This window comes from Capra hircus, chromosome 16, assembly GCF_001704415.2.
Source record: "Capra hircus breed San Clemente chromosome 16, ASM170441v1, whole genome shotgun sequence".
In the NCBI taxonomy this organism is placed as follows: Eukaryota; Metazoa; Chordata; class Mammalia; order Artiodactyla; family Bovidae; genus Capra; species Capra hircus.
The window spans coordinates 42,938,063-42,990,075 of NC_030823.1; the positions used below are offsets into that span (position 1 = coordinate 42,938,063).

Sequence of the window (52,013 nt, forward strand, 5' to 3'; positions counted from 1 at the left end):
TCATGTGCCTATATTAACTGTGGGGTTTGTGCCACAGCAAATAAAACAGGGAATACACCCTGTAAGGGTGAAAACGTTATGAGGCTTTGCTCTGGATTTTGGCTGCTTAACCTGGTGTGCCCCCATGATGGCTGAACACATGCTGAGCGCAGGAGGCCAACAATGGCCTGGCCATGAGTGAGGACCCAGATGAGCAGTTGTGACTCACTTTCCCTGCCCTGCAGATAAAGGGATTTGAAATATTTACTGCTTTTGCAATAGTGACGATTACACAGAAAATCGCATCCCTTGGCCACCCTGAGTTCCTTAAAAAGAAAAATAAGAAACTTTCCGAGAAAAGTGTTGCATGGTAATTTGGGCAAAAGCCGAGTCTCCAGCAGAGAGACTTGGCGGCAGGATTTCTGGCAGGGATCTCTTCTGAGAAGCCACTAATGACCCCATCTCTTGCCCCTGTGTTACCTGGAGTATTGTAGGGTCAGTGGCACCTGTTGCTTCCCATGTGTTTGTGACAGAAATAACCCTTCCAGTCACTCATCATGAGTCTGACTTTTGCAGTAAGAAAATACCGCAGACTGTCCCAATCAGGAAGGCACGGTGCCTACAGTCCCTGAGGGGTGCCCACTTGCTGAGCTAGACCCCAGACAGCTCCTTTCAAAAGAAGAAGTGAAAACAAGGCAAACGTCTGGGTTCCCGAAAGGGTTATTTTGCATTAGACTGCCCATAAAAATGCTATTGGCTGTTACCTGGCTCGGCCAAAGTACATCCAGAATGTCTTCTCTCGCCATACAGTGCATTTGGTATTTTGGCTGAAAGGAAACAAGCAGAACTCTGGACTTCCAGGGCAAAGATGGAGCCGCAAGATCCAGTCAAGAGGGAAGGGGTAAGTGTGCTGTCAGGGAGGCAGTGAGGAGCAGCCCCATCACAGGACCTGTTCAGCATTGCTGGGGGATGCTCTTCAAAGCCGTGTGCACTAGGGGACCTCCCCCCTCAGAGTTCACCCAACAGCTGGACTTTACAGGGACTAGAGAGAGGCGAGATTTAGAGACTTTTAGGTTTAAAGGTTCTTTGGGAAGCATTCTTCTGGAACAGCTTTTCAAAGTAGTTAGAGCAGAATTGATGGGACTCAAAAGGATTAATTTAGCACAACTTCCTTAAGAAGTTTAGGTGAAGGGCTTCTGAAATCAGCAACAATATCCTTACCCATGGCCCCTGAGAGATTTTTTTGATTTGATTTTGTCTTCTGGACATTTTCATTAACCTTTTCAGCAGGTAAATCAGCTAAGCCAGTATGCACAGAAGATAGGATGTTGCAGGATTTGAATGTAACTCAGCTTGGTAGCAGAGATTTCCTACCCTTTCTTTAGAGACAAAAGATTTTTCTGGACTTCTCTCGAAGTGTGCTGCTGTATAATTGCTATTGTTATTTTTGATTGTCTCTTTCTGTACTTTTGATTATCTTTTGATTGAAGAAAATGCATAGGGACAGAAAGGTAACATAAAATTACTGACACTTTTAAGAAGTTTGCATTTTATTCATTGCAACAGCATCTGCTTATATTGATGGGAGTAGATACATATCTGTGCAAATTATTATTTATTCATAAATATGAGACCCTTGCCATGGGCAAGTTGGACACATGTTCTCGAGTTAATAGATTAAAGCGGGTTTGGAAGGTAGAAATGCCTGAGATTCATTTCTGCTCCAGCCTATTCTAGCTGTGGTAACTTGGGCAAGTTATTTAACTACTTTGTGCCTCTGTTTTCTCATCTATAAAATGGGAATGATAGCCTTGCCACTCACAGAGGGCTGCTGAAACAACTCAATGAGATAATGCATGTAAATTACCTGGCACTGAGTAGATCCCCCATACATATTATTCTTTAAATTAATTTATTTTTGGCTGTACTGGGTCTTCGTTGCTGCACACAGGCCCTCTCTAGTTGCAATGAGCAGGGGCTACTCTTCGTTGAGGTGCACAGGCTTCTCCTTGAAGTGGCTTCTCTTGTGAAGCACAGGTTCTAGGCACACAAGCTTCAGGAATTGTGGTGTGTGGGCTCAGTAGTTGCATCACATAGGCTTAGTTGCTCCTCGGCATGGGGGATCTTCCCGGATCAGGGATCAAATCCGTGTCCTCTGCATTGATAGGCAGTTTCCCACCCACTGTCCCACCAGGGAAGTCCCCATGTTATTATTTTTTGATCATCCTTTAAAGCAGGGCGCTACTGACGTTCGGAGCTAGGTGGTTCTTTGCTGTGGGGCCGGGGAGGGGGTTTGTGGTTTCTGACCTGGGTCTTGTAGGTTGTTTAGCATCATCTCTGGTGTCTACTCACCAGATGCCAGTCTCACCCTCGCCCATGAGATTTCCTGCTTTAGAAATCAGTGTGTCACTCCACAGGGATTGTCTTGTGGACCTCACGGTAACAAGACCGTGTTAGGTCTAATGTTATCTCTTCTATTTTACGGAGAAGAGACTGTGAGATAACAAGAACTTGGGGATTAGGGGATCAGGGGAAGCCCTGGTCCTTTCTGTGCCGTCTCTTCAGAGAGTAATGCGCCACCCAACTGTGTCCCCAGGTGCGGCTGCAAAATAACAGAAATGCCCCACGTGGTGGTCCCTGAAAATGAACGATGCATTTTGAAAGGAGGTGATTAAATGGTTACATACAAAAACATAAGGGCTGATCATAGTCACCTGCTCCTGCGATCCCCCCAGGAAGGAGGCCTCCTCCAGGTCCATCCTGGGGGATGCATGCTGCTCCCCTTCCAGGCTCCTGAGGGCAGACCTAGTCCTTTGGTAAATACGTGCTGGGGGACATCAAAACAGAACTATACTGGTGGTGGCTGTGAAAAAGAACCTGCAAGTCACAGCAAAGCTGAGGGGGCATTTAGGAGCTGAGGAGAAGTGGGGGGGCAGTGAGTGAGGCCACAGAGTCTGGGCTGCCACCAGGGGTGGGGGTGCAGGCGCTGCTGGGCTGGTGGGAAGGGCCGAGCTCTCTTTCTCCCTGGTGGCTGTGCATGTGACCACAACCTGACTGGCCTTTGGGTTCCTCACCTGTAAAGAGAAAAGACACAAATTTGGTGTGCCTCAAGACTTCCCACAGGGAAAAAAAGATTCTTGGGCTGAAAGACAAAATAAAATGGATTATAAAAATAAAATGCCAGAATGCTTTGGAAGATGAAAGCAGAGTGTTTTTGTGGCATGCCGCCACCACCAACTAGTTGAGTGTCATTGAGCACGTAACTTCCCTCTGATTTGCATCGTTAATAATTAATATTGATAGCAAACCTCTGATGTAATGTGTAACGCTTGTAGTGTGTACCACAAGTCAGCTGTGGGTCTGAGCGTTTCACATGTATGAACTCATTTATTCCCCACATCCATCCTGTGAGGATGGCAGTATCATCATCCCCATTTTACAGATGAAGGAACAGAGAAGTGTAGGAGCTGGCCCAAGGCCACACAGCCAGCAGCAAGAAAGGCAGCTGTGAACTCCCACAGAGACAGGGCACCTCCAGTTTGTCTGTCTCTCCTCCCCTCAGCACTCAGACCTCAAGGAATGTTTGTGAAATTTTGGATTCATTCCATAGTGTGATAAAGTGACTTACTGTGTTAATAATTCATAGGAACTCTTATTTTCCGGGGATATTTTTGTTCTGACTGGAGATGCCTGACAAGCAAAAGTCTTAGGCTAAGAGTGTCTCTCTGATGGTAGAAAAGAAATTGGGGCCAAATTCCTAAGAGGGATGGTTTGGGTGGGGCCTTCTTCCCAGAGACCTGGAATCACACCCTCTCAGAAGGCTTGCCCTAGAGTGGCTGTTCTATTAGAGTTTCAAAATGTTCTCACCGTCATGAAAAACAGGAAGCCAGCTTACTGTGGGCATGAGGGAGGTGACCCCTAGCTTTTCTCCAAAGCACAAATCATAGCTCTCCCTGGCCTCGGACAACAGCCCCGTCTCATGTCTTGAGGGCGTTGAGCCACTTTTAATTTTTTTGGCTGTGCTGGGTCTTCATTGCTGTGTGGAGCTTTTCTCTAGTTGCAGCAAGTGAGGCTACTCTTTGCTGCAATGCACAGGCTTCTCTTTGTAGGGGCTTCTCGTTGCAGAGCACAGTCTCTAGGGCACACGGGCTTCAGTAGCTGTGGCACGTGGGCTCAGTAGTTGGAGCTCCCAGGCTCTAGAGCACAGGCTTAATAGCTGTGGTGCATGGGCTTAGCTGCTCCGTAGCATGTGGGATATTTCTGACCACGGATCGAACCCGTGTCTCCTGTACTGGCAGGCAGATTCTTTACCTCTGAGCCACCAAGGAAGCCCCTCTTGTCATTTTTAACAAGCTTGTGGGAGACCTGCACATCCTGTCTGGCCCCTTCCTCTCTCTCTCTCATGCCCTAATTCAACCCGGTACCAAATTCTTCCTTTTGTCCTCCTCACAAGTAGTGAAAAAAAAAGAAGAGAGACAAAAAGGAAAGCTTAAACTCTGAATTTCTCTTACACCCCTCTTTTATATAGTGTAATAACTTTATTGGGAATATAACTCCCAGACCATTTCATCCCTTTAAACTTATACACAATTCAATATATATTCACAGAATTGGATAACTATCACCATAATCAATGTAAAAAATTTTTTAATATTTCTTATTTTTTAAATTTATTTTTGGCTGCACTGGGTTTCTGTTGCTGTGCATAGGCTTTCTCTAGGTGTAGTGAGCTGGAACTAGTCTAGTTGTGGTACCCAGGGCTTCTCATTGCGGTGGCTTTTTTGTTGCAGAGCACGAGCTCTAGGGCATGCAGGCTTCAGTAGCTGTGGCACATGGGTTCAGTTGCCCTGAGGCATGTGAAATCTTCCCAGGCCGGGGATCAAACCTGTGTCCCCTGCATTGACAGGCAGATTCTTAACCACTGGACAACCAGGGAAATCCACCACAATCAATTTTACAAGATTTTCATCACCTTTAAAAGAAACTCCGAACCTATTGACAGTCACTCTGCATTTCCCCCATCTCCTCCTCTTCTCCTCAACCCTGGGCAGTCGCTGATTGATCTCTGTCTCCGTGGGTCTGTCTATTCTGGACATTTCACACGGATTGAACCAGGTGATCTGTGACTGGCTTCTTTCACGTAGCCCATTTTATAGGTCTGTTCACTTTGTAGGCAGTAACAGTGCTTCATTCCTTTTCAAGGACATGTAATACTTCATTGAATAGTCATTCAATTCAATTCCACGTTTTGCTTATCAGTTCATCAGTTCATGAACATTTGGGTTGTTTCTACTTTTTGAGTATGGTAAAAATGCTGCTATGACCATTTGTGATCAAGTTTGTGGGAACATATGTTTTCATTCTCTTTGGTATAAACCTAGGAGTGGATTTGCTGGGTCGTATACTTAACTCTACATTTAACTGTGTGAAGAACTGTTGGACTGTTTTCCAAAGTGGCTCCACCATTTTACATTCCCCCAGCAATGTGAGAGGGCTCTAATGTTCTCAACGTCCTTGTCAACATGTATTATCTGTTTTGTTGGCTTTAATCATCCTAATGGGTGAGCAGCAGTATCACATTGTGGGCTTGATTTTCATTTTTCTCACAGAGTACCAAATCCTTTGATTTTGCTTCCTAAAATAATCCTCAAAGCTGGCACCTCTTGCCCCTGCCTCAGTCACTCCCCTACCCAAAGCCCCACCCTCTCTCAGTCACTTCCTGACTTCCCTTTTTAACCACTTCCGCGGATTTTCTTCATAAAACTTGCTACAGTTCTAGTTTAGTTATTAAGTACTTAAAAACAAATGTCTCCCCATTGGACCACAGTCTTCTTGGGGGCAGGCATTTTGCTTAGCATTCTGTAGGGTGGTGCCTGGCTCATAGTTGGCTGTTGATAAATATTTGTTTAATGCATTGTCCATGAAAAATTAATCAATAGTCAATCTAAGAAAAACATGGAAATTTTTATTCACACCAGCTTGAGGACTATAACCTGGGAAACAGCCTTTCAGAGAGCTCTGGGGACTTCCCTCCTGTTAGAAGTCAAAGCACAATTATGTAGTTTCTGAGACAGAGAGTTATATACATCAGAGTCACATATTGATAGTTTACATAGCCTAGCAAGGCAAGTAGAGAGCTATTGTGAACCTCTTATAGGATTGAAGAAGGAATGTTATCTCCTAAGGTTTTATCTTGCTGGGGCCAGGAGGAAATTGCTTTTTAAAAAAATTATTTATTTATCTATTTAGGAGTAGGCATTCCTGTGTTTTCTAAGGGGACCTAGTTAATGTGTAACACAGATGCACAATTCACCCTAAAGGGGAGGAGATAGTGACCCAAGCAACAAAGAAAATTTTACCTTAAATTTTTCTTTTCCTGCCTTAAGAATAATTCTGTTTCATCCAAAGGAAGGAATTTGGACCAGCAAAGTCAGTGAGGACTTACCAGAATGTCCTTGCTTTTTCCACAAAAGGTGAGCTCTGATTCACAAGGGTCCCTAGAATGTGACTGTGGCCTGAATTCAAGGAAGAAGCCAGGGACTAGAATTTCAATCATGTGCTCCAGGCTTAGAGAATTGACAGCCTGAGATCCTTCTGATGAGTTTTGCTAGGATCCTGTAAAAGCAGGCAGGGAGCTGTCTAGTCATGTGCCTGGCAAGATCCTCCCAATTTAGGGTATGAACTCAAGGTATCACTCAGCTCCCTGGCTGAGCTTTGCTAAGGACTTTAAATCTTAGGACTCATCAAAGCAGAATGTCGGAGTTGTCCCTGCGGAATGAATGAAACTGAGTGCATTTATAGTTTTTCACTCACTGAGAAAAAAATTGGAAGAAGAGACATTTTAATCAACATTTTTTCTTCCTTCCTTCCTCCCTTCCATCAAGTCAAGCAATAGGACAGCTATGAAGTGAAGTGAAATTCGCTCAGTTGTGTCCCCATGGACTATACAGTCTGTGGAATTCTCCAGGCCAGAATACTGGAGTGGGTAGCCTTTCCCTTCTCCAGGGGATCTTCCCAACCCAGGGATCGAACCCAGGTCTCCCACATTGCAGGCGGATTCTTTACCAGCTGAACCACCAGGGAAGCTCAAGAATACTGGTGTGGGTAGCCTGTCCCTTCTTCAGCTACAGGGGAGGGATCTTTGCTTTGTTCTCTACTAATTCTCTAGTACATAGGACCAGAACCATGCCTGACTCACAGTGGGTGCTCAATCTGTCGAATGAATGAGTGAATGATTACCCAGAGCACTTCGGGAGATGAGCTCAGTTGGCCCTATGCTACCTACTGGGTGGGGTTTTGGGGGTGGTGGTGGGTGTGCCTACCTGTGTGCCCCTGTCTTTAGAAAACACCATGTAGCAACTGCCCTGGAACCCTTCTTCCCTCCTGGGCCCCACTGCCTGCTCCCCGACTTCCATCACCCACTGGCTCTACTGGCCCCAGGGAGTGGTGGGGCCTGAGCCCACTGCTCCTTGTCGGTGGCTCTCCTCATCGTCAGCAGAAACTTCCTGTGAACAAAGTGTTTGTTAATTCATTTGATGGAGGGAGGGTTCGGCTCTTAACCAGGGCCCTTGCGAGTCCTACCCTTGCTCTGTGGGGTGGGGGAGGGGTGTCACTAGCTTGCATGTCCCCTTCCGGGCACTAGGCAAGGCCCAGGTGACCACTTTTTCTCGGCCTGTCCTGTTCCTACTTGCCTCTCTCAAGAGGTCCTCCTTAGATCAGCAGGGATGTTGTTCAAGGAGATGTGAGGACCTCAGCTCAGCACAGGAGGTACTGAGTCCCATGTGCCAGGGACCTCAGTAAGAATGCAGGATGAAGTGCATCAACAGTGGGTTCTGAGAGCCACGCCCAGACTCACCCCCAGTCAGTGTATTCACCTTCAGGACTAGACGCTTCCATAAAATTAATCCTCGCAATAACTCCAAGGGTTGTCATCCTAATGCTAAAGATGAGGAAATTGAAGATCAAATAAATTAAGCCAGAAGGTAGCAGTGAGCAAATTCAAACCGAGATCCATAGATTCTAACAGCAAAGGTCCTTCCACTTAATGCGTGTTCAGTTTCCCAAGGGTTAAGGGGGATATCACGGAATGTGTGTGTTTAAAGAGTCCCCCGAAATCTATATTTAAATTTTTTTCACTGTGCTTTCTGCTTCTTATAGCAAAGTCTAAAGGTTAAAGGAAATGAATCAGTGACCCTAAATAATTAAAAATTGTCACATTTTTTCTCTCTGATTTTTAAGAGAGTTTGTGTCGGAGGCAACCCTTTAGACTACAGCCCACCAGGCTCCTCTGTCCTTGGGATTTTTCAGACAAGAATACTGGAGCGGGTTGTCATTTCCTCCTCCAGGGGATCTTCCTGAGCCAAGGATCAAACCCACATCTCTTGCATCTCCTGAGTTAAGTGAATTCTTAACTCCCTGAGCCATCAGGGAAGCCCAGGTGTTGTAGTGGTAAAGAAACCACCTGCCAGTGCAGAAGACATAAGAGATGTGGGCTCAGTCCCGGAGTCAGGAGGATCTCCTAGAAGAGGAAATGGCAACCCCTTTCAGTGTTCTTGCTTGGAGAATCTCATGGACAGAGGAGACTGGCAGGCTGCAGTCCTTGGGATGGCAAAGAGTCGGACACGACCAAGCGACTAAACACAAACACACGCCTGAGCTACTAAACACACAAGCGCTGTTGGAGGCAGTACTTGAGTGCATTTGCTGCAGGAGGCCAAGGCAGCTCCACAGCAGAAATGTCACAGAAGCAACTCAGACATTGGATGGAGTGCTGGAACAGGTGACCCTTCAGTTTTGTTCTGACCCAGTGATTCTCAACCAGCGGTGAGTCCCCACCTGCTCTAGGGACATTTAGCTACGTATGGAGACTTTTAGGTTGTCACAGATGGGGGAGGGCTGTCCCTACCGTGCACATCGGACAGCCCAGGACAACACAGGATTGTCCAAGCCTAAGCGCTACTGTTAAGGAAACCTGCTCTACCCAGGTGAGTGGAGGGTAGGGTTCCAGACATGGAGTGGTTGAAAGACCATGGGTCTTCAAGTCCCATTACGTCCATCTTTCTACAAGACTCTGAGTAAGTCCTGAGTTCCCTGGAATCCCGGGGCTGCTTCCTGACCTGAAACTGTGATCTCGTCTCCCGCAGAGGCTGACAGCCGTGATTGTTCTGGCGACGCTGATAGCTGCCTTTGGGTCGTCCTTCCAGTATGGGTACAACGTGGCTACTATTAACTCTCCTTCTGAGGTAGGTCGCTGTGGTGGGCAAGGTGCAGCCCCCCAGGGAGCAGAGAGGCGGGTTTGGAGCAGCTGGTGTCTGGGTAGCTGCTTGGGTAGGGCTGCACACATGCTGAGGGCACACGGTGGGGCCTCGAGTGAAGGGAGGGGTCACACCCAGGAGATAGCAGCACAGACTCAAGGAACCTGCAGGCAGGGGGCCGTGGGGCTGCACCAGGTCCCTGGGCCTCAGATTCTTGTGGAGAGCCAGGCCTGGCTGGACACAAGGCAGGCCGGCCTCAGGGGTGGGTCAGGGGAGGTTTGAGAGGGCTCTGATCTTCTGCAGACAGGTAATCCACAGCAGGGGCTGGATGGGGAAGGGATCATCCGACATTGATTCTGTGATTGGAACGCTGGAGTCATTCCTTTCTGGGGTTAGAAACATCCTGAGTGCTTTGCCTATCAGAGGCCTCGCAGCCTCCTGCCCCCGGCCCGTGGGTGCCCCCTGCTAATTGCTTTTAATCCTCACTCCCTCTCCTCCACTTCATCGTGTTGATGTCCACATGCCCAGCTCATCCCATCGGGTGGCCCGACAGCTTCCATTGTTCTTTCTGCAAACCAGCTCGAATGATTCTGGTGTTCTGCTTTGCTCTGCTCTCCAGTTCATGAAAGACTTCTACAACTATACCTACTATGACAGAGTCGGTGAATACATGAACGAGTTCTACTTGACCTTGCTGTGGTCGGTTACTGTGTCCATGTTTCCCTTCGGAGGCTTCCTCGGCTCTCTCATGGTCGGCCGCTTGGTGAATAACCTAGGCAGGTAAGAGGCAGTGAGACTCACAGACTCCATCAGAGTTTAAAACCCAGGCTAAAAAAAAAAGTCTCACAGACTAATAAACTTATGATTCCCAGGGGGAAAGGATCCAGGCCACGGATAGTTAGGGAGTCTGGGATGGATATGTACACACTGTGGTATTTAAACTGGGCACACTGTTGGGCACAGCGAGCTTTGCTCTGCCACATAGCATGGCAGCCTGGATAGGAGGGGAGTTTGGGAGAGAATGGACACATGGATATGTACGGCTCAGTCTCTTTGCTGTCCACCTGAAACTGTCACAACATTGTTGATCAGCTATACTCCAATATAAAAGAAAAGGTTTCAAAAAAAGAAAAAAAATTTTTTAAAGCCAAGCTTAAAGCAGAAATCATTATTGTAAAATTAAGTAATGACCACTGTGATGATTTTTGTTTCTTAATGGAGTTAAGAAGAATACCTTGACCAAGTGTCTGGGGACTTAGGCGATGAAGGTCTCAAGGGTGGAGGTGGATGAGGGTGACGGTTCTCTGGGCTCTGGGGTGGGCTTGGACAGAACAGAGAGTGCTTCAGAGATCAGGACTCACTCCCACTCTTGCCTTCTCTTGTCTTGAAATCTTACCACAACTTCTTTCTGGCCTTTGGAAGAGTCAAGGGTAGGACAGCATGGCCAAGACATGGGGCCTAATGCTCCTAAACTCGGCCTCCTAAGTGAACATAAGCTAACCTGCTCTGTTCTTTTACATGGGGGTCCAGTAATATGCAAAATGTAGCCCAAGTTAAATTCCTGCAAAACTCTGCAATGGCTGAGATCAATGTCGAGCCCTTCCGGGTGAAACCATGTGGTCCCAGGGTGACCCTCATTGTGAGGGTCATGAATGCTAAGAGCAGAGCTTAAATCTTGCCTCTAACTCTAGACACATGAGAGATTCTGTATTTGATTCCCCCACTCCCTGGGTAAAAATCCACAGGCATGAGATAGCAGCCTTGTTATGAATAATATTTTTAAGAGTTCCTCCCCTCCAACCTCCTCCCTTTGAGGATGGGCACACAGAGGCAGGTTGAGGTCAGGGCTCCATTCTCGGCCACAGATCTAGTGAGCTCAAGAGTCAAGGCCCGACTTTACAACTTGATTCCTTCCCCAGCCTTTTTCAAAAAGAATCGAAGGACTTCCCTGGTGGCTCAGAGGTAAAGAATCTGCCTGCCAACTCAGGAGACACAGGTTCAACCCCTGATCTGAGAAGATCCCATAGGCTGAGGAACAGCTAAGCCCATGGGACACAACTATTGAGCCTGTGCCCTATAGCTTGGGAGCCACAACTACTGAACCGGCGCGCCCTAGAGCCTGTGCTCCCCAGCAAGAGGAGCCTCTGCAATGAGAAGCCACAACTAGAGAGTAGTCCCCTCACTGCAACTAGAGAAAAACGCTCGCAGCAAGGAAGACTCAGCACAGCCAAAAATAAACAAATAAATCAAGTTATATATAAATATATATATTAAAAACACACACACGAATAGTAGAATCTGAGAATAGACACATTCAAGCTGTGAATCGGGATCTAAGATCTGAAGTCTTTCTCAGTCTGGTGTTGGATGCACAGTTCTCCCTGTGGACCACCAGGGGGCAGGACATCAATCAGGTCACAGGTCTGCAGGGTGCTTCTCCTGAGTGAAGGACTAGCGGTCTGGTGTGCAGATGGAGCTGACAGTTACAAGTCCAACTGAAGAGGTGATAAATACTGTTCAGTTGTTTGTGGTTTTCTTAAAGATTTGTCAGCGTTCCTTAAATATCAGTAGCAAGCTAACAATTTATTGATTTGTTCGTCTGTGCAAGGCTCTATCCTAAGTGCTTTTAGGGATATTCAATTCACTTCAGTTCAGTCGCTCAGTCGTATCCAACTCTGCAATCCCATGGGCTGCTGCATGCCAGGCTTCCCTGTCCATAACCAACTCCAAGACTTTACCCAAACTCAAGTCCATAGAGTCGGTGATGCCATCCAACCATCTCAATCTCTGTCTGCCCCTTCTCCTGCCTTCCCAGCAACAGGGTCTTTTCCAATGAGTCAGCACTTCACATCAGTTGGTCAAAGTATTGGAGCTTCAGCTTCAGCATCAGTCCTTCCAATGAATATTCAGGACTGATTTCCTTTAGGATTGACTGGTTTGATCTCCTTGCAGTCCAAGGGACTCTCAAAGAGTCTTCTCCAAATACTCTCAAGAGTATCAGTTCTTTGGCTTAGGGGATATTAAATCCACCAATTCTTAGAAGAGCATCTTCCTCTTTTCACACTTGGGAAAAACAGGCAAAGAGGGGTGCTGTAGCTTACCCAGAATTACACAGCTGGGAGGAAATTGCACCTCTAAGCATGTGTAAGTAATGCCCACACTGGACTCTGTTATTTCAGGCACAGATATCTTCTCAATCTGTTGCTCTGTTTTTAATTGTGCATATAGTATTTTTTAAGCTTACTTTTGTTATGTGTTTAATGAATTAACTTATTCGTTTGCCTGTTCTGGGTCTTGGTTGCAGCTTGGGGGATCTTTGGTCTCCGTTGTGGCATGCAGGATCTTTAGTTGCAGCATATGGGATCTAGTTCCCTGACCAGGGGTCGAACCTGGGCCCCTGCATTGCTAGCTTGGATCCTTAGCCACTGGACCACCAGGGAAGTCCCCATATAGTAAAAATTCAAAATCTTTAAATGTTCAAGTGGTCACATTTAACTCATTCATGATTTTTGCTTGTTGTGTCTTAAATAGTCTTTCCTACCAGATATCTAGGAGGGCATGGCAACTCCCATGGACAGAGGAGCCTGGTGGGCTACTGTCCATAGGGGTGGAAAGAGTTGGACACACTGAAGCAACTTAGCACACATGCACGCACCAGATATCATATGGATAGTCTTCAATAATTTAAAAAATAATTTTACAACTTTGTCTTTCCCATATAGATCTGGAATTTTGTATTTACTGGGTGAGTGGTGAGGGAAAGCCAGTTTTTTTTTTTCATGTAAAAAAATCAATTGCTTTCAAAAATATGTTATTCATATTCCTTTCCTTTTCTGTATTAATTTTAACATCAGTTGATCAAAATCCCTGAAAAAGGATTCTACTTGGAATTACTTTCGATTTTTCATTTAACTGGAGAAAAACTGACATCCTTACACTATTGAATCTTCTCTTTCACGAGCAATCTGTGGCTAATTTATTTATCCCAGAAGTTGCTCTAGTTGCTTGTCTGAGGTTTCATGTCTTCTGCTCTGAGAAGTTTTCAGCCATCATTTCTGTGAATATTTTTTCTCCTCCATTTTCTATATTCTTTCTTCAGGAAACTCCTCAGTGTCTTTGTTGTTGTTGTTGCCTTTTTGACTTCTTTAGAAAATTTAAAAAGTTATGGTGGGAACTCTCAGTGGTTCAGTGGTTAGGAGTGGGCATTTTCACTGCTGGGGTCTGGGTTTGATCGTTGGTCAGGAAACTAAGATCCTGCAGGGAAAAAAAAAATGTGGTAAAATGTATGTATAACATTTTAATCAAATTTTAATTGTGTAGGTTATCAGCATTAAGTGTATTCACATCGTTGTGTAACCATCACCACCATCCATTGCTATAACTTCTCATCTTGCAAAAATGGACACCATGTACCCATTAAACAATAACTCCCCTTTCTTCTCTTCCTGTAAGTCACCAATGGATTTTCTATCTTTGTGCATTTGGCTACTCTAGGGACCTCACATGAATGGAATCATGTAAGACTTGTCCTTGTGTGACTGGGTCATCTCACTTTAGCCTGATGCCCTCAAAGTACAATATTATTGTAGCACATGTTGGGATTTCTTTCATTTTAAGGCTGAATAATACTCTGTTGTATGAACATACCACATTGAGTTTATTTTTTCATTCATTGATGGATATCTGGGTTGCTTCCACTCTCTGGCTACTGTGACTAATGATATTATGAAAGTGAAAGTGTTAGTTGCTCAGTCATGTCCAACTCTTTGTGACCCCATGGACTGTAGCCTGCCAGAATCCTCTGTCTGTGGAAATCTCCAGGCAAGAAGACCGGAGTGGATAGCCATTCCCTTCTGCAGGGTATCTTCCCGAACCATGGAAGATACCCATGATTGAACCTAGGTCTCCTGCATTGCAGGTGAATTCTTTACTGTTTGAGCCACCAGGGAAGCCCAACGATATTATAATCCTCCCTACCTTAATTTGTCATACTTCCCTCCTCTTCCTCCTCCTCCTCTCTCTCTCTCTCTTGCTTTCTATGTAATTCCCCAGATTTGCCTTTCTATTCATTAATTTTCTCCTCCCCTGCAGTTCATCTTCTGCATTTTTGTTTCAATGACTATATTTTTCATTTCTATAATTTTTATTCGTTTGTTTTTAAGATCTGTCTTTTTTTTTTGCTATTATTTTGGATAGTTTTGTTTTATATACTTTCTTGTTCTTTGTATACTATGCTTTGACTCATTATTTTTTCAATTAATTTATGTTTAATTGAAGGATAATTGCTTTACAGAATCTTGTTGTTTTCTGTCAAACCTCAACAAGAATCAGCCATAGGTGTACATGTATGCCCTATGACACAACTCACTTAATACATATTTTGTAACTTCTATCTAATCCTGTTGTCTGAAGCTGTACTGTCTGTGTGGGATGTGGTGGATCGTTTTGTGTATCCGGTAACAGTACTGTTCCTTCCTGGGGGGTAATGGGAGTGATGGCTGTGGGACTCCTGGGAGCCTGATGCAAGGGGACGCCCAAGAGAAGCTTTCACTTTGCTGTTGGCTCTCCAGGGCCCAAGTCCATGTCCAATCTTGACTTAAATGGGAATGCTTTGTAAGTTTCACTAAGTTGGGTTTGTTTTCTTCTTCTTTTTAAGGGATGGGCTTCCCTCATAGCTCAGTTGATAAAGAATCCGCCTGCAGTGCAGGAGACCCTGGTTCGATTCCTAGGTCAGGAAGATCCGCTGGAGAAGAGATAGGCTACCCACTCCAATATTCTGGCCTGGAGATTCCATGGACTGTAAAGTCCATGGGGTCGAAAAGAGTCGGACACGAGAGAGCACCTTTCACTCACTCACTCTTTTTAGGGGATACCCTTTATCAGCACACATACGTTCCCTCATTTTTATATAAGTGAAAGTGTTAATCACTCAGTCCTGTCCAGCTCTATAAGACCCCATGGACTGTAACCCACCAGGCTCTTCTGTTCATGGAATTCTCCAGGCAAGAATACTGGAGTGGGGTGCCACTGCCTTCTCCAGGGGATCTTCCCCACCCAGATATGGTGTTTTTAACCTTGAAAGGTGGAAATGAAAGTCGCTCTGTTGTGTCTTGACTCTTTGTGACCCCATGGACTATACAGTCCATGGAATTCTCCAGGCCAGAATACTGGAGTGGGTAACCATTCCCTTCTCCAGGGGATCTTCCCAACCCAGGAATTGAACCAAGGCCTCCTGCATTGCAGGCAGATTCTTTACCAGCTGAGCCACCAGGGAAAATATTCCTTGTATTGGTTGTCTTTGTTGTTTTTGCCTAGGCTTTCTCTCGTTGCGGTGAGCAGGCACTGTTCTTCTCTGTGGTGTGAGAGTTTCTCATTGTGGTGGTTTCTCTCGTTGCAGAGCATGGGCTCTAGGCACTTGGGCTTCAGTAGCTGCAGCATGCAGGCTCCGTAGTTGTGGCACATGGGCTTAGCTGCGCCTCAGCATTGGAGTGTGTCTGGACCAAGGATCAAGTCCCCTGCATTAGCAGGCAGGCTCTTATCCACTGCGCCAACAAGGAAGTCCTGAAAGATTCTTAACTGTACTGTTGAATTTGATCAGCTAATAATTCACTTAGGATTTTCACATCCATGTTGGTAAGTGAGGTTGGCCTAAACTTTTCCTCTCAAGTCCTTATCCAGTTTGGATTTCAAGATTACACTAAAAGCTCAGTAGTTTATGGTTTCAAACCCCTTTGTTGTTGTTGTTGTTCAGGTAGCTGGTCGTGTCTGACTCTTTGTGACCCCATGGACTGCAGCACACCAGGCCTCCCTGTCCCTTACCATCTCCCAGAGTTTGCCCAAGTTCATGTTCATTTTATCAGTGATGCCGTCCAGCCATCTCATCCTCTGATGCCCTCTTTTCCTTCTGCCCTCAATCTTTAGCAGCATCAGTGACTTTTCCAATGAGTCAGCTATTCTCATCAGATGACAAAGATACTGGACTTCAGCTTCAGCATCAGTCCTTCCAACAAGTATTTGGGGTTGATTTCTCTTAAGATTGACTGGTTTACTCTCCCTGCTGTCCAAGGGGCTTTCAGGAATCTTCTCCAGCACCAGTTTGAAGGCATCAATTCTTTGGTGTTCTGCCTTCTTTATGGTCCAGCTGTCACAACCAAACATGACTGCTGAGAAGACCATAGCCTTGGCTATATGGACCATTGTCAGCAGAGTAACGTCTGTTTTTCAACACATTGTCTAGGTTTGTCATAGCTTTCCTGCTGAGAAGCAATAGTCTTCTGATTTCACAGCTGCAGTCGGCATCTGCAGTGATTTTAGAGCCCAAGAAGAGGAAATATGTCGGTACTTCCACCTTTCCCCCTTTACTGTATTGTAATATTTAAGTCTTTCCCTGTGTGTGCCACTGATGTCCGTCCCCCTGGGAGTCATTTACATTTCCTCCCACTGAGAATCAGGCCATCCACTTGACCTGTATCTGTCTTAGGTCAACAACAAAGCGTGTAACACAACAGCAACTGCTGTAATGGAGTAGAGGCCCAGCAAACACTTGTCAAAGGAGTGAGTGAAACCTAAAACCAAACTAATTGGTATTTTGTCCTCTGCAGAAAAGGAACCTTGCTGTTCAACAACATCTTCTCCATCGTGCCTGCGCTCTTAATGGGATTCAGTGACCTCGCCAAGTCATTTGAGATGATAATTGTGGCCAGGGTCTTGGTGGGAATATGTGCAGGTAAACCATTCTGTGACTTGGGATAGTCAAGGGGAGGGAGAACAGACCTCTGGGACCTGAACCTATCTGGGGTCTCCAAAGCATGTAGGTTCAAGCTATTCCTGCCCCTCTGCTGTGGATAGACTCATAAGCCCCTGTGTTATGGGGATGTGTGTTACATGCAGGAAAGGTAAGGACTGTCTTTTGAAACTTTGTTTCAATTCTTTATACATATGTGAGAACCAAGTTGGACATAACATGTATTTCTATATTGTGCCCTATGGGTTCTGGTCAAAAAACTTGAGAAACAATCTAATGTAGAATCCCTCTATCAGAAAAGAGTTGATGACTGTAAGTGCTTCAGAGTCATTCCGCCCTGGCCAGGCTGCCCTGGTTATAGGAAAGTCCCTCATCCATGATGCCTCAGACTGAAGTCACATCGTTTTGGCCGTGCCATGGCCTCCCTTCACATTGTCGTCTTCTGTAAGCAGAAGGGCCAGGGTCGTCAAAGGGAGAGAGCTGCCCACTCTCAGAGCCATACGTTGCAGGATGGGGACCCAAGGGTGGTGGTGGTTGTTCAGTTGTTAAGTCATGTGCAACTTTTTGCGACCCCATGGACTGCAGCACTCCAGGCTTCCTTGTCCATCACCAAGTCCGGGAGCTTGCTCAAACTCGTGTCCGTTGAGTCAGTGATACCATCCAATCATCTCATCCTGTATGCCCCACCTTCTCCTGCCCTCAATTTTTCCCAGCATCATGGTATTTTCCAATGAGTTGGCTCTTCACATCAGGTGGCTTGGCCAATACTTTGAGTATTGGAGCTTCAGTGTCAGTCCTTCCAATGAATATTCAGGGTTGATTTCCTTTTCTGATCTCCATGCTGTCCAAAGGACTCTCAACAGGTGGGTACCCCTGGAAATGCTGCACTCTGGGCACTCACTCACTGCCCTTTCCCCCCGACCCCAGGTTCTGGCATCATCAAGTGACTCATTCTCCTTCCAAACACGGGGATTGGGATGAAGGGATAAATCGCCTGGGCATTAGCAAACCCCTTCCCTGGAGTTTACTGACAATAGAGAAGATGAGGAGGAGCCTAGTGTTGAAGGAAGTGGCAAGGGATTGCAGACCTGGGGGGATAAAGAGGAAAACAAGGTTCCCAAAAAGAGAAGAAGTCACTTCAAAGAAGGGGTAATGGGTCCCCTGGCAAACTGCCCTCATTCTGGCTATGCCTGGGAGTGCCTGGACATTTATCTGCCGTCTGGGCGGGAGCCGCAAGGCACCCAGCCCCGCTCCTGTGGGTTTATCCTGCAGCCGGGCTCAGCTTTATGAAACACAGACGATTCCTAGAAGTCGTTGGCAATGGGTAAGTGCTGTTAACATTACTATTTACAGCCAACAATTCAGAGTTGATTCCAAAAAAAAAAAAAAATTAGGCTCTACAAATCACAGTTTGATATTTCAACCTTTCCTTTTTTTTTTTTTTTTTGGCTGCCATTGCATGACATACGAGAGCGACTGAACCCTGGCCCTTGGTGGTGAAAGCCCAGAGTCCTAGCCACTGGACCACCAGGGAGTTCCCAACCAACCTTTGCTTTTAAATGAGTGTGACTTCAACTTGGCAGTTGAAACTTTTTGGCCTCAGCATCTCTCTACACTCATAAAATTATTGAAGGTTCTAAGGAGTTTTTGCTCACATGTGTTATTTTGATCAATATTTACCACATTAGAAATTGCAACTAAGAATTTAAATTAATTCATTTTAAAATAGCAATAATAAGCCCATTACATGTCTTTATGAAAATAATTCTATTTTCTAAGACCAAAAAAATTTAGTGGTATTGCTTTACATTTTTGCAAATCTGTTAAATGTCTGGCTAAATAGAAGATAGCCAGTCTCAAACCTACTTCTGTGTTCTCTTGGTGTGATGTCAGCGGGTGTGTGATTGCTGAAAAACTCATCAGAGAAGGAGAATGAAAAGGACAACTAATATCTTAGGATGGTTCTGAAGATAGTTTTGATCTCGTGTCAGGAACCCCCTGTGTCCTTAGGTCATACTTGGAGAACGCTAGTGGAAGCCTAATCCATTTCCCGTTCATTTCTTCATGTTTTTCCTGAAAAGTCCAGAAAGGGTGTCATCAAACTCTGTGGTACTTTGACACCCCTATAAATGAAGTAAGTGGCCACTCTGACCAACGGGTACAGGGTGAGTGTAGCTCAGATCCCCAGATGCTCAGTTAGCTGGTTTGCTGTTAGTCAAGGTCTTTGATAAAAACACTGCAGACTTTCACTAATGGAATTTAAACTTTAAAAGTCACTTCTCTACCAACATTTGGGGAACCCGATCTCTTCACAGCCTCCAGTGTTTGTCTCTCCAGTGTTGCTCTTAATTAAGCTGCGAAGCACTTGGCCTCAAGATGCGGTCACTAGGGCCTGAATGATGAGTGGGCACTTCCAGGGCCTCAGTTCCTCCACAGCCCTTTGGGCACTGGGCCTGCAGAGTCCCTCCCCACCCACCCACAAGACATCTAAGAGCTGCTCTAAAGACTGTCCCTCTTTGCTCTGAAAATCAGAAAGAATTGATATTAATTAATGAAAGATGATGTCCTTTTTAAAATACTGAGCAGAGATGTCCTTGGGCAGAATGCAGAGCTTGAAAACTTGGCCATCAGTGTCCTATCTCAGGGCTGTCAGACACCCTCCTGTCACCAGCAGCTCCAGCCTCCCCTCGCCCCACACGTTTTCCCTTGGTCTCCTTGTGGTCAGAGCCTCCCTCTCAGACCCCACGTCTTGCTGAGCATCAGCTTGCCTCTGGCTCTGTGTGCGGTGTTTGGGACAGTGACAACCCATCAAGGAGATCAAACCAGTCAATCCTAAAGGAAATCAACCTTGAATAATCATTGGAAGGACTGATGCTCAAGCTGAAGCTCCAATACTTTGGCCTCCTGATGTGAAGAGCTGATTCTTTGGAAAAGACCCAGGTGCTGGGAAAGATTGAGGGCAGGAGGAGAAGAGGGCAGCAGAGGATGAGATGGTTGGATGGCATCACCGACTCAATGGACATGAGCTTGAGTAGACTCTGGGAGATAGTGAAGGACAAGGAAGCCTGGAGTGCTGCAGGAGTCAGACATGACTTAGTGACTGAAAAACCACCCATCTGACCTTCCCAGATCCTCAACTTCTCATCGGGCTTCTCTGAGAATTAAATGAGATAATACATGTGAAAATACTTTGGAGTCTATAAAATTAAATTCCACCTATTCATAAGGGGATCAGACTGTAGTAAGACAGGAAAACTGACAAGTTCAAATACTGAGGATTCAGAAACAGTTCAGACCTTACACAAATCCCAGAATACAGTTGGTATTGAGTATTAGTCACTCTCAGGTCCAACTCTTTGCAACCCCATGGACTGTAGCCCACCAGGCTCAGGATTCTTTACGTTGAACCACCAAGAAAGCTGCAATAAATACTGGTCTGCAATAAATATTGAAGGTTTTTTTTTTTTGTAATGCTTAATGGCATATTATGCTCAGTTGTGTCTGACTCTTTGCGACCCCATGAAGTGGTTTGCTATTCCCTTCTCCAGGGGATCTTCCCAACCCAGGGATCAAACTTAGGTCTCCTGCATTTACAGGAGATTCTTTACCACTATCAGCCCTTATTAAAAAATAAAGCTTGTGCTTCAATGTCTGTGCATCAGCTTATTGTATAAGAAAGTCAAGCTGGCGGGCAGGCCTTTTGTTAACAGGTTTTCCCTCACAAGGAGCAAGAGAGGAGAGATTGTCCAGAACACACCTGGGCTTTTCCTCTCCGAAACCACACCAGTAGGGAGGGAATTCCTGAGGTCCTGCTGGCCTGTGTCCCCAGGTGACACCAGTCTGGAAGCTACAACACTGAACTTCTTCTATCAGGCCATTTTCTCTTAATGTCTAAAGGACTAAGAATTGCAAAAGGTGATGTTTGCTTACTCTTGTAATTTTGAGAAAGTTTCAGCCCAACTATTATGATTGCTAAGGGCTTCCCAGGTGGCACAGTGGTAAAGAATCCACCTGCAATGTAGGAGACATGGGTTTGATCCCTGGGTGGGGAAGGTCCCCTGGAGGAGGAAATGGCAACCCACTCCAGTATTCTTGAAAATCCCATGGACAGAGATGCTTGGCCGGCTACAGTCCTTGGGGTTGCAAAGAGTCGGACGTGACTTAGTGACTGAGCACGACGACGAAGTGATTGCTAAGGAAAATAAATGTATTTGAAGACACAGCTTGTCTCTGCCAGACCACTGTTTCCAGATCATGTCTTTACTTCCGCCGCCTCTCCCAGGTCTGTCTTCCAATGTCGTCCCCATGTACTTAGGGGAACTGGCCCCTAAGAACTGGAGGGGCGCCCTGGGGGTGGTACCCCAGCTCTTTATCACCATCGGAATCCTTGTGGCCCAGATCTTTGGTCTTCGGAGTCTCCTGGCCAACGAAGAAGGTGAGTTCGGGATGCCTCCAGACCATTAGCCCGCTCCTATGAGCTGGTCTTTTCTGTAAACCATGAGGCAGGGCTCAGCACTGCAGAGCCCTGAGCCCACAGTGCCGAGGTGGTGGTTGTGCTGAGCAGGCCTGAATAGGTTGGTGGGGACACACAGAACGATGTTCTCTGGCCCCTCTTGGGACACGTAGGAGAGGGCTTCGAGGGAGCAGGCTGAGCTGCTGTCTGAGTGGCTGCTAGACCCGGGGCCTGGTAATGAAGGCAGCCAGGGTGCCAGACTCTATGTCTAAGGCTTCCAGCACCCCTGCACTGGGGCCTCCCGGCAACTCAGCTGCCCAGGGACTTGTGGTCATCCCACTGCAGACCAGGAAAGAGGGTCACAAGACCCAGCCCCCGTGGAGGTGGTGGTGAGTCTCAGGGCCAGCATCCACCCCAGACCTGGACTCCAGAGCCACACCCCCTGCCCCACGAGCCTGGCGCCTGGCACATAGTAGGTGCACAGTAACTCATAACTGTCACTGTGTTTGCATGACTTCCCCTTTCTTTGTCTTAGGTCTCAAAACTCTGAAGGGAAATCACCACTAATAAAGCACCAATCAAAACATATAAAGTACTTGTCATGGGCCAGACACAAAGCCTTTTATATTAATTCATTTAATCTTCCAAACAACCTATGAGCATGTACTGTTACTGTACCCATTTTACAGCTGTAGACCCTGAGGCCGGGAAAGATTGTATCACATGTCCAAGGTGTCATTAGGACACAAATGCAGACAGTGCAGGCCTGGGTCGGAGTTTTAACTATCCTCTCTTCCACCTTACAATCACCCTTGTAAGGATCTGGGACCAGGAGTGAAGCAGCTAGGTTCCTCTCTCCCAGTGATGGCACATAACCAGCCAGCAGGGCCCAGATAACCCTGGCACCTTTCAAGTACTCTGTGATATGTGGGGAAAGAGCCATAGGTCCACCCAGGGAGAGGGGCTCAGAGAGGGCCTGGGCTCCCTGGATCCACATATATGTTATATCTCACAATAAAAACGGTTGAATAGAGCATCTCTGGTGGCTCAAGATGGTAAAGCGTCTGCCTGCAATGCGGGAGACACGGGTTCGATCCCTGGGTTGGGAAGATCTCCTGGAGAAGGAAATGGCAACCCACTCCAGTATTCTTGCCTGGAAAATTCCATGGACTGAGGAGCCTGGTAGGCTACAGTCCATGGGGTCACAAAGAGCTAGACATGACTGAGTGACTTCACTTTCAGGGCTTCCCTACTTCTCCCTTCTTCCCTGGGAGAAGTAGGACCAGCATTCCAGTGTGAGCAGAGAGGCCAGGAGCATGAAGTTCTTTGTGTGACCAGGGAGCTGCAGATATCCTGGTGACCTCTCACTTTGTCCCTCCACCCTTCACTGTGTCTCTTCAGCCATTGCAACCTCCTCTAGGCAGAGCATGGAGGGCAAGGCTTGGTCTGACTCATCTTAGAATCTCCAGCACAATTCACAGCACATAATAAGTGCTCATTGAAGAAGGAAGGAAGGCAGGAAGGCCAGAAGAGAAGAGTGTCAGAGTTTATGGAAGCGAGGGGCATAGGAGGTGAGCAGCCATAGCACAAAGGCTGCAAAGAAGTCCGGGGTAGGTCAAGATCAGAACCAGGTGTCTAGATGTGGCAGGGACACTGAGACCTGGTGAGAAGAATTTCACGTAGTGGGTGGGAGGGGCCCCAGAGGGCAGACAGCAGCCCGAATGGCAGGCAGTTCCACGCTTGCTGTAATCTATGCAAGGGTGATGGAAGCAGAACTCAGATCAGATAGGCCCTGGATTTGGAGCCAAGAGGTGGGAGGAGCTTGAGAGGGTGGTGATTCAGGTTTCAACGTGCCTGAGTTCCTATCACAGATCTTCTCCAAAATAACTGATCTCAGGGTGAGGGAGCTGCACCCTCCATGCCTCAGTGTTTGCAGGTGTAAAATGGGGTTGACTCTGGTACCTGCCTCCTGACATTGCTGTGACAGGAGGTGGGCTACAGGTGAAAAGCCCTCAGAAAAGTGCCTGACACACAGATGTCCAAGGGAAACCCAGAAACAAGGTAAACCATCGTCCATAAACGATGGTTCATATGTGGATCCAGAACTAGAACTGACTGGCTCCCTGTGTGCCCCTCAATCACGGCCTTCTCACCCCCAAAGGGAGCCGTTGTGCCAACACTTATCATTGTGCCCACACTTATCATTGTGCCTACACTTATCATTGTGCCCCTGTTCTTCCCTGTAGTGTCACCACTTTTCTAGAAGATAGAGCTAATGTCTGTCGCTGGATTTAATACAGTGGGACCACATGGTGTGGAACCACGCTGCACCAAACATCACATTGGTGTGACAGGCTCCTGTCCTGACTTGCTTCATTTTCAGCACAGTATAAAATTCCACCTGATGAGTGAACCATCGTTTATGGATGATGGTTTGCCTTGTTTCTGAGTTTCCCTTCTATAATCAGTGCTGCTTGGCCCATTCTCCTTCTGGTATCCTGGTCGCCCAGGCACACTGCTGAGCACGACTGCTCGGTTAGAGCCTGTGTGGTGTCCAGCATCACTAGCTCCTGCTGGACCATCTCCTAAAGATGCCACATGTCCACACAGCATGTGGAGACTTCCCACCCGCCCACATTCTCACCAGCACTTGGTATCATCTGAATTTTTCACTTTGTTCAGCTGGTAGGTGTACTACAGAGCACACCTGAGCTTGTTTGCTCAGGTCGTGTCTGACTCATTGCAACCCCAGGGTAGGTGGGCAGTAGTTATTCATCATTATCCGTTCTCTAGCTGTTTAGAGTGGCCACTCTTCATTAGGTACCATCCTAGGGGTTGGCAGACACAGGGATGAAAAAGACAAGATCTTGTCCCCATCCCCTGTGTTCCAGACCCAAAGATAACCAATCAGGATAAAAGGCCAGAGCAGCCAACAGGGCTCCACCTGGCTGGAGGCAGAGGCAAGCTGGAGCGAGGCCGGGTCTGGGGCGCTGGGATCAGCTCTCTGGTCACACTGGTTTCCTTGCAGGCTGGCCCATCCTCCTCGGATTGACTGGGATCCCCGCCGTGCTGCAGCTCCTCTTCCTGCCCTTCTTCCCTGAGAGCCCCAGGTACCTGCTGATTCAGAAGAAAGATGAAGAAGCTGCCAAACGCGGTGAGGCTTTCCCTTGAGTCGAGGACAAGGGACTGAGGTTCCAGCATCTTTTCAGGAGGGATGGGGGTGGGCACCGTGGTCCAGCCCATGACTCGCCCTCTGCTCGCTCCCCCCAGCTCTGAGGAGGCTGCGTGGCTGGCACGATGTGGACGCAGAGATAGAGGAGATCCTGGAGGAGGACAGGGCTGAGAAGGCTGCGGGCTTCATCTCCGTGCTGAAGCTGTTCAAGATGAGGTCCCTGCGGTGGCAGGTCATCTCCATCATCGTCCTGATGGCGGGCCAGCAGCTCTCCGGAGTGAATGCGGTAGGGAGCAGATGTTGGGGTGAGGGTGGAGCTCGGCCTGGACAACGGCGGGTGCGGGGGACACCCCGAGAGGTCCAGGTGGTGGCCTGGCAGGCCTCACCTCGGTTTCCTTCTAGATCTACTACTACGCAGACCAGATTTACCTGAGCGCCGGGGTGAAAGAGGACGATGTCCAGTATGTGACGGCAGGCACTGGTGCTGTCAACGTGCTGATAACCATCTGCGCCGTGAGTATCTCAGAAGCCAAGTCCCCGTCTGCCACCAGGGATGGAGGGCACCTTGGGGCAGGTGGTCTCAGCCTAGGAAGGAGCCGAGATCTGGGTGGCAATGTGCCCCTTGGTCCCTTCATCTCTAACTTCTGGGCTGTCCTCAGATGACAGCCTGTCTCTCCTGATGGGCAGCCTATGACTCCCAAAGATGGAGACCCCACCCACTATGCTGGAAGCTACCCTGTGAGAGGCGGCTCTTCTCCAGTCTTATACATTGGGGGTCACTACCTGTGCCAGGGCCGCCGTGTGATAAACAGGGCCCCTGGACTGACCATTCAAGGACACACACACACACACACACACACACACGAGAAGGTGGGTGCACAGCCCACCCAGCTCTCATTGTGCCGTGCTCACTCACTCATTCGTGTCTGGCTCTTTGCGACCCCATGGACTGTAGCCCACCAGGCTCCTCTGTCCATGGGATTCTCCAGGCAAGAATACTGGAGTGTAGCTGCCCCTTTAGAAAGGTGTTGTGTGGAACATGGAAGTGGGGCTGCCCAGAAAGGCCGGTCGGGGCAGGGAAGTGGCGGGGCTTGGGGTGGCGCCACAGCCTGCTGAGCCTCCCACTTTTCCTCACCCTTTCCCTCCAGATTTTCGTGGTGGAACTTATGGGGAGGAGATTCCTGCTCCTCCTGGGCTTCTCTGTCTGTTTCACTGCCTGCTGCGTGCTGACGGGGGCCTTGGCTATGCAGGTGAGGAAGGTGGGGCCTGGGGTGCAGCCATCCACCTGGGCCCTTCTGTGCATGCTTATCATCACGATGAGTCAGCTGCTTGGGGTCAGCCCTCCACCTGCCCCAGCAACCCACTGTTCATTTACAGTGGATATTCCAGAGGCATGCAGGTGGCGCTGCCTGTTGAAGAAGGTGCCAGGGGGCCTCCTTCCCAACTCAGGCAGAGCGACTGGCCCTCTGGGAGACAAGAGTCCTGATGGTCCCAACCCAGGTTGTCTCTGCTTTGGGTGTGATTCAGCTCTTTTTCCTTTCCACAGGACGTGATATCCTGGATGCCCTATGTCAGCATCGCCTGTGTCATCTCCTACGTCATAGGTCATGCCCTTGGGCCCAGTATGTACCCCAGAGCTGATTCAGTGGTTTCACTGCCCCTCTTCTGTACCACCAGCTTAGAAACTTCTGGTCTGAGCTCCTTAGAGAGGCTCCAGGGAGGGCTAGATTCGGCCCTGAATGGCTTCTGTGCTACATTCTTGCGGCTGAGGGGTTTGGGCAGAGCATGACACGAGGGAGGACAGTAAAGCAGCATGTGTAGGCTGGAACACAGTGCCCATGTATGTGGTGGGCAGAGATCTTTATGGATGGTCATGGACCCCTTTTGGGGACATCACAGGATGTCACCTATTGTGCCCGACTCTTGGTAGATGCCTTCTCACACTGCTTCTCTGCAAGATCAGGAGTCCTGGAGACACACTTGCTCTGCCTTGAGCCAGAGGCCTCTGGAACCTTACATGGGTAGGGCTCCAGGACCCGTGGTGGGCTTGCTTGGCCAACAGAGAAGTCAGCTATCCCTGTTCCTCCTCAGGTCCCATCCCCGCACTGCTCGTCACTGAGATCTTCCTGCAGTCCTCCCGGCCAGCTGCCTACATGGTAGCGGGTACTGTTCACTGGCTCTCCAACTTCACTGTGGGCTTGGTCTTCCCATTCATCCAAGTAAGTGTGACCCAGGGCCCCAGAGGCACAAGACACTCAAGCAGTAAATTGATAACCTTTTCAAACATGTGGACCCTCTCCCCTCCCACAGGTGGGCCTTGGAGCTTACAGTTTCGTCATTTTTGCTGTGATATGTTTTCTCACCACCGTCTACATCTTCCTGATCATCCCTGAAACCAAGTCCAAGACCTTCATAGAAATCAATCAGATCTTCATCAAGATGAACAAAGTGCCAGGGGTGCACCCAGAAAAGGAGGAGCTAAAGGAGTTTCCACCCTCGACTGCAAGGCAGTAACTTGAGAGGAGGAGCCCATCAATAGGATCTGGGTAGACCTTCTCTCCTACTCTATGAATCCAGAATAAGGACAAGTTCAGCGTGGAATGCAGGCACTGCTGGGACTGTCCAAAGGGCTTCTGTGCAGTTCTTAAAGCCAGGCTGTCTCTTTCTAGATTGACCTATCGCCAACCCTGACGCATGGTGGGCAGCTGTCCTTCAACCATGCTGGTTCAGCCATTGTGTGGCTCCTGGTAAGACCAGCTCCTATCACAAAAATCATTACCATGATGTCAAGACAGAAGGAATCAAATGTGGTTAAAGAAGCTATCTCTCCTCCAATCCCATTGTCTTCCAGGAGCCACAGGCATGTATTCAGAGTGGAATCCCTCCTCTCATCAGATCCATTTCCAGAAACACTAGTCTTGGAAAGTGTGATGTCACAAATAATGTCTAGGAATCTGGGAAGCAGATCCCCATGGAGAATTTAACCAAGTCAGAGATTACTGATCCCAAATTATATTATTACAGGACCATGGCATTGCCTCTGTATACTCAATAAAACAAATATAATCACTTTTCACCAAGATGTTCTGTGTTTCTGTGAGCAGGTAGAAGGTGGGGGCATTCCCTGCTCCTCCACGGAGCTTGGTTGCACTGAAGTGTCAGCCCCTTGAGGGCAGGGGTTTGCCCAGTTTTGTTTATCCTGGAATCCCCACTGCCTTGAAGAGCCTGGTATGGAAGAGGCCCTCGAATAATACTTGCTGAAAGAAGGGGAGAAGTGAGAGATGAGGTGGTTACAACGTTGTGATTTTTAAAATTTAAGATTGAGGAAAACTCTGCATGTCTTCAGGTGCATAGTGAGCACTGAGGGGTCCTGAAGATGAGATGAGAAGAGAGTAGGGAGAAGGAGGGAGTGCCCCCAAACACATGGCAGAGCTGGAGGCTTTTCTTAGAGGTGTGCGTGTGTGAAGAGGGCATATACAAAATGGTGGATAAAACCAAGGCATGGGAAAGGAAAGTGTAGGGACCACCTATTGAAAGGCCTCTGGCAGGATGTGAAATCTCCCAGGAGTTGGGAGGTAGAGACCAGGGGCAGGGTGGGACAGAGGTGGAGTTGGGAGCAACTTTCTTGGGGGTGAAATGGGGATTCCCCAGGTGGTGTGTTCCATGACTTACAAAAGTAGTGAGGGCCCAAATGCATTAAGAAGCACAATGCTGTGATTGAACCATCCTTACCTTCTGCTGCAGGGACCTACAGTGTGAGGGGGCAGAGAAAACAACTGTAGATAGCGGCTCTCAACACTGAGGAGCAGCAAGGCTGGACTGTCAGAAGCGAAGGAGCTATGCCATTATTAACTCAGCTCATGCTACCTGGAGGACGCCTGACCCAGGAGAGGCCCTGGAGTTCATGATTTTGTGGATCTATTCTCTGGAGTCAACCTTGGTTCTGCCATTTAGTAATTGTGCAGCTTGGGCGACCACCTTGGTTTTTCTGTACCTCGATTTTTCTCTTCTGTTGTATGCTAAGTCACTTCGGTTGTGTCCAACACTCTGTGACCCTGTGGACTGTAAACTGCCAGTCTCCTCTCTCCATAGGATGTTCTAGGCAAGAATACTGGAGTAAGTTGCCATTTCCTTCTCCAGGGAGTTTCCCAACCCAGGGATTGAACTGGAGTCTCTTGTGTCTCCTGCATTGGCAGATGGGTTCATTACCAATAGTGCCACCTGCGAAATCCTGGTGGCTCAGATGGTAAGGAATCTGTCTAATGCAGGAGACCTGGGTTTGATCCCTGGGTCTGGAAGATCCACTGGAGAAGGAAATGGTTACCTATTCCAGTATTCTTTCTGGAGAATCCCATGGACAGAGGAGCCTGGTGAGCTACAATCCATGGGGTCTCAAAGAGTGAGACACGATTGAGCAACTAACACTTTCTTCTGATGAGCTAATCATAAATGGTTGGTTGTGAAAAGGAAATAATACGCTTGTAGTGTTTAAATCAATTGTAGTTTAGTCACTAAATCATGTCCAACTCTTTTGCAACCTCATGGATCACAGCCCACCAGGTTCCTCTTCCATGGGATTTTCCAGGCAAGAGTACTGGAGTGGGTTGCCCTTTCCTTTTCCAGGGGATCTTCCCAACCCAGGGATTGAATACATGTCTCCTACCTTGCAGACATATTCTTTACTGCTGAGCCACTAGGGAAGCCAGTGCCTGACTTGCATTAAACACTTAGTTATTTTTCAGTGCTTGGGAATAAGCATTGATCTGGAAGACAAATAAACCCACAGATAAAATACAGTGAGAGATCACTACACACGTAAATGGATTTAACAAGTAAGTGGATGGCAGGTGCTGGGAACTAGCTCACTGTTGCAGTGGAAATTACAGATAAGCCAAGAAAGAGGGTTTAGGATGGTCCACATGGTAATAGACTAGAGTTGGAGATGTGGTTTAGCCGAATATAGACACAGATGGCTACACATAGGAATATTTACAGATCCGTGGATTTCTATGGGTTGGTCAAATACAACAGAAGAAAGGTATGTGCCTGATGCTATGGCTGCACAGAAGGAAGATGGGGACTTAGGAAAGACAAAAAGGATTTCTCCAGGTGGAGAAGATGCCATAGGGGAGAGGATGGTTGTGCCAGGTGAGGAAGGGCACAGAGACATGCAGAGGGGTTGAAGGGAAGGCCGGATCGCTTGCTGTGAAAGTGAAGGCAGAAAGCCTGAACGAGATTCTGTGGGTCCCTGTGAGCCACGCTGAGCCTGAACCTTGTTGTCAAGATGAGTCTGGCTTTAGATGGCTGTTGAGTTTCAGGGAGGTCCACAGCAGTAACAAGACTGGGTGGGACTTGGGGAGGGAGGCCTACTGGAGAAGAATAATGAGGGCTCTGCAAAGCCAGCAGTGCAGGGGGGTGGTGGTGGGGCAGATGAGAGCAAGAACTCAGCAAGACTTGGTGGGATTCAGGAGCTACTCGGCCACCACAGGTCTGGGGTCCCTGCCAGGTTTGTAACTGGGGCCGATAGGAAGTGGCTTGGGGAACTGAGTGGCAGCTTTGGCGAGAAGACAGTTAACATTCTTGGACCTGTTGAGATGGGGAGCTCATCTCGCACGAAAGATGCCTAGAAGGAAGACCTCCCTTCTCCTGATATTTTCTAATGTAAAATGACTCTAAATTGCAAATTAGTCCAGGACAGTCTGACTCAAGTCAGCCAATGACTTCCCATTATGTTCAGAATAAAATCCCCAGTCCTCTCAGCCTGCTCAGTATCTATGTGCCTGCTACCTCCTTCCTCTCCCTTTCTGCTCCAACTCCACCGACCTCTCGTCACTCCCCAAACCATGGTCAGCCCTCTCTCGCTTCAGGATGTTTGCATCAGGCTGGTGCTTGTACAGGATCTCTCATGACTGGCCACCTCCATCACCCAAGGAGGCCTTCTACCTCCCCGGATGTGCACACACATCCCCACCCAAGGTGTGAGGTGTGCAGGCACTCCTCAGTCAAGATGTATCTTCAAGTGAAGGCTTCCGAGAGGATCAAGACTCATCAAGGCCTGGCATTATCAGCTGACTTTTTGACCCCTAAGGAGCTTTTCTGCACATGTGTAGTGTCCCCAGAAAACAGGGGTAGGGGGTGGGGAAGTGGGAGCGAGGGAGTGAAGATCACTTAATCCTTTACCCAAACAGGATTTTTCCCCTCTCTGTTCCTGCCATGGCTGTTATCGTAAGGTGTTTACAAGAGATAAAGCCTGGCTGCTTACCCCATTTCTGTTGTTACTTCTATTTCAGAGGGCAAACAGGAGGCTGATTGTAAATGCCTTACCTGGAGCCCACCTATCTCCTGTCTCAGGAAATGCAAACAGGAGGCTAATTGTTAAGTATCCACCCTGAAGCCCACTTCTTCCTGCACCATGAAATGCAACCGGAGGCCAGAGGTAAATGCCTAATCTGGAACCCATCTATCTCCTGCCTTAAGCTAAGCCTCCAAGAATGGGTGAGATTTTTCCTAGATTCCATATATATGTGTTAATATACTCTCTCTCTCTCTCTCTCTCTCTCTCTCTCTCTCTCTATATATATATATATATATATATATATATATATATACACACTTTTTCTGACTTCTTTTTCTCTGTATAACAGGTTCTGGTTTCACTCACCTCAGTTCAACCTGACTCAAATTCATTCCTGTTTATGGCTGAGGAATATTGCATTGTATAAATGTACCATGGGGGGAGAAAGGGTGGGGCAAATTGAGAAAGCAGCATTGACTTATATACACCACCATGTGTGAAATAGCTAGCTAGTGGGAAGCTGCTGCATAACACAGGGAGCTCAGCCTGGTTCTCTGTGATGATCTAGAGGGGTGGAATGAGGGGTGGGGGTGGGAGAGAGGCTCAAGAGGGAAGGAATATACGTATAGTTATGGCTGATTCACATTGCTGTATGGCAGAAACCAACACAACACTATAAAGCAACTATCCTCCAATTAAAAATAATTTTTAAAAAAATGCATGATTGATACAGCCATCATTGAGAATGGTATGGAGATTCTTTTAAAAACTAGGAATAAAGCTACCATATGTCCCAACAATCCCACTACTGGGTATATACCTTGAAGAAACCAAGATGGAAAAAGACACGTGTACCCCAATGTTCATCACAGCACTATTTAGAATAGCTAGGACATGGAGGCAACCTAGATGTCCATCAACAGACGAATGGATAAAGAAGTTGTAGTACATATACACATTGGAATATTACTCAGCTATAAAAAGGAGCACATTTGACTCAGTTCTAATGAGGTGGATAAATCTAGAGTCTATTAGACAGAGTGAAGTAAGTCAGAAAAAGAGACAAATATCATATACTAACACAAGTATATGGAATCTGGAGGGCTCCCCAGGTGGTGCTAGTAGTAAAGAACACGCCTGCCAATGCAGGAGATGTGAGAGATGCAGGTTCAGTCCCTAAGTTGGGAAGATCCCCTGGAGGAGGGCATGGCAACCCCTCCAGTGTTCTTGCCTGGAGAATCCCATGGACAGAGAAGCCTGGCACGCTACACACAGTATATGGGATCACACAAAGCCAGATATGACTGAAGCAACTTAGCACACACACACGGACTCTAGAAAGATGGTACTGATGAACCCGTCTACAGGGCAACAACAGAGACACGGATGTAGAGCACAGACTTGTGGACACGGGGAAGGGGAGGGATGAATCGAGAGAGTAGCATTGAAACGTATACAGTATCATATGTAAAATTAGGTAGCCAATGGAAATTTGCTGTATGAGCAAATTTCACAGAGTCCAGTGCTTGAGATCAAGCACTTGGACTTCACGCAGTCCAGTGCTCTGTGACAACCTAGAGGGGTGGTATAGGATGGGAAGTGGGAGGGAGGTTCAAGAAGCAGGGGACATATGTATACCTATGATTGATTCATGTTGATATACGGCAGAAACCAACACCCTATTGTAAAGCAGTTATCCTCCAATTAAAAAAAAAAAAGAATGGGTAAGATTTGTACAGGAAGGGAGCATAAGATGTTTGGAGGGTCATGGAGGAGGGAGCATCATACATCAAGGACATTCATTCATTCAACAGATATTTGTTGAGCACCTACTATGAGCAGTGGATGTAATGGATATAATGGTAAAAAGTAACAGAAAACACTTAGGGTCATTTTATATAGTGTTCAGGATAAAGTGGTGGAGAGTGCAGGGCAAGGGGTAGCAGTTACTTTCGAAAGGGTGGGCCTAGTGAGGACATCTCCAAGGAGGTGACATTTGACTTGAGACCTGTGAGAGTTATGTTTCAAGCAGAAGGAATAGCAGGAAGAAGCTTGGTTTTGCCATCAGCTTGACCTTGTTGTCGCAGTTGACTCAGAGAAAAGGAGAACCATACAGTGTTTAATCAGTGTTATTAGATTAGGGGCATTGTGACTAGACATTGTGATTTCTGCCAAAAGAATACAGAATTCAGGTGATAAAGCAAAGCAAAGAAAACAAAACAAAACTAGCATTTTGAGGAACAAATGGAGAGAGAACTGTGGTCAACTAACCCTGAGATGGGAGATTGTTGTGGATTATTCAAGTGCAGTTAATGTAACACAAGGGACAGGAAGAACCAGAAAGATGGCAATGTCAACTACAAATTGGCACTAACCAAGGGCATCGCCAACAAGTGAACAACAAAGGCCTTTGCCATCTGCCTCTATGGAGGTTGAACCCCACGCTGCCATAGCTGCTGACCTTCAACAACCCCAGAGGGAGTTCAGAGTGGAGCGAGGCACTCTGTGCTCCAGGGAATTTAGTGGGACAGGTCTTTAGATAGTTGGATGCTTTTAGGAAAATAGTCAATGATCTCAATGCTTGCATCTCCTCATGTATACATCAGTTCAGTTCAGTTCAGTCGCTCAGTCGTGTCTGACTCTTTGTGACCCCATGAATAGCAGCACACCAGGCCTCCCTGTCCATCACCAACTGCCGGAGTTCACTCAGATTCACGTCCATCAAGTCATTGATGCCATCCAGCCATCTCATCCTCTGTCGTTCCCTTCTCCTCCTGCCCCCAATCCCTCCCAGCATCAAAGTCTTTTCCAATGAGTCAACTCTTCGCATGAGGTGGCCAAAGTACTGGAGTTTCAGCTTCAGCATCATTCCTTCCAAAGAAATCCCAGGGTTGATCTCCTTCAGAATGGACTGGTTGGATCTTCTTGCAGTCCAAGGGACTCTCAAGAGTCTTCTCCAACACCACAGTTCAAAAGCATCAATTCTTCGGCACTCAGCCTTCTTCACAGTCCAACTCTCACATCCATACATGACCACTAGAAAAACCATAGCCTTGACTAGATGGACCTTAGTCGGCAAAGAAATGTCTCTGCTTTTGAATTTGCTATCTAGGTTGGTCATAACTTTTCTTCCAAGCAGTAAGTGTCTTTTAATTTCTTGGCTGCAGTCACCATCTGCAGTGATTTTGGAGCCCAAAAAATAAAGTCTGACACTGTTTCCACTGTTCCCCCATCTATTTCCCATGGAGTGATGGGACTGGATGCCATGATCTTCGTTTTCTGAATTTTGAGCTTTAAGCCAGCTTTTTCACTCTCCTCTTTCACTTTCATCAAGAGGCCTTTTAGTTCCTCTTCACTTTCTGCCATAAGGGTGGTGTCATCTGTATATCTGAGGTTATTGATATTTCTCCCGGCAATCTTGATTCCAGCTTGTGTTTCTTCCAGTCCAGCGTTTCTCATGATGCACTCTGCATAGAAGTTAAATAAGCACGGTGACAATATACAGCCTTGACGGACTCCTTTTCCTATTTGGAACCAGTCTGTTGTTCCATGTCCAGTTCTAACTGTTGCTTCCTGACCTGCATACAGATTTCTCAAGAGGCAGGTCAGGTGGTCTGGTATTCCCATCTCTTGAAGAATTTTCCACAGTTTATTGTGATCCACACAGTCAAAGGCTTTGGCATAGTCAATAAAGCAGAAGTAGATGTTTTTCTGGAACTCTCTCACTTTTTCCATGATCCAGTGGATGTTGGCAATTTGACCTCTGGTTCCTCTGCCTTTTCTAAAACCAGCTTGAACATCAGGAAGTTCACGGTTCACGTATTGCTGAGGCCTGGCTTGGAGAATTTTGAGCATTACTTTACTAGCATGTGAGATGAGTGCAATTGTGCGGTAGTTTGAGCATTCTTTGGCATTGTGTTTCTTTGGGATTGGAATGAAAACTGACCTTTTCCAGTCCTGTGGCACTGCTGAGTTTTCCAAATTTGTTGGCATATTGCTTGCAGCACTTTCACAGAATCATTTTTCAGGATTTGAAACAGCTCCACTAGAATTCTATCACCTCCACTAGCTTTGTTCGTAGTGATGCTTTCTAAGGCCCACTTGACTTCACTGGAGAAGGGAATGGCAAGCCACTTCAGTATTCTTGCCTTGAGAACCCCATGAACAGTATAAAAAGGCAAAATGATAGAATACTGAAAGAGGAACTCCCAGGTCAGTAGGTGCCCAATATGCTACTGGAGATCAGTGGAGAAATAACTCCAGAAAGAATAAAGGGATGGAGCCAAAGCAAAAACAATACCCAGTTGTGGATGTGACTGGTGATAGAAGCAAGATCCGATGCTGTAAAGAGCAATATTACATAGGAACCTGGAATGTCAGGTCCATGAATCAAGGCAAATTGGAAGTGGTCAAACAAGAGATGGGAAGAGTGAACGTCGACATTCTAGGAATCAGCGAACTCAAATGGACTGGAATGGGTGAATTTAACTCAGATGACCATTATATCTACTACTGCGGGCAGGAATCCCTCAGAAGAAATGGAGTAGCCATCATGGTCAACAAAACAGTCCGAAATGCAGTACTTGAATGCAATCTCAAAAAACAACAGAATGATCTCTATTCGTTTCCAAGGCAAACCTTTCAATATCATGGTAATCCAAGTCTATGCCCCAACCAGTAATGCTGAAGAAGCTGAAGTTGAACAGTTCTATGAAGACCTACAAGACCTTTTAGAACTAACACCCAAAAAAGATGTCCTTTTCATTATAGGGGACTGGAATGCGAAAGTAGGAAGTCAAGAAACACCTGGAGTAACAGGCAAATTTGGCCCTGGAATGTGGAATGAAGCAGGGCAAAGACTAATAGAGTTTTGCCAAGAAAATGCACTGGTCATAGCAAACACCCTCTTCCAACAACACAAGAGAAGACTCTACACATGGACCTCACCAGATGGTCAACACCGAAATCAGATTGATTATATTCTTTGCAGCCAAAGATGGAGAAGCTCTATACAGTCAACAAAAACAAGACCAGGAGCTGACTGTGGCTCAGATCATGAACTTCTTATTAACAAATTCAGACTCAAATTGAAGAAAGTAGGGAAAACCGCTAGACCATTCAGGTATGACCTAAATCAAATCCCTTATGATTATACAGTGGAAGTGAGAAATAGATTTAAGGGTCTAGATCTGATAGATAGAGTGCCTGATGAACTATGGAATGAGGTTCGTGACACTGTACAGAGGACAGGGATCAAGACCATCCCCATGGAAAAGAAATGCAAAAAAGCAAAATGGCTGTCTAGGGAGGCCTTACAAATAGCTGTGAAAAGAAGAGAGGTGAAAAACTAAGGAGAAAAGCAAAGATATAAGCATCTGAATGCAGAGTTCCAAAGAATAGCAAGAAGAGATAAGAAAGCCTTCTTCAACAATCAATGCAAAGAAATAGAGGAAAAGAACAGAATGGGAAAGACTAGAGATCTCTTCAAGAAAATTAGAGATACCAAGGGAACATTTCATGCAAAGATGGGCTCAATAAAGGACAGAATGGTATGGACCTAACAGAAGCAGAAGATATTAAGAAGAGGTGGAAAGAATACACAGAAGAACTCTACAAAGAATATCTTCATGACCCGGATAATCACGTATAGATAGAGAAGCACTAAATCCCTTCACGGTGCCATCAGACCCTCACGACTAACAAAAAACTTTTTGTAAAATGAGTGCTTTATGGCATTGAACTCCCCCTTCACCAAACCCTTATGTGTTGACCTTCCCCCACTGCCGCTTTGGAGCAGTCTCTCAGATATTTGAGATGCTATCTCCTGGGCTGCAGTCCTCATTTTGCCCCAGATAAAACTTCAAGCAACTCTCAAGTTGAACATCTTTTTTAGTTGACAGCAGCATGAGAAACACTCAGTCTGATGCTGTTGGCCTTGAGGATGGAGGAAGGTTTCTAGAAGCTGGAAAAGGCAGAGAAATGGATTTTCCCTTACAGGCTCCAGAGAGGAATACAGCTCTGCTGACACCTGATTTTAGCCCACTGAGACCCTTGTCAGACTCATGACCTCCAGAATTGTAAGTTAATACATTTGTGTGGCTTTAATCCAATAAATTTGTGGTTATTTGTTACAGCAACCACAAGAAATTAATCAGTTTAGTTCAGTCGTGTTCAACTCTTTGTGACCCCATGGACTCCAGCACGCCAGGCTTCCCTGTCCATCACCAACTCCCGGAGCTTGCTCAAACTCATGTCCATCGAGTCAGTGATGCCACCCAATCATCTCATCCTCTGTCATCCCCCTCTCTTGCCTTCAGTAGATCTTGATACAGTACTGAGAAGTGGGGGAAACTTTAACAAATACCTAAAAACATGGAAATGGCTTTGGCCTTGGGCAATGGAAAGAAGCTGGAAGTGCTCTCAGGACCATGACATAAAAACCTAGTTTGCCTTGGACAGACCTTGTAGAAATAGAAATGTTAAGATTTCACTGCTCATTGAGTGACCAGGCTGTGCCACCAACGTTAAAAGGCAGGTAAGGGCTCCCCTGGTGGCTCAGTGGTTAAGAATCCACCGGCTGATGCAGGGGACTTGGGTTCGATCCCTGGTCTAGAAAGATTCCATGTGCCACGGGGCAACTAAGTCTGAGCGCCACAACTACTGAGCCACGAGCTGCAACAAGAGAAGCCACCGCAATAAGAAGCCCACCCACCACGACTAGAGCAGCTCCCACTCACCACAACTAGAGAAAGCCTGCGTGCATGCAGCAGTGAAGACCAGTACAGACAAATATATAAACAAATGACTTTTTTTTTAGGCAGGGAAGTGCCCTCCCCCAGGGGGGAGATGAATGTAAGATTCAAGGTCTCTGAGGACAAACCTCTCACACCAAACACAAATGGTACAGCGTCGACTTACTGCAAGAAAGGAGAGAGGGGGTATGCCAGATGCAGCCCCTGGCAAAGTGTCCACCCCGCTGGAGGGCGGTGTGGCTGCACAGACCCCACTCTATGCCGTGTGGGAGGGTCCCAGCTCCTCCCCCGTGGGGTCTCAAATACAGAAGCTGGGGGCCTGCCTGTGGGTCACTGCCGCATGTGCTTGAAGCAGAACCCAGGAGCACACTCTGAGCTTAAGCTGAAAAGCCCAGCACAGACTGTGCAGGCCCTTCACGTCTTGGCAGGAAGTGTCCCAGGCCCAGGCCTAGGCCTGTCCCAAGAGTTAACACTCTGCTAGGGAGGCCTGAGAATGGATGAAGGGCACAGCAGACAATACATTTAGATTTAATAGCCCTTGGGAGAATACCTAAACTGTCATGAGCAGACCTTTAGGAGAAATAAGGACCCCTTTTCTCCTCTCCCTATGGCCATCACGCTACTGTCCACGTGCCAACATGTTTTTACCCAGGCATACGAGTGTATTTTGCTTTAGTCACCTAATATGACTTTCATAACATGTCTCCATGTCCCTAGGTAATTTTCATAATTATCCCTTGAAACGGCAGCCTGGCATTCCAGTCTGTCATAAGTTATTCAGTTATTCCCTAATTATTTTGCTAATAGAGATATTTCTGAATTGAGCAACTTTGTTCAATATTTTAGTGACTTATTTAGTACTGATAAGTATGCATGCTAAGTCGCTTCTGTCCTGTCCAACTCTTTGTGACCGTAGGGACTATAGTCCTCCAGGTTCCTCTGTCCATGGGATTCTCCAGGCAAGAATACTAGAGTGGGTTGCCATGGCCTCCTCCAGGGGATCTTCCTGACCCAGGGATTGAACTTGAGTCTCTTACATCTCCTGCACTGGCAGGTGGGTTCTTTACCACTAGTGCCACCTGGGAAGCCCCATCTGGGAAGCCCTAATAAGTTTAAGTAGAAATAATTTAAAGGTATTTAGCGTCCTCTTTCCCCAAAAGGAACAAGTAGTCCAAATTCCTAAGAGAAAGCACATATGGAGAGAGAACACAAGAGACACATAAAAGACCCAGAGAATCAGGCCTGACTTGGTTTCCAAGATGCCTCGTTTCAAGGGACCCAGGGCAGGTGGTGTTTTTCTTCTCCTTGGTGCAAGGGAGAGTTTCTAATTTGAGGCTTGGTGGAGGCAAAGACAGAATTCACACTGTGACCCTTTATCTTATCAACAAGTCCCAGGAAAATGTTCTCCTGGGGGAAGTCAGCAGAGTTCAGAGACCAAAGGAGTAATAAACCCTCACAGGCCCCAGGCGGTCAGCACAGAGCAGGACCCAGGTGTCGCTAAGGAGGCAGAGTGCACCTGTTTTTCTGCTGAACAAGCATGGAGAAAAAAAGAGGCAGGGACTCCTCTGCCCACCCCACCCAGGGAAGGGGTTAGTGCCAAGTCTAGGAAACTGTCACTCACTGTCCCTTTGCCACCAGGTGAGGGGACTGTGGAGGGAGGATGAGGACAGCACTGGCCGTGCCTTTCCTGGGGAGCCATCAGCCCTGGGGGAGAGGTGGGGAGATGCAGCTTCCTGACTCAGAAACAAGATGACGTGGGGTGGAGGGTGAGTCCAGCTGTTGGGAAGTGTGTCCCGATCCTGTCCCCCCAGCCTCTGAAGTTGCCCAAATTCTGTTTGCGGGCTGCCAGGGTTGAGGACTGTCGCAGTCAGGCAGCTGATGGTAGGGGTGGGGGGTCAGAGGCAACAGGCAAGCAGAGGCGCAGCGGCATGGGGGGATGGTCTGGGGAGGTGACTTGCACCAGCTGGCTGCTCGGAGCCCTGGGCTGCATGGATTCAGGGAGCCACAGACCTCGCCCCAGTTCTGCCACCACCTGCTGGGACTTTGGCCCTGGGGCCAGGTCCCCGGAGCTGCCCTGGGTGTTGGGGAAGCCATGGAAATGTGACTGCCTTGGCTTTCCCGACAAGCCATGTGCCTCCTTGAGGGTCTCTGTTTGCTGAATACCCTTTCCCCAGACGCTCACAGGCCCGCATCATTCATTCAGGTTTCAGTTCAACGGCACCTCCTCAGAGAGCTGTCCCCCTGCCCTCAGCCCTGTCCTCTGTTTTAATGTCTTCACAGCATTATGGTTATTTGGAAGTCTCCTATTTGTTTGTGGTTTGAGGGCCGGGGGGAGCGGGGGTTGGGGTGAAGTTTAGTCTTTTGTTTGTTTTTGCCCCCCCCCCGAGCCCCCTCTAGAATGTAAGCTCCCCACGGGCAGAGCACGGTGGACCTTTTACCTGAAGCTTCCCCCTCTCCCCTTCCAGAAGTTCCCAGGACTAACCCCAGAGGCCCTGACCATAAACCTCTCTGGCAGCGCTGCAACCCATGCTGGTGCTGGACACACTGGGTGCAGGCTTTGGTTCTGCCTTGCAGTACAGCTACAACGTTGAGTGGTCAACAGGCCACACAAGGTGGGCAGGAGAAAACTGCCATCTTGCTCTGTGGAAGCTGCCATCTTCCTTCCAGAAGTCACCCTCTTCTTTCCAGAAGCTGCTGTCTTCCTCTGATACTCCCTGGAGGCTGGCCTCTGAAGACCAGGGGATGACTAGAGTTGTCCCACCTCCACTCTGCCCTCCGACCCCCCACCACAGGAATGTCATCCTTTATAGACACATTAGGAAGGGGGCGGGAGGGGATGGGCATGGATTCCCCGCCTAGTCGCTTTGGACCTTAGTCCCACTGCTCTTCCTCCTGCGAAGGCCACTTGCAGATGGCAAAGAGAATGGAGTGAAAGACTAAACCCTTAGGGCTTGGGACTGTGGTGAGAAGAAGCAAAGAAAAGTGTCTCCACAGCCTGGTAAAGCATGTGAGTCAGGAGAGAGGGACAGGGCCTGATGAGGAGTCAAGATAAGGACTGAGAGTTGACCACTGGCTTTGACCTCATGGAGGGCATGGCTGACTTTGACAAGAGCAGCTAAGGGGAGACCTGGAGACAAGCTTGACTGGAGTGGATTCAGGAAGAATGAGCAGGGTGAAGGATAGACAGCTTTTTGAAAGTGTTTTGCTGTACAAGGGAGCAAAAAATGAAGCTTAGTGAAGAGAGGAGTGGGTTATGTTGGTTTTTTATAGGGCAAGAGCCATGCATGTATTGTGATGTGTGTGTGTGTGTGTGTGTGTGTGTGTGTGTGTGTGTTTGCTCGTGCACATGCTCAGTTGCTAAGTCATGGCCAACTCTTTGGACTGTAGACCGCCAGGCTCCCCTGTCCTTGGAATTTTCCAGGCCAGAATCCTGGATTGGGTTGCCATTTCCTCTTCCAGGGGAGCTTCCCAATCCAGGGATCAAATCCACATTTCCTGAGTGTCTTGCACTGGCAGGCAGATTCTTTACCACTGAGCCACCTGGGACGCCCTTCTTGTGATGAGGATGCAGTAAAGATGGCCCAGAGATGCAGGACAGATAGGGAACGTGTCCCTGAAAGGGCAAGAACAGGAGCCAGTGTCTGTCCCCCTTCATGTGGGTATCTGAGTCCTGCAGCACTTTAAACATCACTGTCATTACAGGAATTCCTTGGTGGTCCAGTGGTTAGGACCCTGTCCTTCCACCGCAGGGGGCATGAGTTCTGTCCCTTGTTGGGGAACTAGGATCTCATAAGCCACTCACTATGGCCAAAAAAAAAAAAATCACTGTTATTCATTTTTAGCTACACTTTATTCTGCTTTATAGGAGCTACTGCAATAGTTGCTCATGGATTATATATATTATATTAATATAATTATTACCATTGAAGGAACACTTTTTCTCAGTCAAGCAATGTACCACCACTATATATATCACAGTGAAAGCTCACATATTCTCTATTAAATACATATTATTTCTATAATTGATGAGGAAACTAAGGCTTTGAAGATAGAGCTCACACAGTCATACTATTAGTAACAATATTTCTTATGTTGCCTCTTGTACAGTAAGGCTCTATGAAGCGAAGTTTAACAGTAAATTTGTTTAAAAAAAAACTCTACACCAAGACATATCATTGTTTGTTTGTTTGTTTGTTTTTTTACCATACTGTACAGCTTGCAGGATCTTAGTTCCCCAAGCAGGGATTGAATCCAGGTCCCCTGCAGAGGAAGAGTGGAGTCCTAACCACGGGACCACCAGGGAAGTTGCCATAGTGCATTTTTCACAGCGTTTTGTGCAGTCTGGTTCCTCGTCTCACCCCATTGGACAGTAGGGTTTTTTAATCTCCAGCAAACAACAGAGAATCAACTGTTCCCCAAAATACTGGCCGAAACATTCTGTAGTACCGTGACTGGAGGCAATTAAGAATATTACCTCTTGGTCTCTCATGAGTTGCCCAGTATTCTGGGCTGTGGATGGGGCAATGTCTTCCAGGTCTTCAAGTCCTTTTATAATGAAACCTAGTTCAAGCAACATGGAGCCTTCCTGGACAGGAAAGTCACGCTACTGCAGGGGTCCTGCACTGCGTCTATGTTTCCTGTGGGAGGCTTGGTGGGGTCAGCACTGCTGGTTGACACATGTGGTAGTTTGGGGGGGAGGGGCTGCTCTCACTCAAAATTCACATCAGTAAACCATGATGTTCTGGTGATCATGCTTGTGGTGGGGAGCTGTGTGACCTTAAAAATCAGGAGGCCTGAAGTCCAGCCCCTACTTTGCCATAGATACCATAATCTTAAAGGAAGTCCTTGAACTTCTTGGGATTTCTCCCCCTTGTCAGCTGCACAGGAACAGCAGCCCCTCTGTCGTCCACTTCGTGGAGGTGGTTCAGCCTTTGAGAGCAAAGTCTGGACGGTACTCAGCAGAGGGGCCTCATTAGCACTTCTAGCAGGTGTTCAATAAATGCTTGTTGATGGGGTTTAATTTGAGGTCAGGTGACCCATGGCTCCAAGTTGTAATAGCTACAGCTCTTCCTGTGCAGCCTCAATCATGTTCTCTGAGGTGAGGGGTTCAGATTGGGTCACTCTGCATGCCCCTGACTCATGTCTTGTTTGAGGATGAAGCATAGTTCTTATACTTGGCTTGGTTTACAGGGACTCACTGATCTTTACAGCTAAGCCCAGTTGCTGCAAAAACATGACTCTGCAGATAAGGAGGGATGCCTGGGTCAAGGTTCCCAGGAAGGAAGTGAGCCAAGGTCTAAGGGTTAGGTCCCATGGATTCCATTTGACCTGGTCTTACTCTTTGGAATTCACAGTTATACTTGGAGTTGACATGTTGGCATTTCAAAATGCAAAAAGGGTTGGAAGTCCTCTAAAGGAAACTAGATTTTAAAGAACCATACCAATTCAGTATTCACGCATGAAAGAAAATATTGGGGAATTCCCTAGCCGTCCAGTGGTTTGGACTCCTTCCTCTCACTGCCGGGTGACCAGGGTTCAATCCCTGGTTGGGGACCTAAGATCCCACAAGCGACAAGGCGTGGCCAAAAGCAAAAAAGAGAAAATATTAGCAATTGAAAATAATTTATTGAAAGAGGACTCATATCACCTCTTCTTAGAGTTACTTGATTAACAATTAATTTTCGGGACTTCCCTAACAGTCCAGTGGTTAAGACTCCTCACTTCCATTACAGGGGATATGGGTTCAATCCATGGTGGGGGAATGAAGATCCCACATGCCACGTGATACAGCCAAAACAACAAACAAAACAGCAACAAAACAAAACAAGACCTGACTGATTTGCCATTTGCTGTATACTTGAATGCAGGAAACATTCCCTATATTGCAGTTATGCCATAATCCAGACTTTTTGGAATTCAGAATGTGCTCTTCTCAGCTATACCAGCAGTGACTGGATTGTTCTAGAAGCTTGGCCCCCTCCTCCTTGTCTGAACCCAGTGTCCCAGAACTTGGGACTTCAGAGATGGCTTTACCATTGCCCTTGTTCTGCAGATGACAACCCTGAGACCAGCTGGTGTGATGGAGCTGGCCTCGTCCTAGTGGGGTGTGGACAAGCCCCGAGCTAAGCTAAGCCTCCTGTCATCAGGAAGGGGCTCGTGTGGGCTCTTTTTGTCTCTCTGGGCCTCAGGTTTCTGGGCCAGCTGATCCTCTGCTCTGAATTAGAGCTCTAGTGGCAGCTGTCTCAGGGGTACAGCCGCCCCAAGAGGAGAAATGGGGCCTAAGAAAACCAGCCTGTGTATCTGATGAGTCATCAGTGTTGCCTGGCAGGGGACTTTGGTGGAACTCTTAAGGCTAACCCCACCACGACCCCAGAAGGGGTGTCTGGGGCTCTGTTTAGAGATCTCTGCTCCCTTACTCCTGGCATCAGAGCCCCACCCCCCTGGCTGATGCACCTGTGTCAGGGTCCTGATGGTCCTCAGAGGTGGGCAGTGTGTGCAGACATCGCCAAGGGTGGTGCAGCCAGTAGGCCACCCCTATAGCGGGGGCACCATCTTCCTTCTTGATCCACTGCTGTTTTCTCCCTTGCCAAAACCAAAGCCAAATGTGGGTGTGAGGGGGCAAGGGAGCCACTGACCCAAGTCAGCAGAGGGCACAGAACACAGTGGGGAAGATTGGGGTGGATCCTGGGGGGCCAGCAGGGGACATCCAGCATCGTTCTATTTTTCAGACACTCCCTCCTTTCCTTCATAGACTCATGAGTCTTCAGGCTTGGGAGGAATCACAGACATCATCTAATCCAACTCTGTCTCCTACCTGTCGTGGGGCTCCCCTGTTCAATATTCTTGGCAATCTTCCTTGTCTAGTCTTATCTCTGCTTGATTACCACCAGTGACAGGAAACTCCCTACCTGTACAGACAGCCCATTCTCTTTCCTTCCCTACAATTTTCAGTCAGCTCCAATTGTTAGCATGCTCCCACTCGTCACCCAACTCCTGCTGACCCCAAACCTCTCTCTCTAGAACCTCTGCCCGCCGTCTTTGCTTTCTGTCCTTCCCAGCCATCAGCCCTTCTCCGGCACATTCTTGACACATCTGTTGTGTAATAGCTGCCCTGGAGAACAGGAGTTGGTGTCGGAAGAGCTTCTGCCACCCCAGCCCCCTGCCCTCTGGGCTCTGCTGTCCTTGCAGACAGGGACCCTGCAGATCAACAGTGTCTTCACCATCATCCCTGCCATCCTGATGGGAGTCAGCAAAGTGGCCAGAGCTTTCAAGCTGATCATCTTTTCTCGAGCAGTGCTGGGAGTCTGTGCAGGTACCTCCAGTGATGGCTAAAGCCCTAGGCCCATTCTCAGGGTCATCCATGGAAGAAGGTACCACTAGTCCTTTCTCCTCTGAGATGAGCTGAAGATCTCTGGACAAATTTCCAGTTCCCAGGGAAGGCAGTTGATGGACACAGCTCAGGTCAGGAGCTTGCCAGGCTCACTTAGGCATGACCATTGGTGGCATCACTCTCAGTGAATGTGGTCCTTTTGCTATGACTGCATCTGTCAATGGTGTGGGAGGATGAGTGGAGATCTCCCAAAACAGAGATAAGGGGCAGCTTCCAGAAACATCCAAGGCTGTATAGGTAACCCAGATGGTGCTCAAGGAAGGTGTCAGAGAGAGGTGGCATCCAGCCCTCGGGGACTCAGGGACGCAAAGCAGGAGACACTGAGTGACGCCCAGCACGGGCAGGAACCACGGCTTGTGTTGCTTTCGGAAGTGCTGCCCTGCCCACATCCTTGGGGCTGGGCCAGAAGAGAAGCTGAACTTGGGGTTGGCGAGGCCCAGAATCAAGGATGGGGCCTGAGATGGTAGACTAACAGAGCGACAGAGGGAAACCTCTCGGGGTCGGCTAGTCCAGCTCCATTTTACAGACGCAGAACCCGATGCCCAGGAGGGGAGGGGCTGTAACCTGCGCTCCAGCAGAGCCAGGCTCCACCCTGGTCTCCTGACCTCAGGTCCCAGCTCTGTGCTCCCACCTGCTGCCTCCTTCCTGCTCAAGGGGCCCCCTGGGCTGTTAGGACTGTATATTTCAGTCAGGAAATGGCCTGGGCCTTTGAGCCTCTTTACAGCCCTCGTGCTTTTGTTTTAGGTCAACTACTATATGGACGTGTTCTGTGCATCCACTGGTGTCGAGGCCGCTCACTCCCAGTGTGTAACAGTGGGTGCTGGTGTGGCCATCATAGTGATTACCAGCATCTCGGTGAGAAACCCCAAAGTGTCCTTCCCAACGGGCATCTCTGAGCCAGTCACCCCCAGGCAGACAAGAGCCCCCCGGAGTCCATTGAGAGCTGCTCGTCCTGGGGTTATTGGGGGGACATAGACTTTCAGATGTGCACATACTTAGCGCTTGTCTGACCTTGACCAGGCCACTTGAAGTGAAGTGACAGTCGCTCAGTTGTGTCCGACTCTCTGCGACCCCATGGACTATAGCCTGCCAGGCTTCTCTGTCCATGGAATTCTCCAGGCAAGAATACTGGAGTGGGTTGCCATTCTCTTCTCCAGGGGATCTTCCTGATCCAGGGATTGAACCTGGGTCTCCCACATTGCAGGCAGATTCTTTACCATCTGAGCCACAGGGGAAGCCCAACAAGCCCACTTAAATACCTTGAAATTCATGTTTCTTCCTTTGTGCAATGGTTATGATGATTATAATACCTAGCATACTGATGTAGGCATTATTTATTGTTGGTATAAAACTACTATTTCAGAGTTGCATATTTAAAATCTGAACTACTTTTGCCTGTATTAAAAAAGTGAATTGACAGATGTGTGCTCATTTACAAGGTCAGGTGACCATGATGGCCCTTTCTCTAGAACTTTTCCATGTTATCTCACTATGATTTTGGTTCCTGTTTCTTGAGTTACCTTGGAGGTGTTTTAGCAAATTATTCAATACTTATCTATGGTTTCCCCAGAGGCAGTTTTTAAGCCCCAATCAACTTTCAGAGTATTTAGCATGATGGGGAGGACCAAGTGAAGGAAAAGAGCAGGAAACAGGAGGATTACTGGAGGAGGTGGGAGACCTCCAGGCCCAGTTCTCCACCCTTCCTGAAGTCTGTCCACCCCTTCCTCCTCCTGCCTTTAGGGCAGGGTCCACCTCTGCCCTCACAGCCCCCTTCCTCCAGGGTACATCATGACTAGGACCCTCTTCCCCATCATCCTACCTGGAGAAACCCAAGCCGGAAAGACAGGGCACATGGTACTTACCTGGTGGTCCAGTGTTTCAGACTCCCAGCTTCCAGTGCAAGGGGTGCCAATTCAATCCCTGTCAGGTGAACTAGGATCGCACGTGCCTCAGGCAAGGCCAAAGTAAGTACGTTAACAAAATAAAAGCGATTAGAAAGAAAGAAAGGGCACCTCCCTCTCTCTCCCTGAGGAGTAGGTACTGGGTACTAGGCATAGGTGAGGTTGGTCTTACCTATAACTCGCTTATGCAGTTTTCCTCCAGGATTGCTGTTTCGCTCTTGTTGGGCCCTCGGTGAATGGCAGTGATAATCCCTGCGTGCAGGGTTCTGGGGAGGATGGAAGGGACACGTGCAAAGTGACAGTACAGTGCCTGGCAGGATGATGGTGGTGGAGATGGTGATGCCTGGAGGACGGCGCTGACGTGGCTGCTGCTGGTGGGGATGGAGTGGGATGATAACAGCATTAGAACAAGAAGGAAGTGAGGCAGGCTGCCAGGCTGGAGCTTGGTGCAAGCTCAGAATATTCGAGAAGGAATAGGCTGAGCAGGAGGTACATGTCAGTGCAAAAGGAAGTGTATGGAGTGAATAAGACCCTTACGCTGGAAGGCCAGGTTCTGGGTGGTTTTGGTGTGAACTGAAGCTGCAGATTATAGGAGGGGGCTAGTTTAAAATGTAGGTCTTATTATTTGGGGGGGGTTGTGAGATGGTTGCCACTGAAAAGACAGTTTGTTGCTCACTGCTTCTGAGGGAGAGAGGGGCACACAGGGCCCCATGGAGAAGCACCTGGGGTCGGGGGTCAGGAGGTAGTGGGTTGGCACCTGGGCAAGAGCCTTTATGGTGGTTTCCGTGGGAAGGAACAGGCAAGGTAGGATAAGCAGGTTTAGGACTGGCTACTACTTCAGAGATTTCCAAGGCATCAGTGCTGGGCTGTTCCTGGTTGTCTGGTACCTGCCCTGGGTGATCAGGCAGAGGGCACGGGCTGGGGCTGGGAGTGGTGGCGAGAGCCTGATGGAGGGGAGGGGGGTGCTTTGGGTTGGTGTCACGTGAAAGGTGCACACACAGGTTGAGTTGTTTGCTGTCTCTAGAAACTGGCTACCGGTAGGAGGGCAGTCCCTCCAGCGTCAGCAAGGCCCTGAGACGCCAAAGCTTCAAACGCGGAAACTAGAAAACTTAGTAATTACGGTGGGGCGGGGCACGGAGCTGAGATCCGGGGTCTGTGGATGCCAGAGACAGGGAAGGTGCCGAGTCTATGCCACTGACGTCAAGTTCACGTGGGCCTCTGTCCTACCAAGCAAGCAGCAGGGGAGAGAGGGCACTTAAGGAGGGGCTGAGGAGGGAATGGGGGGACCAGGCCCAATAATTCGGGGCGTCCTCCGCCCCCACCCGGTGCCATCACCGCCCTCTCTTCCCTTGCAAACCGGCACTGCGAGCGACCAGAGCGGCGGCGCCTCCTGCTGGTCGGCCACGGCATGTGCAGCGTGGCACAACCAAGAGCCCACACTGCACAACTAAGGCCTGACACAGCCAAAGCTTAAAAAATAACATAACCCCCCAGGTTAAAAAATAAATTAAAATTTTAAAAAAAATTAAGGGGAAATTCCCGGGCGGTCCAGTGATTAGAGCTCGGCACTCTCACCACCAGAGCCTGGGTTTGATCCCTGGTCAGGGAACTAAGATCCTGCAAGCGGTGCAGTCAATATAATAAACAAATAAACCAGTTATAAACGGGGCAGAGCTCTTATATGAAATTCTACCACGTGTCAAGATGTATGTCAGTCTCTAATATATAAATATCTTGGAGCCCAGATCAGAAAGAAGTGGGAAAAGAAACAGTGAGAAACTATGGAGTAACTGGGAATAGTATCAGAGTCAGAATAAAATGGAGCTTCTCAGGTGACACTAGTGGTAAAGAACCCACCTGCCAACTCGGGAAATGTAAGAGATGCCGGTTCAATCCCTGGGTCAGGAAGATCCCCTGGAGAAGGGCTTCCAAGCAAGAAATATATCACTTTATCATTTTCTTAGCATATGTTTGTTACCCATGTTCTACAAAAGTTTTGAAGATACACAGGATGGCCATTGTATGAAATATTCTGAAAACAGCATTTCATAGATCCTTGGCTGCTTCTCCCTGTCATTGCTTTTGCAGTAATTGAGCCTTCACAAGGAAAACTACGCACAGGGCTTCCCTCGTGGTCCAGGGGTAAGTGGAGGTCCACTGCCAATGGAGGAGACATGGGTCTGATGCCTGGTCTGGGAAGATTCCACACGCCGTGGAGCAATGAAGCCTGTGAAGCACAACTATTGAACCTGTGCCCTAGAGCCTGGGAGCCACAACTATTGAGCCCACATGCCACAACCACCGAAGCTTCCACCCTAGAGCCCATGCCCCACAACAAGAGAAGCCGTTGCAAGAAGAAACCCACCCACGGCAAACAGAGAGTAGCCCCTGCTTACCACAACTAGAGACAAGCCCAAGCAAAGGAATGAAGACCCAGCACTGCCAAAAATAAAAAAATAGATAAATAAAAACCTAAAAACCCTCTTGAAAACTGTGCACAGATGGAGTGAGTTTGTTTTTTGTTTTCAAAAACTATATACAGTTCCTCCCTGACTTACAATAGGGTTACATCCCAATAAACCCATCATTTGTTGTTGTTCAGTTGCTAAGTCATATCTGACTCTTTGGGATCCCATGGACTGCAGCGCACCAGGTTCCCCTGTCCTTCACTATCTCCTAGAGTTTGCTCAGATTCATGTCCATTGAGTCAATGATGCCATACAACCATCTCATCCTCTGCCACCCCCTTCTCCTCCTGCCTTCAATCTTTCCCTCATCAGGGTCTTTTCCAGTGAGTTGGCTCTTCACATCAGGTGGCCAAAGTATTGGAGAAACCCATCATAAGTTGATAATATTGTAAATCAAAAATACATTTAACATCCCGACTTACTAAACATCATCGCTTAGTCCAACCTACTTTTAATGTGGTCAGAAAACACAATCATCTACAGTAGGGCAAAATCACTTAACATAAAGCCTATTTTATAATGAAGTGTTGATTATCCCATGTAAGGTGTTGAATATTGTTCGTGAAGTGAAAAATAGAGTGATTGTCACTGACCCTGGTGAGCACGTGGCTGCCAGGAGCTGCCTAGTATCACAAGAGAGGATCGTACTGCTTGTCGATAGACCGGGGAAAAGATCAAAATTCAAAGTACAGTTTCTAGTGAATGTGTATCATTTCACACCATTGTAAAGTCGAAAAATTGTAAGTCGAACCTGCTCAAGTCAGGGAACTCTATTTGAAAACACAATCTTATTGAGAGAGTCAATTCTTAGGTAGGTTGATAAGAAGTCTGGGGTCCCCCAGGAGGAGAAAGGGGTATGGAGATCTTCAGGAGGAGAAAAGGACAAACTTTTTTTCTACATTCCTTCTTTTTAGTCACATAAAATGTTTCTTTTCTTTAAGCCCAGAGCTAAACAACTCCTCTTGCTCAAGGATATGTTTTTCCTTAAGCTCTGTACCAATGACTATATAACAAAAACGTATCCTGCCTGAAGGCATGTTTCTCCTTAAGAATCTTCTGACTAATCTGGTCATCTTAAAGTCTGTGTCAAGGGAGTGGGTCTGGTAAGACTTTTACAACCTTGAGACTTTCTTTTGATTGACTGTAATAATCAGTTGAAAAAGTACATAACTCCCTTGCTAAGACTAGTGAGTGGGAGCACTCTCTGTCCCCCTTCTGATGTCTATGTCAGAAGCTTTCTCTGTCCCTTTTTATACTTTTTTTTGCCTTTCCATCATATTTTATTCTCTTTTAAAAAAATTTTAATTGGAGGCTAATTACTTTACAATATTGTAGTGGGTTTTGCCATACATTAACACGAATCAGCCATGGGTGTACACATGTTCCCCATCCTGACCCTCCCACCTCATCCCATACCCCTGGGTCATCCCAGTGCACAAGCTCTGAGCACCCTGTCTCATGCATCGAACCTGGACTGGTGATCTGTTTCACATATGATAATATACATGTTTCAATGCTATTCTCTCAAATCATCCCACACTCGCCTTCTCCCACAGAGTCCAAAAGTCTCTTCTATACATCTGTGTCTCTTTTGCTGTCTTGCATATAGGGTCGTTACCATCTTTCCAAATTCCATATATATGCATTAGTATACTGTATTGGTGTTTTTCTTTCTGACTTACTTCACGTTGTATAATAGTCTCCAGTATCACCCACCTCATTAGAACTGATTCAAATGTATCCTTTTTAATGGCTGAGTAATATTCCATTCGGAGAAGGCAATGGCACCCCACTCCAGTACTCTTGCCTGGAAGATCTCATGGATGGAGGAGCCTGGTGGGCTACAGTCCATGGGGTCGCTAGGAGCCGGACACTACTGAGTGACTTCACTTTCACTTTTCACTTTCATGCACTGGAGAAGGAAATGGCAACCCACTCCAGTGTTCGTGCCTTGAGAATCCCAGGGACCGGTAGGCTGCCGTCTATGGGGTCACACAGAGTTGGACACGACTAAGCGACTTAGCAGCAATACTCCATTGTGTATATGTACTGCAGCTTTCTTATCCATTCGTCTGCTGATGGACATCTAGGTTGCTTCCATGTCCTGGCTATTGTAAACAGTGCTGCCATGAACACTGGGGTACACATGTCTCTTTCAATTCTGGTTTCCTTGGTGTGTGTGCCCAGCAGTGGGATTGCTGGGTCATATGGCAGTTCTATGACCAGTGCATTTTCTTGGCAAAACTCTATTAGCCTTTGCCCTGCTTCATTCCACATTCCAAGGCCAAGTTTGCCTGTTACTCCAGGTGTTTCTTGACTTCCTACTTTTGCATTCCAGTCCCCTATAATGAAAAGGACATCTTTTTTGGGTGTTAGTTCTAAAAGGTCTTGTAGGTCTTCATAAAACCATTCAATTTCAGTTTCTTCAGCGTTACTGGTTGGGGCATAGACTTGGATAACTGTGATATTGAATGGTTTGCCTTGGAGACGAAGAGAGATCATTCTGTCGTTTTTGAGATTGCATCCAAGTACTGCATTTCGGACTCTTGTTGACCATGATGGCTACTCCATTTCTTCTGAGGGATTCCTGCCCGCAGTAGTAGAT

At 47.5% G+C, this 52,013-nt stretch overlaps 1 protein-coding gene across 1 annotated transcript; it reads left to right on the forward strand.

Annotated features, from left to right (window-relative positions):
- LOC106501911 (solute carrier family 2, facilitated glucose transporter member 5) lies at window positions 756-27,678 on the forward strand. Its single transcript, XM_018060393.1, has 12 exons — window positions 756-880; window positions 9,123-9,221; window positions 9,853-10,013; window positions 16,835-16,959; window positions 21,260-21,412; window positions 24,459-24,584; window positions 24,701-24,888; window positions 25,005-25,115; window positions 25,751-25,852; window positions 26,149-26,224; window positions 26,694-26,821; window positions 26,913-27,678. The coding sequence occupies exons 1-12, from the start codon at window positions 848-850 to the stop codon at window positions 27,114-27,116; spliced, it is 1,506 nt and encodes a 501-aa protein (XP_017915882.1). The 5' UTR covers window positions 756-847; the 3' UTR covers window positions 27,117-27,678.

Excerpts from the sequence above, each read along its gene's own strand:
- LOC106501911 (XM_018060393.1), top strand. The coding sequence starts at position 848 with ATGGAGCCGCAAGATCCAGTCAAGAGGGAAGGG. Across the intron at positions 881-9,122 it reads ATCCAGTCAAGAGGGAAGGG|AGGCTGACAGCCGTGATTGT; the intron begins GTAAGTGTGCTG and ends CGTCTCCCGCAG. Across the intron at positions 25,116-25,750 it reads TGCTGATAACCATCTGCGCC|ATTTTCGTGGTGGAACTTAT; the intron begins GTGAGTATCTCA and ends CTTTCCCTCCAG.